The sequence below is a fragment of the Nomascus leucogenys genome, chromosome 13, assembly GCF_006542625.1.
Source record: "Nomascus leucogenys isolate Asia chromosome 13, Asia_NLE_v1, whole genome shotgun sequence".
In the NCBI taxonomy this organism is placed as follows: Eukaryota; Metazoa; Chordata; class Mammalia; order Primates; family Hylobatidae; genus Nomascus; species Nomascus leucogenys.
In genome coordinates, this window is record NC_044393.1 from 83469060 (window position 1) to 83530007 (window position 60948).

General features: G+C 44.7%; 1 protein-coding gene across 3 annotated transcripts; it reads left to right on the top strand.

Annotated features, from left to right (window-relative positions):
* Positions 1 to 13972: 13972 nt before the first annotated feature.
* AKR1B10 (aldo-keto reductase family 1 member B10) lies at positions 13973 to 60497 on the top strand. Of its 3 annotated transcripts, none has more exons than XM_030826492.1 (10): positions 13973 to 14393; positions 16211 to 16378; positions 17473 to 17589; positions 18565 to 18642; positions 22225 to 22347; positions 22624 to 22730; positions 23149 to 23230; positions 23761 to 23844; positions 24490 to 24572; positions 26604 to 26970. In XM_030826492.1, the coding sequence occupies exons 1-10, from the start codon at positions 14328 to 14330 to the stop codon at positions 26644 to 26646; spliced, it is 951 nt and encodes a 316-aa protein (XP_030682352.1). In that variant the 5' UTR covers positions 13973 to 14327; the 3' UTR covers positions 26647 to 26970. The 3 variants fall into 3 exon arrangements, with proteins under 3 accessions (XP_030682352.1, XP_030682353.1, XP_003261411.1); XM_030826493.1 differs by lacking the exons at positions 18565 to 18642; positions 22225 to 22347; positions 22624 to 22730; ... (2 more) ...; positions 24490 to 24572; positions 26604 to 26970 and adding exons at positions 52446 to 52523; positions 56107 to 56229; positions 56506 to 56612; ... (2 more) ...; positions 58368 to 58450; positions 60140 to 60497 and having other exon boundaries at positions 14211 to 14393; XM_003261363.3 differs by lacking the exons at positions 13973 to 14393; positions 16211 to 16378; positions 17473 to 17589; ... (5 more) ...; positions 24490 to 24572; positions 26604 to 26970 and adding exons at positions 47069 to 47454; positions 50100 to 50267; positions 51360 to 51476; ... (5 more) ...; positions 58368 to 58450; positions 60140 to 60493.
* Positions 60498 to 60948: the final 451 nt, after the last annotated feature.

Consider the following 60948-nt stretch of genomic DNA (forward strand, 5'->3'; position numbering starts at 1 on the left):
TGAGTGAATTCTCAGCAGCTCTCCAAACTGGACTCAGGGCTTACGAGGATGTGGGATTCTTCCGTAGTAAGGACTGGAGGTGTTTGCAGTGGCAAGGGGTGACGGGGGTTCTTCTGTTTACCTTTTCCCCCTAAGAGGTAGTCCTCTTATCTCTGGGCCAGTCCGATCCAGGTGGGTGAGATGGGGCTGTGGAGGCCAGGTGCCTCCATCCTGTCCTCCTGAGCCTCCAACCACCTCAGAAGCATCTCCACTCCCCTGCTTCACTCCATCGCTCTCCTTTTGGCACTCCAGTCAAATTTTAGCTGTCTATTTATTGCCTCGGTCCTTTCTTGTAGGGAAGATAAGGGTCAGGCGTCTCTAGTCAGCCATCTTGCTAATGTCACTCTTCTATTTAATCAAAGTTGTATATGAAACAGGAGACTTCAGAAATAAAACCTCCAAAACCTAGGGAAAACTGTTTTTATGCTTAGGTTTGATGAAGAATGAACAGCTGTGTAGAAATGTGATTGCACAAAAGGATGGGCTCTAACGGCAATATACTAAGAGCGGGTGGGAAGCCAAGCAAAGCCAGTCTGTTCAGATTCTTCTTGGCCACTCTGTTGAGCATTCCTTCCTCCTGGCCATATGGCAGGACCCCTATGGATTGAGAGTCTTATGGCCTACTATCAGATAAGGCAGGTAAGCTCCTACACAGAAAGGTGGGAGAAAGGTTAGAGTAATATTTTTAGGTTTTATGACTCACCTTGGGGAGAGGAAATTCTGGTTTCTATGATTCACTTCAGGGGAGAATGAGGGGCAAGAGACAGGAGAGTAGGAGAAGATCTTGCTTCTAAGCCTGCTTTCAGGGCCTTCCAATTTCCTTTTTTTTCAAATTGCTAAACTTGAGATATGGTTTTCAGAGCCCCAACAATCTTTTTGTGACGTATCACCCCAATGTTCCCTTGCTCAGCTGTCATGTGGAGACAAATATAGCCAGGTGGTTAAAAACACACTATGAGGTCCCTAATCACCCAAAGAAGAAATCTCAGGTGTGCCCACCTAAGGCCACACGAAGCGCTTCCCTCTTGTGAAGGCTGAAATCAGCAGGAATCTTCCCCTGTGGGGAGTGAGGTTGGCACAGGGAACAGGGTAGGTTTCTAGGCAGCATGTGTAGGTAGGGAAGGGGTGCTGACATTGCGGCTTCTCAAACATCAACATGAACAGGTATCACATGGGAATCTTGTGAAAATGTAGAGTCTGACTCAGAGGGTCTGGGGTGGGATCTGAAATTCTGCTTTTCTGTCAAGCTCCTAGGTGATGCCAATGCTGCCAGTCGTGTAAACATACTTTGAGAAGCCAAAGAGGGACATGGAATGGGAAATGGTGAGGATTCAAAGACAAAGTTTTTCTGCATTGGGAAATTGCCTTGGTCCACCTCTGGACCTGGGCTTGAGTTCCAGAGTGTGTTCTAAATGGATTTTAATTTTTTATGTCTATGTGGACTTTGTTAAACCTTGTTCTCTTTCTCCAGAAAGCATTTTCTCAGGGCAAGTTTTGTGACGTTCCTGGAAAGCCCAGGACATAGGTATGTGCTACCCTCTGCTGGTTATAGTCTGACATGCACACAATCTGCCGCGGCCCTGGGCTTGATATTGGATGGGGTTTCCCGATCACACCTGAAATTGTCAAGGCAGTTCCAGGCCAGGAAAGGGATTAGATTGACTCCTTCAATCTCGTAGGTTTGCTCTGTAACAAACCTTTATTTTGGTTTTTGTTGTTTTGTTTTGTTTTTGTTTTGAGATGGAGTATCGCTCTGTTGCCCAGGCTGGAGGGCAGTGGCGAGATCTTGGCTCACTGCAACCTCTGCCTCCCCAGTTCAAGCAATTTTCCCTGCCTCAGCTTCCTGAGTAGCTGGGATTACAGGCACCTGCCATGACACCCGGCTAATTTTTGTATTTTTAGTAGAGACAGGGTTTCACCATGTTGGCCAGGCTGGTCTTGAACTCCTGACCTCAAGTGATCCGCCTGCCTCGGCCTCCCAGAAGTGCTGGCGTTACAGGAGTGAGCCATCATACCCGGCCTTGTAACAAACCTTTAGATACACACATTTTCTGAGCTTTACCACAGTGGCGAGAACTTGCTTCTATTGCAAGTAATGGGTTGAGGGTGGATGGATCTAACGCAAAGATCTAACACATCTTCAAACGATGTGTTAGAACTGTTAGGGCACTTGCAATCATCTAGTATTGGGTGTTTCAGAAATACTTTGAAGGTTTTTTTTGCCAAAGAGAAAAGAAATAATATGTAGGCTGAAAAAGCATTTCACATTATTCTAGTATGCCACCCCTTTTCTCTGCTGAGAACCACCACAGTATCATTTTTACATATGAAGAAACTGAGGCTCAAAGTGGCTAATGAATAGGTCACATTGATAGCAGAAAAGCTGGCACTAGGACCTAAGTCCTGGCACATGCTGCCTCCCTGGGATTCCCAGGTCATGTCCAATGCTGCCTCACTCTGTGAGATGGTGATGACACTCCTTCAAGACCAGGATGGGTGACTCTCCAGAGCTTTACCACCCTCTCCTGCCCAGTAAGTCAGCTTGGCAAAAGTAGCTTCTTTGGTCAGAAGGAGAAGAAAGAGGTGACAGCAGGGAAGACTACACCAATTATTTTTAATAGAAGTTCTGTAGGAGTAGACCCAACTGTGGCTCTTTCCAGCCCTAGTTTGACAAGGATGATGTTGGTAGTGACCCCCGAGAGACCCTAGAACTGGGAATTTAAGCCCCAAGAGTCTTCTTTTAGAGATCACTATGGAAGATAGGGATAAATGAGATGGTGGGTAGTTCCACCCCCATCCCCTTTGTAAATAATAAAACAATATCCTTCCAGTTTCCATCTTAAGACAGAGAGGGACCTCAGCTGTGATCTGAATACAGCAGGTTTCTTTACATAACCCAGTTAGTAGAGATTCATCAGGAGACCACTAGGGGGAGTGTGGACTGATTATGGGGAAAAGCGCCAAGAAGAAAGCAAAAGACAACGTGGCAACAAGTAGCCACCAGGAAAAGAGGGTGGAGAGTGATTAGATAGATAGATAGATAGATAGATAGATAGATAGATAGATAGATAGATAGACAGACAGACAGATTTGTGGGGAAAAATCTAAGTGGACAATTCTGCTGTCTGTTCTTTACTGCCTGCCCTCCTCTGAAACAATTTTAAATCTTCTTCAACACCTTCCCTTCAAGTTCAGCTGAGGATCTCTTTCCATATTTCAAGACGTCAGACGCATCGTGAAAATAGACAGGTGCCACCTAGTTGTCCTACTGTCAATTCCACCACCTCCCTCCATCCTCTGCTGTTCTATACACAAATGAAGGTTTCTTCCTGTTACAGAAGGAGGCATGACGGTGGTCCTACCCAGGACTTTCTAAGGGATGGGAGAGCAAGAATAGTTTCGGTGCATCTATTCTCAGATGCTCACGGAGTCTGAGCTGGTGCCTCTTATACCCTGCTGGTCATATAGACATATTCTTGCCATATAATCAGCCCCAGTGCCAGACTTCTCTGTGTGTGTGTGGTGGGGGGGAGGTGTCTTGTCCATGCCAGGTGCAAGTCATGCATCTCATCTGGGAGTTACATTTCTGATTTCAGTTAGACAGTTCAGGTGATTTCCAGGCCTGCCAGAATGAACCCTAACAGCACAATCCACCCTAGACCCATGGTCAGCCTTTTTACGACAAAACAATTGCTCTTAGTTTGACAGCAATGTCAAACTCTGCCTCTCTCCTCCACTTTATAAGGACCCATGTGATTACATCGGGCCCACCTGAATAATCCAGGATAATCCCCTCGTCTCAAAGTCAGCAGATTGGCAGGCTTAATTCCATCTGCAACCTTAATTCTCCTTTGCCATGTAACCTAATATATTCACAGGTGCCGGGGATTAGGGCATGAACATCTTTGTGGGGGGCATTATTTTGCCTACCACACCCTGTGTTATTTCTCATAAGAGTATAAACTTGAGGCTATATCTCTGTTATGTCTGGAGTGCACAGGATTCAAAATGTTTGGAGTACACAGTCAAACTCCTTTCCTCTGGGCATATGGCTTTAACAAATATTGCTTCCCAAGGAAAGAGGCTCTACAACAGGGCCCATCTATTCCCCATGGGAAACACTCTAATCCTTTTGCAAATCCAATCACCATGAGTCACACTATAAAAAGAATGGTTTGCACTGAGTCATGGTGCTTAAGCCGTGGAAGAACATGTTGGTAGGTTGCTTTCTCTAATTAAACATTTTCATTGACTGGGTGGCTTATAAGTCTTCCGTGAGTATGTAACTTGAAATTCTGCTGTGAGATGCCCTGGTCATTGTGTTGGGGATATCTCAGACTCCATTTGAATTAAGACATCTAATAACCCAGCTGTGCTAGCATGCAGGCTCATTCCCATTTCCAGGTTTGGGCATGTCATCTTAGTAGCTGCTATAATTGTCAGTCCTGTACTGTCATGCCAGGTAACTTGTCATCTTTGTCCTTCATCCTGAAATAGGATGCTTCTAGTTTTTCTATTTATGTTAGAAGGTCTTTTTCTTCAACATGTCTTTCCTTATTAAAAATGAAAAAAAAAAAGAATTCTGCCTGGTCAATGATTTCTAGCCCAGTTTCCAATACTCCTAAAGCTCTCTTGCTTTGGGTGGGCTGATGCTGTTTGAGCCACCAGACACTTTGTTGCCATTGAGTACTCATTGCTTTAGTGCAATTTGGAAATAAAGTGGAGATCCAAAAATGTTGAATTCTTCAGGGCAAGGACGTATAAGTAGCAGTGATCCCTAGGTAAATTTTGGTTTGTGTATATTGTAATGCTTCTCAGCAGACAGAGTTAAAATGGAACTTCTTTGAGCCTTGCACTCGTATTGGAGTGCTTTTCTTTTCTTTTCTTTCTCTTCTTTTCTTCCCCCAAGTTGGAGTCTCGCACTGTTGCCTCGGCTGGAGTGCAATAGCATGATCTCAGCTCACTGCAACCTTTCCGCCTCCCAGCTTCAAGCAATTCTCCCACCTCAGCCTCCCATGTAGCTGGGATTACAGGCACCCACCACCACACCTGGCTAATTTTTTGTATTTTTAGTAGAGACGGGGTTTCACTAGGTTGGTCAGGCTGGTCTCAAACTCCTGATCTCGTGATCCGCCCGCCTCAGCCTCCCAAAGTGCTGGGATTACAGGCATGAGCCACCGTACACGGCTGACCGGAGTGCTTTTCTGACATCACCCATGTCATGATGGGTATTTCCAGTCTTTATGTTCTTCAGTTATTTGGGTGATCTCAATACCCAATAACAAACAAGTAACTGTTTTCCAGAAGGAGTACAGTAGAGAGCAGCATTTGGTCATGCTCTAGTCCCCCAGTCCAAAGTTGGTGAGCAGCAGTCATCGACTTCTGCCGGAGAGTTCACACAGCTTGAATATTGGGAGCCAACAGTCATATCATTTTAGCATGATGAATGTGTGTTCCCAGTGGAACCACTGCCTCCTGCAGTCATAAGAAGGCTGTTGTTTGGGTTCCCAATCAAATGCATCCTTTTCCGCATTGATTTTATGTATTGGGACCAGCGGTATTCATAACTCAGGGATATGATTTCTCCAAAAGCCAAATAGACCCACTGGGTACTAAGCCTCTTAGCTAGTCTGAGGATTAGGAGTAATTTGTTTTTGGTGGTCTGTGGTATGTTATGGGTCATTCCAGCATGTATTACTTCACCAAAACTTCCACAGTCTGTGTGTGGCCCCTCAATTTTAGCAATCATCCCCAATTAGAGATATGCTTTGTAAGCTTAATTACTTTATTCTTAGCTTGATCTTCAGTTTCAGAAATAATCATATCATCAATATAATCTATTATTAGTACACTGTCCAGTTGTATTAGATTTGGAACCCACCTTAACAGTTAGTGAAAATACATGGGAGAGGCTGGGCGTGGTGGCTCACACCTGTAATCTCGGCACTTTGGGAGGCCGAGGTGGGTTGATCACCTGAGGTCAGGAGTTCGAGACCAGCCTGACCAATATAGTGAGACCCCCATCTCTACTAAAAATACAAAAACTTAGCCAGGCGTGGTGGTGTGTGCCTGTAGTCCCAGCCACTAGGGAGGCTGAGACAGGAGAATTGCTTGAACCCAGGAGGCAGAGGTTGCAGTGAGTCGAGATCGTGCCACTGCACTCCAGCTTGGGCGACAGAGCGAGACTCTGTCTCAAAAAAAAAAAAAAAAGAAAGAAACTACACGGGAGAGTTGAAATATTTTTGAGGTAGTACAGTAAATGCATGAGGGCGATCATTCTACATCAGAGAAAATTGTTGGCTCACCTTGGTGACTGATATGGAGACAGGTGAATTAGCCAGATTAATTATAGATCAATTACCAGTTGTCTTTACTTTGTGTATCAGTAGAAGAGTCTGGACCAGGTCGGGCACTGGTAAGGCTGTTGGGGACACAGTTTTGCTTTTCCTCTACTCTATTGTGAAGTGAACTGCCATGCCATGAACTGTCAGCCTTCCTTACTGACCACGCCAGGCTATTGTACATGGTGTTTGCGTACACTAACACATGTGCATCTAATATTTCCCTGGTTAGGGCTGTCATTTCTTGTTGATTGTTGATATTGTTTCAAATTTACTATTTGAGTTGGCTTAGGCAACTCTCAAGGCTCCCGGTTTCCATGTCCAATTACTACTGAACAAAAACAAATCTACAAGTTATTTTTTTAATCTTACCCAGTAGGGGGAGGAATTTCCTTTCAGAGATTATATCCATACCAGTTATATTTTCAGATAACAGAAATACCACTATCCCATGCATTTTATCATATATTCTGATATCAGTTAGAGTTTAATTTGCATTCTTTCCACAGTCACATCCCCATGTCTCCCTAAATGAATTCTATCACCCCAAACAGCTCGTTACCAGGGCTAGACAGTAATATACCGTGTGCCCTTGCATCCAATAGAAGTAAAAGAAGTTGAACAATAAGAACACATAGACACACGGAGGGGAACATCACACACCGGGGCCTGTTGGGGGCTGGGGGGCTAGGAAGGGATAGCATTAGGAGAAATACCTAACGTAGATGACAGGTTGATGGGTGCAGCAAACCACCATGGAACTTATATACCTATGTAACAAACCTGCACGTTTTGCACATGTATCCCAGAACTTAAAGTATATATATATACATATATATATAAAAGTATGTATATATATATATATAAAAAAGTATGTGTATATATATATATATATATATATGAGTTTCTTCTCCACCCCAGGCCGCTTTCACATTTGTAAAAGGCCTTGGGTTCCACAGCTAGATGGGATTCAAATGCTAAGCAAGGCTCGCATGATCCAAAATGGCAAGGCTTACAAATCTACAGGTGACCATAGGAAAAGAAAACAATAGAGAAACAGCCTAGAAGTGAGACTATTTGTAATAGACAAAGGCTGTCTCCAGCAAAGGGTCTGGAGGAGCTGGTCTGGGATCCAAGTTTTCTTCATTTCTCCAAGGGTTGCACCAGGACATTCTTGAATCAGAACCACTAATATATGTACAGAATCCATTGGAACTAAAGGGTCAAAAGTGGAATCTAATCTTTCTGGCTACATCAGAATTTTCTTGCTACACAACCAGAAAGAAGGACAGAGCCCTGTAAGACTTTATACTGAGGTGCACGTCACCAATTTCAATGTTATCAACAACAAAACTGATACAAACTGCCAGGCAACTCCTCAGACCCAAAGTCACAAAGAAACACTGTTAATCATTATGGTTCACATCTTATGCCAGAGAGATGCCTTTATTATTTTAATAAAATGTGTCAGGCTAATCCAGGCCTGCTGAAGTTAACTCCGGCAGCACAGGTGGATATAAATTAATTTTTTAAAAAATCTCCATTTATGTTACATACAGATACAGTTCCAGTGGAATTTTATATTAGATGTGTAATGGTTTATCAAAAATTTAAGTATGCTTAAAAATTATTTTGTATAAATACTAATGTTAATAACTTGATTCAGAAGAAAATTTTTCTATTCCCTAGAACCTTATGATCACAGGAAATAAAGCATAAACATTTTAATGACTGTAAGTCATGGTAAGACACATTTTCTGAGGCTTTTATTGTATGAATATTATTATATTGTCCTATTTAAATGGCAGTTTGGCTGGACAGAAAATTCTGAGTTTAAAGTTCTTTTTCTTCAATATTTAAGAAAAATATTTCTCCATTGCCTTTTTGCATTCAGTATTCTGACAGGGGTAAAAAGCAGACTGCTCTGAAAATAACCTGATTTGTATATTTGAATTTGAAACTATGCATATTTGGCTTTGGAACGTAATTGTAAAACAAAACATTTGAAAAGGAACCCCTGGAATTTAAAACCAAAATAGAATTGTGAAAAAAAATATACTTTAGGCCCCCGAAGTCACTAGGCTAAAGGGAAATGACAAGCTAGGAACTGCTAAGTTAAACCTGCCTCCCATTCTATTCAAAGTCACCCCTCTGGGCCTGGTGCGGTGGCTCACATCTGTAATCACAGCACTTTGGGAGGCCGAGGCAGCTGGATTACCTGAGGTCAGGAGTTCGAGACCAGCCTGAGCAACAGGGTGAAACCCTGTCTCTACTAAATACAAAAAATTAGCCAGGCACGGTGGCACATGCCTGTAATCCCAGCTACTTGGGATGCTGAGGCAGAAGAATCGCTCGAACCCAGGAGGCAGAGGTTACAGTAAGCTGAGATTGCACCATTGCACTACAGCTTGAGGAACAAGAGTGAAACTTCATCACAAACAAACAAACAAACAAACAAAGTCACCCCTCTGCTCACTGAGATAAATGCATATGTGATTGCCTCTTTTGGAGAGGCTAGTCAGAAACTCAAAAGAATGTAGCCATTTGTCTCTTTATCTATGATCTGGAAGCCCCCTGCCCGCTTCGAGTTGTCCCGCCTTTCTGGATGGAACCAATGTTCATCTTACATATGGTAATTGATGTCTCATGTCTCCCTAAAATGTATAAAACCAGGCTGTGCTCTGACTGTCTTGGGCACATGTCATCATGACCTCCTGAGGCTGTGTCGCGGGTGCGTGTCCTCAACCTTGGCAAAATAAACTTTCTAAATTAACTGAGACCTGTCTCGAATTTTCGAGGTTCACAGAATAAATAAGCCTAATGGCTCTTAAACTGTTTTCAATACTTTAAAATTGTTTTTGGTAATTATAGTGTGTAGGCTGTGTTGTATTTTTAGTACTATTGCATGTACATTGTGAAATCAAGCAAATTAGCAATTATGTTTGTATCTTTGGGAAGTGAGATATTTGGTGTGAGAGAATGAAGAAACATAAGACAGGTGAGATTAAGCCTTGATGTTCTTAACTTGAATCAGAAATGTCCATTTGAAGTCGTCGTTTTTTGTTTTGTTTTGTTTTGGTTTTTGTTTTCCTTTTTGAGATGGATTTTCACTCTTGTTGCCCAGGCTGGAGTGCAATGGTGCGATCTCCGCTCACCGCAACCTCCGCCTCCCGGGTTCAAGTGATTCTCCTGTCTCAGCCTCCTGAGTAGCCGGGATTACAGGCATGCACCACCGCGCCCGGCTAATTGTTTCTTGTATTACTAAAAATACATGGTAGGTTTTTTAAAAGGTATTTCCTACCTCTTTCTACTGCAAAGGCCTGGAAGCAAGATTCAATTCAATTGCAAAGAATGATTCTAGTTCCCAAACTGTGGTTTCTAAATATCAATTTCCACTAAAAGGAAATCTCCCTGGATAAATGTAGGTCTGGAACAGGAAAGCAATGAAGTTACCAAAGACTATAAAGATTACATGAAAAGAATGCAAAAGCCAATTTGAAGTGCTCTTAGTGGCAAAGAGGATAATTTGGGCATCAATAATAATAGCAATAGATTATAACATTGAATATATTTAAATTCATGAATTCAAAGAACACTAAATGACAACTAATCGGTCACGTTGGCCGGTGCTTGGAAACCTCATTTTAAAAACTAAAATAAAAGAATGACTCAATCATTATTCAGTGTTCCTATTCAAACTATACCTCAGGGTAGCCAAATAGTTGATTAGGAGAAATTTCTCCTTAAAGAAGTATGCCAGCTAATACATGAAGAAAGAATGGTGTAATTAGTATTTCACTGTTTTGTAATGTAATGAAATAATGGATTTAAGTAATGATCATCAATGACTACTATAAATAATACAAATAAATAAATACAAATAAAGAGGCAGCCAGTCATTCTACCAGAATAGAAGAATACAACGTATAGGAAGTAGCCAAAAAACAAAACAAAACAAAAATTGGATCTGAATTTTATCAAGCCTCTAGGTCTTATTAAGTGTTGCCAAGATATTCGGGGGATAGGGTGGTATGATAAATACATTTCTGGGAATGCAATAATCAGCAGAATCCAGAGGGCAGGAAACTATAGAGAGAAAGTGATGTTTTTTGGGGTTTTTTTGGTTTTTAGCTTTTTTTTTTTTTTTTTTTTTGAGACAGTGTCTTACTCTGTCATCCAGGCTCCCGGGCTCAAGCAATCATCTGGCCTCAGCCTCCTGAGTGGCTGAGACTATGGGCATGTGTCACCATGCCCGGCTAATTGTTTCTTGTATTTTTCATAGAGACAGGGTCTCACTATGTTGCTTCTGGCCTCAAGTAGTCCTCCTGCCTCAGCCTCCCAAAGAGCTGGGATTACAGGTGGTGTGAGCCACCACACCCAGCGAACAGAGCACAAGGAGAGAACGTGGGGACGTGTAGTTTTGCATATTTTCAAAATATTTCATAATAAAAAGATTTTTGAAAAATTAAAAAACAAAACTTTGGTGCTCTCAAATAAAGATAAAAAATGTTAACATGCACGGTGAATTCAGATTTTGTGATCCTGAAGTTGTACGATCGGGGTTTTCTTTTAAAGAATACAAAATTAAGAATTCAATGTTAGGTACAAAGCCTAAGATGGTGCTCATGCAAGTGAGGGCAACTGAAGGTCAAATTTTGTTACCTTCATGGTAAATCCAGCTCCGTGATCACAGCTTTGCAGCTCCTGACCCTCTGGTACCTGCATATCACTCTAGCTTTAACTCTGCTGGGCCCCCCGTAAGTCTACTCTCTGAGCGTCCCCACACTGGCTTCCTCCCGTTCTTCCAATGTATCTTAGTCGCTTCCACCCCTTGGCTCACCCTGTTCTGCCCAGAAACTTCTCTGCACTCCCACAATTCTTGGAATTGTTCTTTTTCTCCCTGTTTCAGATATATTAGTTGCCACTTCCTCTGTTTCTTAGAGAAATGGATGAGAATGAAAAGCGGCACTACTCGTTCATTTTCCTTCTACAAAATAATTTTCTCTCAATTTTGTATGTATTTAATTTTAACAAAGTAAAACTTCTTATGCATATACATTCATCAGATTTAAAAAATGAGAGTTTCTTAAAGGTACAAAACCAGGAATAGATTGGTAAATTCATGAAGCTAGAAAGTAGCTAATCAAAACTCTTATGAAAACTTCTGGGGTTGATTAAGAATAGCCATAATTCTGTGTAACAAATCCCCTCAAGAGGTGGAATCTATTTCCCTACACCTTGGCCCTGTCCTGGCCTTGAGACTTGCTTTGATCAATAGAAGGTGACAGAAGTGACACTGTACACATTCCAAGAGTAGGCCTCCTACAACGCTGCTACCTATGAACAAGTCCAAGTTAGCCTCATGGAAAACGAAAAACATGTGAAGAGGGGTCCCTGCCTTCCCTGACATCTCGGTCCACTCCAGTGAAGCCCACAGAGGTGAGGAAACCCAGCTGAACACCACGTGGTTCTGAGACTGGCTTATCAGCTGATTCCTGCCCAAATTGCCAACCCACAAAATCACGAGCAAATAAATGGTTGCTGTTATAATCAGTTGGTTTGTTACACGAAAACAGCTAATCGATATACCTTCTTAATCTCAATTATCTAAAAAAGATACCCCTCCTCACTGATTCATAGCTAAGGGGTTCTATTATTATGAACAATACACATTTCTTTATTCTGTGCATCACGTGAAAATGGTCAGAATCAAAATGGAGTCACTGACGTTAAAAAACAAACAAAAGACTCTGACAAATACAGCTGGGAAGACCATGAAAAGAGAGTTCTAATGGTTGTACACCTGAAAACCAAAAGTACCACGAAAGATGGCAAAAACCACAACCTTGAACAAAGGCCATTGCAACTGAACACAGAACATACTCTGCAAGGACCTCTGAACAACTGCGCGTCCAACCTCAGACTAACACCACTTTCATGATTGATCTTTGGAGCCAAGGCTAATTATTTCAAAGCAATTAGATAATCCTCATTTTTTCCTTGAAAATTTTTGTCTTCCTTTATTTCCCCAAATATACACATAGTTTACTGTGGCATGCATATTCCCATTGCAGTGGTCTATTCCCAGAGAAATATTTTTCTTGTAGGGACACTCTCTCTGTTATTTAGGTTGACAGTCACTAAGGATTTAGTATTTCAACAATACTAGCACTGCATGTCATCCAGTATACACTGGGAAAATAAGATGCCGCAAGTGCATATCCAGGAGACTTTGTGGCCACCAGATTATGAGGCTTGCATGTATTTATTTATTTATTTTTGGGACAGAGTCTGTCTCTGTCGCCCAGGCTGTAGTACAGTGGCACGATCTTGGCTCACTGCACTCTCCACCTCCCAGGTTCAAGTGATTCTCAGGCCTCCCAAGCAGCTGGGACTATAGGTACGTGCCACCATGCCTGGCTAATTGTTGGATTTTTAGCAGAGACAGGGTTTCACCATGTTGGCCAGGCTTCTCTCAAACCCCTGAGCTCAAGTGATCTACCTGCCTCGGCCTCCCAAAGTGCTGGGATTACAGGCGTGAGCCACCATGCCCGACCCATGCATGTATTATTAATGCTGAAGTAGATAATTTAACAAACATCAATGAAGTGTAAGATTTTTCACTCATAGGTGCAAAATATCATGCCAATTGCCTTCTATGAGCTGTCATAAGCCACAGCCTAGAGATTCAATTCCATTTCAAGATTCAACCAAAGCCAACTCATCAACAAGAACATGTAAAAGACAGAAAAACCCACTACCTGCAGGCTGAAACAGATGCTGTGACGTGGTCCTGGCCTGTCATGGCGTGTCACAGCATGGCACAGGCCTATATCATGCTCCCTAGATTGCTGACTACCAACTAGTTACAGCTGACTCCAATCAGGTCAGGATTTGACCATCTCTGCACTGAACCTGCAATTGCAACTTTTAAAATTGAAACACTGCTTCTCACCTCTCCTCCCTAGACTCCATTTCACAGAGGAAACCATCACAGGGAAAGAAAGCCCTTGTTTTTCCTTCCTTCTTTGCTTTGCTTTCTTTCTCTCCTTCCTTCCTTCATTCCTCCCTCACTCCCTCCTCCTTCCTGCCTTCCCTTCTTTCTTTCTTTCTTTTTTTTGAGACAGGGTCTCACTGTCGCCCAGGCTGGAGTGCAGTGGCGCGATCTCGGCTCACTGCAACCTCTGCCTCCCAGATTCAAGTGATTCTCCTGTCTCAGCCTCCCAAGTAGCTGGGATTGCAGACACGTGCCCCCACGCCCAGCTAATTTTTGTATTTTTAGTAGAGACAGGGTTTCACTATGTTGGCCAGGCTTCTTTCCCTCCCTCCCCCAACCCTTCTTTCTTTCCTTTCTCTCTCCCTCCCTACTTTCCAACTTTTGGCTGGGTTGAATTTGTTGACTCATCCTGAACAAGCAGAAACTCCAATGATACTGTCACCTAAGAGAGAACTTTGCACAAGTTTGCCATGTTTAGTAATTCATTCATAGAATCCTTAATCTCACAAAAGCCCGGAATGAATTTCCTGTTTGCTTATGGCAGGGAAGCTACTGTGGCCAGGCTCCAACTCCTCCCACTGTAGATAGCACCAGCCTTCTTAAGCAGCATGTGGCCGGGCACAGTAGCTCACCCCTGTAATCCCAGCACTTGGGAAGGCCGAGGTGGGCGGATCACCTGACGTCAGTAGTTTGAGACCAGCCTGTCTCTACTAACAATATAAAAATTAGCGGGGAGTCACGGTGGGCGCCTGTAATCCCGGCTACTCGGGAGGCTGAGGCAGGAGAATTGCTTGAACTCAGGAGACAGAGGTTGCAATCCTCAATCCTGAGCTGAGATCGCACCACTGCACTCTAGCCTCGGCGACAGAGCAAGACTGTCTCAAAAACAGCAACAAAAAGCAGGACGTGAGACTTCTACCTGCTCACTCAGAATCATTTCTGCACCAACCATGGCCACGTTTGTGGAGCTCAGTACCAAAGCCAAGATGCCCATTGTGGGCCTGGGCACTTGGAAGGTAAATACGCAAATCTTTGCACACCCTTCTTCTCTGGAGGGGCGTTTGGGTGTTTTCTCTTTCTGCATTCAGCCAGGAAAGCCTGGAGGTCGGGCAGGGGTTTGGAGAGATGAGATTCAGCCCTGGAGCCGGGACTCAGGTTGCTTTCTTTTCTCAGAGCTGATTCAGGCTGCAAAGCTCCAAGGCTGGCTTTCCCAGCAGTGATGAGAGCTTCTCTAGCAAGTATCAAATTTCAAGCAGCTGTTAGACTTAAAACTGTTTTCCAAGGCAGTTTCTCTCTCTGGTTCTAGGAAACTTAATTGGGCTCAGCGTTTCCCCAGAGTCTTGGCTGTGGGTTTGTTGTGGGCTGGGTGGTTGAGGAGAGGATGCAGAGCCCGAAGTCCTTGGCACCCCTTTGCAGGTCACCGTGTGGGACTTGGGCTAGCAGCATCCCTATGACCTGGGAACCCTTAGAAATGCAAACTGGCCGGGTGTGGTGGCTCATGCCTGTAATCCCAGCACTTCGGGAAATCCAGACGGGAGGATTGCTTAAGCCCATGAGTTGGAGACCAGCCTGGGCAACATGGCAAGAACCCATATCTTCAAAAAATAAATAAATTTTCTGGGCATGGTGGCATGCACCTGTAGTCCCAGCCACTTGGGAGGCTGAGGTGGAGATTGAGTGTTGAGCCTGAGAGGTCAAGGCTGCAGTGAGCAGTGATTGTGCCACTGCACTCCAGTCTGGGCAACACAGTGAGATCCAAGAAAGAAAGAAAGAGAGAAAGAGAGAGAAAGAGAGACAGAGAGAAACAAAATGCAAAGTCTCAGGCTCCACCCAAGGCCACCTAACAGGCATCTGCACTTTAACAAGTTCCCTAGGTGGTTCCTGTACACATTGAAATCTGCAACATGCGGGGACTGCAGAGAGCCTGGGCTGGGAGTCATGAGCTCCACCCCACTGTGTTAATGACAGCTGGCAAAACGTGGTAAGGCACATCCAGGACTCATTGAGGCAGGTTCCCGAGCTTCTCTTAGGCTAAGTTTGAAGTTGTTCCATCACCGCCTCCCTCTGCCTTCTTTGCCATTTCCATCCATGATAGCACCACCCTAACTAGGGATCAGAAGCAGTCTTTGGAGTTCCTCTTCTCTCCTGTCCCTCACGGCTAATGTCCCTGCTGAGACTTCTGCCTCTGGCTCTCTTTCCTTATGTGCACCCTGATTTTTCTCCTCTTCCGTCCCGAGCTAGAGGTTAGGACCCTCTGCTGCAGCACTAGGTCATTCTCAGGATACAATCTTAGTGTATCTGGATGAACAGATCACTTCCAGCTCGATTCATGCACAGCGTCTCTTGCTTGAATAGCAAGATTTGCCCAAAATCAGAGCTTCAATCCTATATAAACGGAATAAATAATCACTTCCAGATCTCCAGGGAATCTGCTCACCCTGAGTAAGTTTACCAGACAGTTTCAGAATTTTGGAATTGAATGTAAGAATTATGAAGGGAGCCGACATAAGGACATAATCATAAAATGAATTCACTTTCCTTCTTTTCTTTTGAAAAGTTTTTTAAAGTGTGTATCCTCCCAGATACCCCCTGGCAAAGGAGACCCCAGTGAGGCCTTCGTTTGGAGAAACTGGGCCGTGTGGGGCAGCCTGTTGAAGGTGGTCTGGGGATGAGAGAATATGAAGGTTGCTGAGTGTGGTGTAATTCCACCTACTTGGAAGGTGGGAGCATTGCTTGAACCTGGGAATGTGAGGCCAGCCTGGGCAACACGGCAGGGCCCCATCTCTTAAAAAAAAAAAATACATGTGTGATGGGCTTTTCTTTTGCTTCTCAGTCTCCTCTCGGCAAAGTGAAAGAAGCGGTGAAGGTGGCCATTGATGCAGGATATCGCCACATTGACTGTGCCTATGTCTATCAGAATGAACATGAGGTGGGGGAAGCCATCCAAGAGAAGATCCAAGAGAAGGCTGTGAAGCGGGAGGACCTGTTCATCGTCAGCAAGGTGCAATGGCGCATTTGGTGGGAGGTCTTCACTTCAAGGCAGGCAGAAGTATCTGGGTCGGGTTGGCAGCAAGAACTCTGTCAGCCTTTTCTACATGTACCCCTTTTCATCTCTGCCTTGATAACATCCGTGGATACAATACTATCCATACTCCAAGCCGTTATTGATATTTGAACATGTCGTGGCTGCCCCACCTGCCTGTGGGTTGTTTTTCCCATAGTGGGCTTGCTTCCATGCAGCCCTGCACTGCGCTGGACCTCCCTGTTCCCCATCAGAGGGATCTACCATCTGCCCAGAGGCAGTCAGAGGCCAAGGGTGCAGGCGGGTCTTGATCTGCAGGCTCCCTTTCAGCACTGTGATCTCAGCAACTGTGCCCATGAGGCTCTCAGCCAGGGGGCATTTTGGAAAATGGTAGGGGCATTTTTCTATTGTCACATATGAATTTCTTTATTCAGTCTAGTAAAAGGTGAGGTATACAATGTTATAAAAAAGAAGAGGATGTTGGGTGTGAGAGGGCTCAGAATCACTGGATCTATATTATACACAACTTGCTGAAAAAAAAAATAACAGTAGTTCAAGGTACTTGGAAAAAGCATACATCTGGTAGCACAAATAGACCCCACTGTGTGGCAGCCAAGTCTGGATAAAGCCTTTGTAAAATTATCACTTGGGGCCTTATAGGCTTGATAAGGGACCTATCATATAGGTGAGATAAAGGACCATCTGCTCCCAAAGGCCTGAGAATGCTTGACATTTAAAAGCTACACACAGTTCCTGCTCTCAGAGAGCCCACAGCTGAGGAAGAGACTGAGACAGGTAAACAAATTTCAAATCTGTGGCCACATTTACTTCAATGATCTGAGACACATATAGAGTACTAGGAGAGTTGAAAAAGTCAATTGCTTTTAACACTTAAGACATGTCATTGACATGCTGAGCCCTGGTGATGTTCCACACTGTGTCATGGATCTTAATCAGCTTTGTTATAAATGTGCTGGGTTAGATCAGGACACAAATCAAAAAGCAGGGACAATGAGTATGATGTGGCCCTTCCTTTTCCCAGCGTTAATAGCTCATTGCTACACTCTTTGCAGCTGTGGCCCACTTTCTTTGAGAGACCCCTTGTGAGGAAAGCCTTTGAGAAGACCCTCAAGGACCTGAAGCTGAGTTATCTGGACGTCTATCTTATTCACTGGCCACAAGGATTCAAGGTTTAAGACACTCTCTTTCTCAGCCTCCAGTTTCTAAGCAGGTGCCAGAAAATAGTAGCTGCACCAGGGCTGCGGGGTGGTGTGGACTGGAGCAGGAGGCCTTGCACTTCATAATTGGGGATGGCAGGTGGTCAGGAAGAGACCTTGGAGCAGAAACACACTGGCCTGGAAGGGAGGCTGAGGCCATGTGTGCTGCTGAGGTGGCCACATGCCTGGGTTTTCTTGCAGTTATGTCTGAGAGAAGCCATGATTTCTGGCAGCCCAGACAAGTTGCAACTGCCATATCACCTTTGTCTTGATTCCACGCCCCAGGGTTGTCCTCCCAATCTCTTGGGTTACTCTTGCATAACTACATTCCAGGGCTTAATTATTTTATTAAGCAAAGCACACCCAGGAGTGGCATCTTGGAGAAAAGCCCAAGTACGGCGATGCTGGAAGGAAGCCAGTAGTGATCCCAGCAGCCATTTCCTGGGGCTCTGCTCTTACCTGCTCCTGAGGGGTGGGAGAGACAAATTTCCAGCTCTCTCCCCTCCTGACTAGCTGGAGTGATGATGGCCTGCCATCCCTAATTCCACGCCTCTTCTAGAGGTTTCAAGGATAGAAGTTGGCCAATATCTTCTCCAGAAAACCACAGCTTGGATATCTAATCCTTATCCAGGGATATTGAAATGAAAGTTTGCCCTTGGGTGTATATGGGATCTAGGTGTATGAGGTTAATGTCCATGGTGATAATGGACTTCTGGAATGTACTAGCAGCAAATCTTAAAGTCAATCCAGTCATTTCTAAAATATTAATATGCTACAGTAGATACAGAGATTTTATTTAAATTCACATTCTTGTAGTATGTACTCCAGAGCTTGAAAAAGTGGTATGCAGATGTGGTATTTAGCAAAAGTCAGGATCCTGAAAACTTGTTGAACAGAACCAAGTGTCCTGATGCAGATTCCAGTAAACTTTTCATTCTGTGTTTACAGTCTGGGGATGACTTTTTCCCCAAAGATGATAAAGGTAATGCGATCGGTGGAAAAGCGACGTTTTTGGATGCCTGGGAGGTAGGTTCCAGCTTCCTGTAAGTGTGCTGAGAGAGAAATCCTCAGTTATCCATGAGATTCCCATTGATATGAAAGAGGCCATGTGCCTGATGCTTTCTAATTTCATCATTGTGATTCTCTAGCTCTTCTAATATCTTCCTCATCACCTTTGGCTTTTGGGTGCATCTCATACTATTTATATTTCAAGGCTAGTACTGAGTCTTCAAATAAGACTGGAAATACAATGTACCCCACTTTGGGGATTAAACATGCTGTTCTCAAACCAGGGTGAAGCATTTGGAACAGGGGGTTTGGGCCTGGGTTTGCTCATAGCAGCTGAGTAACCTGGGGTCAGTTTTGTAACTCATGTAGGGTTCAGTTTTCTCTTCTTAAAAAAGAAGTCTTATAATACATACTACTAATATATATCTTTCAGTGTGTGGTAAAGATTAAGATGGTTTACATGCCAGGAACATTAGTCATAAAGCCCATTTTATCATCTAACCGTAGGAGACAGGGTTAACATCCCCATTTATAAATAATGACGTTTGAAACCTAGATTGTTTGATGACTTGCCCAGGTCACGTCACAATGTGTGTGGCAGAGCTGGGATTGGACCCAGACTCATGTGAATCACAAGTCCAACCACCAAAGCCATCAGCATGGTGCTTGGCAGGCAGTGAAGACACATCCAGAAATCAGGGAGCCTGAGTGCCCTACTTCTCAGATCTAACCATGACCTGTTTCCTATCATTCACATTCAAACTGAATGAAGGGATGAACATTTTCTCTGGTCATTTTTTATTATTTATACCCTTTTGCAAATGCTAGTAGAGAATGAAGTGGAGGAATAAGTTATAAATGAACAGTGGCATATGACTCCAAGAGTTAATCATGTTATTTTGGTAGCTGTCTATGTAGGGGTGCATGTAGTTGCGAGTTTGTATTGTGTTTTACAAGCAAAAATATATTATGTTTCAACTTTCTGAAATGCTTACAATTGACATGATTCACTTAAATGTAGCGTTTTCTGTGTGTTGTTTGTTGAAAAGCATTAATCCACAAGCACAGCTTTTTGTTGTTGTTGTCGTTTTGTTTTAGACAGTCTCACTCTGTCACCCAGGCTGGAGTGCAGTGGCACGATTTCGGCTCACTGCAACGTCCCTCTACCAAGTAAAAGCCATTCTCCTGCCTCAGCCTCCTGAGTAGCTGGGACTAGAGGTGTGTGCCACCACGCCCGACTAATTTTTGTATTTTTAGTAGGGATGGGGTTTCATCATGTTGGCCAGTCTGGTCTCGAACTCCTGACCTCAAGGGATCCACCTGTCTTGGCCTCCCAAAGTGCTCAGATTACAGGTGTGAGCCACCGCACCTGGCTATCTGCATTACATATGATAAGATTTTTTTGCCTTAACTCCTATGATGATATGGAGTATGGCAAGTATGTCATTGTAGCCTGCTTCTCGCAGTGCTATGTTTTCTGGATGAATACAAGAACGACTGCTAAATAAAACATTTGAAAGGCATGAATAGATATCAGTGATCAAGGTCAGAGGCTCTGATTTGAAACGAGCAGGCTTGAATATGGAAGTGTTGGATGTTTATGTAGACCCACAACCAGTTCAGTAGAAACCTCATTGACCACCTTGAAGCAGAGAGGAGGAAAAAAGTGTAAAGCAGTCAAGTTCTAATACAGGAAAGCTAACCTGACTTATGATGCACAAAAACTTTTAAATTATCTAATTGCCCCATCTGAAATTTTGGGAAGCCTAATGATTTCATAGCTTCTAAACTCTACTGCCCAATTTGGATAACTTCATCTATGCTAGTGTTTCTCAACGTGGCTATGCATTAGAATCACCTGAGGAGTTTTAAAATCCCAATATCTAGGCTACAACTCAGACAAAATCTGTAAGAAACTCTAGGGGGTGAAACCCAGGCACCGGTCATTTTTTTTTTTTAATTTAGAGAGAGTCTGTCTCTGTTGCCCAGGCTGGAGTACAATGGCAGGATCATAGTTTAGTGCAGCCTTGGACTCCTGGGCTCAAGCAATCCTCCCAAGTAGCTGGGATCAGAGGCACATGCCACCACATCCAGCTAATTAAAACAATTTCTTTTTGTAGAGACAGGGTCTTGCTGTGTTGCCCAGGATGGTCTCCAACACCTGGCCTCAAGCAATCCTCCTGTCTCAGCCTCTGATAATATGTATCAGAAACATATATATTATTAGTAGGTATTAAAAGACTTTTTTTTAAGAAGAGAAAACTAAGGCCTACAAGAGTGAAGAAACTTACCCTAGGTTACTCAAACCTAGGCCGAAAACCCCTGTTCCGATCCTCCTGTCACCTCCCAAAGTGCTGAGATTACAGTCATGAGCCACTGCATCCAGCTAGTATTTTTTAAAGCTCCCTGGTGATTCCAAATTGCAGCCAAAGTTGAGAAGGGCTGGATAAAGTGTTCCCTGAACATGTCAGGCTCATCCCTGCCTCTGAGCTTTGCACCTATCTTCCTGTCTCATATGCTCATGTTTTTCCCCACTTTTCTCTCTCTCTTTTTTTTTTTTTTTTTTTTTTTGAGGCCCAGCTTTTACTCTACCTGAAGGACTCCCCTGACAACTGTGGGCTGTGTGAATCTCCTCCTTCTCTGCCCTTTCTGACTCTGTCTATGCCACTGTCATGTTATCTGAGGCAGCCTCAGTGTCACGATTGATGGCTCCATAGAAGGGAACTCTAGCACTTTAACTGGATTATAAGAATCCCAGAAAAAGGAAGCACATTGTATACTTTGATATCCTGACAACTTCTGGGCAGGATCTGGAACATGTAATAGATGACTACTAAATGCATGTTGCATTAGAGGCTGCTGCTAACATATATCTTTGGGCAAGTTTGGAAAATGCCCAATATAGGCTAAAAATTATACAAAGATTCCCTTCCTTGCGTGTCCATGCAGTTTCTGTACCAGAAAGCGTGGCTGGATATGCAAACAGTGGGTCAGGCTTCAGCCCCACACAACTCCATGACCGGGTGACCCTGCCAGGGTGTAATCTGAATGCATGACCTTCCTGCAAACCAAAGCATGCTTGGTGTGGGAGACAGTGACTCAGGACCCACAAGTGAGGCTTCTCCATATGCTGCAGCCTCTTCCTGACTAACACAGCTTGCCCAGGTTTGGGTGTGAAATGCATACACACAATAGTAGCTCCCTGCTATCATTTGGATTCATTAAAAATTAAATCATCTCATAAGCTTGCAAATGTTGATTTTTATTTACTTTTTTTTTTTTGCATTACAAAACTTTCATACTTCCCCTATGTACAGAAGTTTAATTTTTTATGTGTTTCTTCACGTGTAAGGTGAGAGTGGCAAGAACATAAAATCTTTACCTCTTACTCCTAGTTTTTCTTCGGCTGGGGAGGGGCAGTAGGGCTGGAACCAATCACTGATGGGCACCCAGGCCCCGGACTGAAATTTCCTGTGAATGCTTCGGCTAACCCTGTTGTGGTGGATCCTTTGCCAATTTCTGCCCCAGGGAGGACTAAGGCAAGCCAGGGTCCCTGTAGTCCCCCTGGAGCTGCCCATAAGGTATTCCTTTCTATGACAGGCCATGGAGGAGCTGGTGGATGAGGGGCTGGTCAAAGCCCTTGGGGTCTCCAATTTCAGCCACTTCCAGATCGAGAAGCTCTTGAACAAACCTGGACTGAAATATAAACCAGTGACTAACCAGGTAAATTCTGTTCAGTATAAGGGTAAGGGTCTTGCCCTATTACTTCTTAAACATTGGGAGGAACGTTCAATGCTCTGCCCTGAGTCTCATCTCAGGGGTCAGTGATCAGGACACTTTGAGGAGGTGTGAGGCTGATCTCATGGGTGATTTAGCAAGTATCGCAGTGGGCAGGTGTTTGGCCTTTGCTTGGTGGACTTTTTTTGTGTGTAGAACTCCCTGTGAACAACTCACAACAGAGCCAGCTTTCCCTGTGATGAGGATTGTTTGCTGTTGCAGGTTGAGTGTCACCCATACCTCACGCAGGAGAAACTGATCCAGTACTGCCACTCCAAGGGCATCACCATTACGGCCTACAGCCCCCTAGGCTCTCCGGATAGACCTTGGTGAGGCTTCCAACCGGTGAATCTTTCTCTTGCAAATCTTAAAAACATTATTTCGTAATTGGCAAATGTTGGTGTGAGTCCATAAGTCACTGGAAAGAAAAATGTGTGTAAGGTAATGTGTTTGGTATACCCAAATGGGATGACAGTGGGAAAAAATGGGAATTAAACAACAACAACAACAAGGGTGACATGCTTGACCCTCTGGGAATATTTCCAGTTCAGCCACCCAAGGGTGAACCAGGCTTGCAAAATGCTGAGGCTTCAGAGCCCAGGGGAAGGACCCAAGTTTCCAGGTCCTCCTGCCTGTCTTCCAGATGGAGAGGCTCTGATGATCAGTCTTGAGACCCACATTGGAGTGCTGTCCATCTGTACATGGTAGCCATGGTGATTATTCACATCAGCATCTTTCTGCCCCTAGGGCCAAGCCAGAGGACCCTTCCCTGCTGCAGGATCCCAAGATTAAGGAGATTGCTGCAAAGCACAAAAAAACCACAGCCCAGGTACCATATTTTTATTTTCTTCTTAGCCAACAACTCATTCTTCCAGTCTCATGTTTCATATCTTGTGTTGTCCTCAACTGACTCCTTAAAGGGGAAGAACACAGGAGCTGAAGCCCTCTAAAGTGTTTCCTTCGAAGTCTGTTGGAACCTCTAGGAAACACAAGAGCTGTCACTGAAGCAAAGATAGCTTCTGTCTCACAGCTTCCTGTTAAGCCCTACAGCCCAGTGGCAAAGTACGGCTTTGGAGTCTAGGGATATGGGTGCAGATGCCAACTCTACCTCTCATCAGCCTTATGACCCCCAAGCTACTTTCTTTATCCTAAAAAATGAAGATCACAGGGTTGTCCCTAAGATGAAGGGAGAGAATGAGGCAGAGGACTGGCACAAGTCTAATAGCTGTGAAGGGCTTAGTCATTATTAGCGATTGTACCTGAAGCCACAGTGAGCTGTGGAGATGTTTTATTCTTCCTTTCCATAAAAGGAGGGGTCTTTGGAGCTGACTGGAAGCCTGATGTCCCCTTTCCACACAGGTTCTGATCCGTTTCCATATCCAGAGGAATGTGATTGTGATCCCCAAGTCTGTGACACCAGCACGCATTGTTGAGAACATTCAGGTAAGATTCCAGCTGGTCGGCCCTGGTATTCCTCAGTGGAGTGGGGGACAGGCAGACCTTCTCACTAGGCTTCTCACCTCATCCCTGCACTGCCTTTTGCCCCCTCCCTTCCCACCACCCTATCATTTTCCAGCCCAGGGAGCTAGGCTCATGAATGACCCATGGGCTAAGGACATCCTGGGGGCAGTGCCTGGTGAAGTCCTGTCAGGTCTGAGCACAGCTGTGCCTCACACCACTGAGAAGACCCTCAGTTGCCCCTGAGCAGCTAGGCCCTGGGCCACGCACAAGAGCAGACTGTCCTGGCCTCCCTGCTCACTTCCCAGCAGCAGAGGAGGTGTCAACTGTCCTTGGAGAAGTGTCCTCTGGAAGGGGCCCTCATGGAGCACAGGGCCTGTGCACACCTGGGTTTTAGTGCCTGTGAGCCTGGTCTCCCTCTCCCCAGATCACTGAACACTACAAATACTGCGGTCTTTGTGTAGGACCTAATTTAGAGAAAAATTTGTATCCCTTGGACAGTATGGGAAAAACTCCTGTGGCCAGTTTGTGCTGTGAATGTGAGCTCCCTCCCTGCTAGAATGGCCGGCAGTCTCCAGCCACAGCTAGAACGGCTTTACTGATGTTTTATTGGAACTCCTACCTTTCCAGGTCTTTGACTTTAAATTGAGTGATGAGGAGATGGCAACCATACTCAGCTTCAACAGAAACTGGAGGGCCTGTAACGTGTTGCAGTAAGTAGCATGGAGTTAACTAGAAGCATTGCCAGGAGTTTTTCTAAACTGGTAGAGGGTTAGTTGGAAGGATTAGAAGGCTGCTGGGACTACTTGTGTCTTCAAATACTATTTTGGGGCAGTTTTGAAAGTTAAAATTGGAGTACCTGGGAATCACTGCGGGGGACACATCTCTAATTGCTGCTCATTGTCTGAACTTCTGGATGTAGAGCTAGAATTGTAAGAGAAGGTGTGTTATCAATAGGCAGGAGGCAGAACATTCATTGATTCATTCATTCAATCAATATCTAGTGGTCATCTATGTGCCAGGCATTTTCTAGGTGCTTAGATTATCATACTGTACAAAGTTGCTGCCTCCACAGGCTTAGGGAGGGAGGGAAGAAGAGAAAACAGAAATAAATCAACTCAAAATATAGATGTCAGACAGTAACAAATGCTAGACAGAAAAATAAAGTAGGGCAAAGTGGATAGGAAGTGGTGGGTGGTAGTGGGACTGATCCTTTATACAGGGTGGGTAAAGGGAGGCTTTGCTGTGAGGGATATGTCATATGGATATTTTGGGGAACAGCATTCTTGGCAGTGATAACAGCAGGTGCAAAGTCCCTGAGGTGGGATTGTGTTTAGAGCATTCAAGCAAGAAGGCCAGGGAGGCTGGATTAAATAATCTCCAAATGCCTCTTAAAGGAGGTGGTGATAACTTTACTTAAAATCTTAAATAAGTGGTGAAAAAAAGGTTTCACTCTGGCTCGGCAGGCATTCTAAATCATCTCTTTACAAGCAATACTTTCTGAATAATGTATCTAATTAAATGTATCAAAGAGCATTGTCTGGCATTTATTACTGCCAGGTATGTAATTCAATGACAATTTGAATCTCTTTCAATGTTTCTATAGCCAAAAACGATTTTTCACCTTTTAAAAATGATTTCGGCTGGGCGTGGTGGCTCACGGCTGTAATCCCAGCACTTTGGGAGGCCAAGGTGGGCAGATCAAGAGATCAGGAGATCAAGACCATCCTGGCTAACATGGTGAAACCCCGTCTCTACCAAAAATTAGCTGGGCATGGTGGCGGGTACCTGTAGTCCCAGCTAATTGGGAGGCTGAGGCAGGAGAATGGCGTGAACCCGGGAGGTAGAGCTTGCAGTGAGCTGAGATTATGCCACTGCACTCCAGCCTGGGCGACAGAGTGAGACTCCGTCTCAGAAGGAAAAAAAAAAAAGTTTTCAGTATCTCAAGCGCTGCTTGCATGTCTTGATATTCCATATCTATCTTGCCCACCCTAAGTATCATAGGAGCCTTTCCTCATCTTCCAATGGCTTACTTTCACTGGTGCTTAACAAAGTAGTAGCTACTTAGAGTAAAAAGGAAGGGTGAACATAAAATGGGACTCATCCCCAAACTAAACTGCTTACTTTCCTATGAGCATCATTTCTGGTGGAGGCAATGGGTTGGTGGGCTCAGCAGTAAATCCACCTGGCCTGAAATCCAACTTTAACACTGGTTTATTAGCTGTGTGACATTGTGCAAATTTCCTAGTTTTTCCAAGTTGGTTTCTTTCCTTATAAAGTAGGATGATAATACTAATGGCCGCTAACATCCATTGAACTTTAGCTTAGAATGTGCCAGGGTTCTGAGCCCTTTTCCGGTGCTATTATCTCATTTAATACTCATAACAATCCCCAAGCTGTCAATTCTGCTGTTGTTTCCTACCTCATGATGTTGTGAGAGTGGATTGGGACAAGACTTGTCAGTCACCTCGCCTGACACCAGGCTTACCATGAGTTGTCATTCTGAGTTTATTCCAGTGCCCTGCTCACTGTCTGCTCTCCTTCCTAGCAAAGCCCTCATATCGATTTGAGGGAAGGTCAAAGTGTGGGCACCCTACTTATGTTCTTGCAGGAAGGAGGCTAAGAGAGCACAAATACGATAGAGTCCACCAGGGAAGAATACCTTGTCAACCAGAGTTGTTGCTTTGATGGAACACGGTTTCTCTGGTTTGTTTTTTTGTTTTTTGTTTTTTTTTTTCCTGCAGATCCTCTCATTTGGAAGACTATCCCTTCGATGCAGAATATTGACATTGAATCTCATGATGAGATTACACAGGGGATTCTCTTTCTTCGCTGAAGTGTGAATACCTCCACTCATGTCCCATTTTAGCCAAGCTTATCTGAGATCACAGTGAACTTTGTCCTGTTGTAGGCCAGAATTGAGGTGCTGTTTTAGACATTTATTTCTGTATGTTCAACTAGGATCAGAATATCACAGAAAAGCATGGCTGGAATAAGCAAATGACAATGGTTTCCACTTATCTGATCAGAACAAATGTTTATTAAGCACCAGAAACTCTGCCAACACTGAGGATGTAAAGATCAATAATAAAAAATAATAGTCATAACCAACATGTATTGAGAGTGTACTATGCGCCAACACAACTTGAAGTGTTTTCCTGTGGGTGAAGTCATTGAATCCTCAGAATAATCCCTTTGGGGTAGGTACTCTTAACCTGTTATTATTCACATTTGCTGGAAGAGGAAATGGAGGTAGGGGGGAGGGAGGAGGAACTTGCTCAAGGCCACCCAGGTAGTAAGTGTGAACCAAGTTTCAAAGGCAGGCAGGCTCTGGGAGAGCTCACAGGGATAGATGGTCATCCTCTTTCTCCTGAGTCTTTTCCTGCCACCTTTCCTCCTTGCCTGTCTCCACTCATTCCCTGTCTTGCTCTCCCACCTTGCCTTCAACACCATTGTGCCAAAGAGTCAATGGCAGAGCCTGCAAACTCCACAAAGATGCTACTGTCCATTGAGAGAGGTGTGGCATTTCCTCCAGAAGTAGGGTGGAAAAACAATAAAGATGCTCACTATTGCCATTAATCTGGAACATTTCTGTTTGTCCTATAATAATTGCTTCTTATGAAATATTCCAACTATATAGAAATGTACAGGAAATAAACTAACGAGCATCTGGTCACCCACCTTATAATGTTAACAAGTGCTAGCCGGGTGTAGTGGTGTGCACCTGTAGTCCCAGCTACTCCGAAGGCTGAGGTGGGAGGGTCGCTTGAACCTGGGAGGTGGAGGTTGCAGTGAGCCAAGATTGCACCACTGCACACCAGCCTGGGTGACAGAGAGAGACTCTGTCTCAAAACAAAAAACAAATGCTAACCTTTTGCCATATTGGCTCCAAATCTTTAAAAAAAATTAAAGAAATTAGGGGTTACCAATGTAGTTGAGGACCACTTTGTGCCTCTCCCCATCCCCATTCCCCTGACTCCCTCTCCAGAGGCAAACGCTTATCCTAAATTGGTGAGTCCCCTCATCCTCTGTTTGGGGCTGGGGGGTACACCTACATTCCCAAGCTTCCTTGCCATGTTATGACTTCCCCTGGGTTTGCTCAGTGAGAGGTACTGTTAGGAGCTTGAAAGGCTGGAGAAGGGAAGAGCCAGGCATTTCTCTCTCCCTCTCTCCCTGTCTCTTGACCTTGAGTGGCATCTCCCGTAGAAGGCACATTCCTCTGTGGGCTCAGCTTTTTCCAGGCAGCCTCCACCTTGATTCTATCTCCTACCAGACAAAGCTTCTGGGATGAGGAAGTAGCACTCTTTCTTTGTCCTTCATCCTTAGGAGCAAGGATCTCTTCCTGCTGCTGCTAAACTAGTTGCCTCATCTTCTCCTTTCGATAGCCCAGCTCTTCCATCACATGTATCTGATCACCTATCATAACAAAGTATTTGAATCAAACATCCAATATTCAAAAATCTTAGCATAGTTTCTTTACTCCTGTCTGGACCTTTGACTGGTATACTTCCCATCCACATTTTGTATTTTTAGTATACATGTACACATCCATACGCAATCTCACAGACTGGGTGCTTTTAAAATGTATATAAAATGTATGCAATTGATACACAGGAAGCAATTTCAACCCAGAGCCCAGTGATATCTCTTTAGTGAGCATTTTGTGAAAGTTTTCTTCTTCATGTCACTGTGATTATGACTTGCTTGGTAAAAAGCTTAGTTTACAGGATAAAATGATTGGGTTTCTATTATGTGGTTTTTTGTTTGTTTGTTTCACTTGAACTTAACCAAACAGTGGTAAATTTAAAAAGCTAATGTGGAGAAATGCTGTGTTTTAAAAAGCAACTTCTTACTTATTCTGTTTTCTGTGTTTGTGGAGAAGCAGTCTTACTCTGTTGCCCAGGCTGGAGTGGAGTGCAGTGGCATGAGTATAGCTCATTGCAACCTTGAATTCCTGGGCTCAAGTGATTCTCCTGCCTCAGCCTCCTGAGTAGCTGGGACTACAGGCACAGGCATGACGTCCTGCTAGTTATTTTTTGTAGAGACAGGATCTCGCGATGTTGCTATGTTTCCCAGGCTGGTCTGAAACTCCTGGCCTCAAGTGATCCTCCCACCTCTGCCTTCCAAAGTGATGGGATCACAGGCATGCGCCACCTCACCAGCCAGTTATCTGATTATATTTTCAGCATTTATATCTCGAGTAATGAGAACCTTACAGGTCTCAGGGTCCTCAATGTCACAACTGTAACAAATACAATGCATCCATCCTAACATTTGTTCACTATTTTGTCCCAATTGGTTGGAAATAAAGCCGCCATCATCATCACCTAAACCAAAGCTGCCATTATGGGGAGACAATCTAAGGTATACACTACAGGTGTGTGTTAAAAAACTCTTATGATAATGTAGGGAACTTGCCTTATGAAGAGAAAGGAAGGGGAGTAACCACAGAGAGGAAGATGGTAAGTAAGGTCGGTGTGGAAAAGGAAAGGAGCTTGTCATGGGAAGTAGGGAGGCAAGGAGTGAGGCTCTTATGTTTCAAGTATTCTCTCTACTCATTGTCTAAGAGAGGGCTGGAAAGATGGGTAGCAACTACCATGGAGATTCTGGAATCACTGTGACTGTCCTGCCTGGCCCAGGTAATCCAGAGGGCTAGACTTACCCTGTTGTATTTAAGTGAGATCTGGCAAATGCTGGCCAGATGATGCCAAACTATAACTGGGACCTAAAGGGATTTGGATCCCCCAGGCAAATACCCTAATGCCTGACTGTCCAGGGCTGCTCCAGTCATTTCAACAACCTTGCAACAACTCTGTGTTTTACATGATTAAAAATTTGGACCCAGCCGGGCCTGGAGGTTCACACCTTTAATCCCAGGACTTTGGGAGGTCAAGGTAGGAGGATCGCTTGAGGCCAGGAATTTGAGACCAGCCTGGACAACATAGTGAGACTGTTGCTATATGAACTATTAAATTTAAAAAAATTTGGACCCTACTTATTGCATTATTGTGAGATTTAACTGTACATTATATTTAACAATGTACAGATGAGAGAGACTTCTGTAAAAAATAGTTTTCAGTAAAATTTGAAAGAACCCTGAAGAGTGAAGATTGTTGGAAATAAGTTTTTGTTTTTTTTTGCTTTAATAACCGTGCATGACTATAGAAATGTAAACTCTGAACATACAATTATGCAAAAATAGGCCAGCGGCAGTGGCTCATGCCTGTAATGCCAGCACTTTGGGCGGCTGAGGAGGGCGGATCACTTGAGGTCAGGAATTTGAGACCAGCCTAGCCAATATGGTGAAACCCAGTCTCTAATAAAACTACAAAACTTATCTAGGCGTGGCGGCACACGCCTGTAATCCCACTCAGGAGGCTGAGGCACGAGAATTGCTTGAACCTGGGAGGCGGAGGTTGCAGTGAGCTGAGATTGCGCCATTGCACTCCTGCCTGGGTGACAGAGTGAGACTCTATCTCAAAACAAAAACAAACAAACACACAAAAATAGGAGATAAACAAACTTGGACAAAACCACTTGGCAATTTTCTTATAATCAAAAGAGTTTATTCATATAAATAAGAAAAATCTAAGATGCCACAAAGAAAGTTTGTACATAAAATTGACCATTAGATGACACGAAAAATTGTACAGACTAGTAATAAAAATGCAAATTAAAATAAGCTTTATACACTATCAAACCAGCAAAACTTAGAAATAAAAGAAAATCTAGAAAGATTTGAATATTAAGAGGGTTTTTTTCTATGTTGTTTGGCAACAAGTTTATTTTTGTTATTCTTTTACATAATTTTCAAAATTTCCACAATAGGAAATGAACTTTTACATTCTAGAGAGGCATTAAGGATTTAAAAAATAACAGATTTAGCTCAATTAGTTATTTTATACATCCACTGGGAAAACCAAATGAAAGAGACACTTTTACTTGAAATTATTCCCATTTAACAAGCCTTTCAATTTCAGAAAATACGTATTCTGAATGTGCAATGCAGTGGAATTTGATTACATTTAATTTTAAATTCTACCTAATTATTTTTCCTCATTTGTTGTCAGCGTTTTCCCAGAAATTCCGTGAAAGTTTTGCACCCTTAAAATCTTACAGTGTTGGCTTCCAGCACTTTTGTTGGTTCAAAAATATCAGTCCCCAGATAAGTTAGGGAGAGTTGGTGGGGACCAAGAGGACCTTGACCGTTACTAAAAAATTACACAAGAGAGGTATTTGTGCCTCAGGGCTTTTGCCCTTGCTGTTCTCACTGCCTGGGATGCTCTGCCCTCAGATTTTAGAATAATTCTCTGACTTGTATTTTTAATTTCCTTGCTGATTTATCGTCTTTTCAGAGAGGACTTTCTTCATCACCCTATTTTTTTTTTTTTTTTTGAGACGGAGTCTCGCTCTGTGGCCCAGGCTGGAGTGCAGTGGCGCAATCTCAGCTCACTACAAGCTCCGCCTCCCAGGTTCACGCCATTCTCCTGCCTCAGCCTCCCGAGTAGCTGGGACTACAGGCGCCTGCCACTGCGCCCAGCTAATTTTTTTTGTATTTTTAGTAGAGACGGGGTTTCACCATGGTCTCGATCTCCTGACCTCGTGATCCGCCAGCCTGGGCCTCCCAAAGTGCTGGGATTACAGGCGTGAGCCACCGCACCCAGCCTTCATCACCCTATTTAAAATTAACCTACCTCCTCTGATATTTCTTCTTGTCCTTCTAAGTGTTTTCTTCTTCTCCATAGCATTTATTTATCAATATGTTATATATTTTATATATTTGCTGTTTGCTTGCTTACCCTGTTTCTACCCACTAGAATGTAAGCTCTATGAGAGAAGGGATTTTTGTGTTTTGTTAATTATTGTATTCCCCTGCCTCAACAATATCTGGTGAATAAATAGATAGATGGAATGGATGGAACAATGGATGGACAAATGGATGGGTGGAGGGAGGGACGCATGGATGGATGGTTGGAAACACGGAAAGAAGGAAAGATGGATTGAAAGATGAATGGAAGGAAGGATGGGTGGAAGGATACATGGATTGGGGATGGATGAATGATGGATGGATGGATGGATGGATGGATGGATGGATGGATGGATGGATTGATGGATGCGTGGGATATGATGAGGTTTCTCTTCAAATAACCTGATCAATCTTTTATTCTTTAATTCATAGTAACCCCTCCACCTTTTTTCCTTTTTCTCCTTTTTTCCCTTTTTTCCTTTGTTACATGCCCAGGCATGCCACAGTACCAGATGTTATCAGTACCAGCTCACATTCCTTTCCTTATTTGGAAAGAGGACTAACTTTTTAGCTCATTACAGACACCCCTTCCCCTTTATTCTCTGCCTTTTTTACCTGCCCACCTTATCTAAAAAAATCCAATGTTTAGCCAACCAGGATTAGTTTAGATTGTACGACCCGACCCTGGCCAATGGAGAAAGGGTACAGGGGCAGTACTTGCATCAGGAGTAAAGGCTCTCGTGCCCCTTTTTCAGGTGTGCTCTCATGGCGGCTGGCCAAGGAGGCACCCCTCTGCGCAGAAGTAAAATTGCTTTGCTAAGAATCCTTTGTTCAAGTGTTCAATTTCCTTAAGATTTTGAGCGTTATTCCTCACAGTTCTGGAGCCCAACTTTGGGGCTCGAATGTTCTCCTTTGGGAAGGGGGCCTTCGGTCTCCCCACCCAGAGGGGACGCATCCTACTGTCTAGTTACCGTGCCCCTAGGGTGAGCGAGATCAGGGCCCCCCCACTTTGTGACAAATAAGTCTGGATTCTCAGCAAAGCTGGGAGGAGAGGCAAGACCGCGGCAATAAGAGGACCAGGAAATTCTTGTGCGTGGAATAAGGTAGGAGACTTCGCGAAGGTGACAAAGTATTTCGTAGGTGGTCGGGATAAGCTGGAGGCTGAGAGTGTATAAATGGGACTAAGTATGGTGGTTGTGTGGAGTGAGTGAGTCTTCTCTATGGCCTCATGCTGCCATCTGTCAACTAGAGTCAGGAACAGACAGAGTAGACAAACACGAAGGGGGAGGGTAGAAATCCAAACAGGTGGGGTTGGAGCCTTTCCCCAAAGCCTCAGTAAGCCTCCAGGAAAGGGGAGGGTAGAAATCTCACAGGCGGGGTTGGGCCCCCTCCCCATAATCCCTAAGATGGGGAACGTTTCAAGTCAGACAGGAAAACTAGAGTCCAGAGAGGGATGAAATTCCGTCTGATAGCCTCTTGGGGCTTATGATAAAGTATTGAAAAAATAGTAAGAGAACCAAGTATACACAAAAACAGCAGATGATAGAATATTGTTGTTTTATTTAAGTTCAAGAACCCATCCTTAAGCCCTCACTTTTCTGGCCAAAATTTAAGTCTAATGAAGAGCGAATTTTTCAGCTGTTAATCAAACATGTTAATGGTAAGAGCCCTGTCTCCCAGGAAAAATCGATTACGCCCTCTGCTGGCGGCAGGGACCAGCTCTCCTTTACCCTTTAGACTCCGGAGGGAGAAAGTCAGAAGTCAACCTTTCTATAAAGGAAAGAGTTCCCATGCCTAGACAACCCATACCTACTAAGACATGGGATCCTCTAAATCACCTTCCTTGGTTCAGCGCCCCCAATCCTGCCCCTTTGGTTCCCCTCTCAGATCCCTCTGGCTGCGGTTTCAGGTTACTCCCCAGCTGTTTCAGGCCACGCCCCAGCCTGTGCTGTCCCTTCAGCTGAGGTTTCAGGTTACTCCCCAGCCGCTTCAGGCCACACCCCACCAAGTTAAAACTACATTAAATCAAAAAGCAAGGAGGTAGATCACTAACTCAAAAATTTTAAAATATGAGGCTTTCTGGGAAAAAGATGATTTAATGTTAAGTACTAATAAATTCACTTGATTCAGCAGGCTCTTTAACGGGGATCCAAACGTAAAACGGGAAGGCACGCATGTTTAAATCTAATTAATTACCATACAAAAGTTCAACCAGACTTAGGAAAAACTCCCTTCAAGACAGGGTGGCACTTATTCATAGATGGATCCTCCCAAGTGATTAAAAGAAAGAGACATAATAGGTATTCAGTGATTAATGGAAAGACTCTTTAAAAAGTAAAATCAGGAAGGCGGCCTAATAATTGCCCAAGGGTGTGAACTGTTTGCACTCAGCCAAGCTTTAGGACATTTACAAAACCAAGAAAATCTATCTATACTGATTCTAAGTATCCCTTTGGGGAGGCACACACATTTGGGAAAATTTGGATGGAGAGGGCTCTTATCAATAGTAGAGGCCCAGATTTAGTTCATAGAGAACTGATGCTCGTGTCCTCAACAATCTCCAATTGCCAGAAGAGATAGCTATTGTACATGTCGCAGGGCACCAAAAGGACTCGCCTTTCACAAGTGGAGGAAATAATCTTGCAGATCAAATTGTGATACCCTATCTTGTTTTATCCTGATTGACTCTCTCTTAGCTGAGAGAGCCGGACAGGCTCCATTTTGGTTTCTTCGCTTGCAGCCCCTTGTCCCCCTCCCTTAAGGACATAACTGGTGCAAGCTGACTCCAAGCACATCCAAGAATGCACTTACTGATAAGATACTGAGGCAAGCTGTACCAGCAGCTCCTGGGAACACACTCGGTTGGTGGTACCCAAAGCCCCTGCTTTTATCACTTTGTGATACTTTAAGCCCCTTCACCTGGAACTGTTTATTTTCCTGTAACTGTTTCTGTAACCATTTATCTTTTGATTTTTTCCTGTTCTGCTTCTGTTAAAAATAGCTTCAGCTACACTCCCCCTCCCCTCTTTAGGCCAAGGTATAAAAAGAACTCTAGCCTCTTCTTCGGGACAGAGAGAATTTCAAGCTCTAGCCGTCTCTCAGTCGCCAGCAATAAAGGACTCCTGAATTAGTCTCAGAGTAAGGTATTCTCTCTATAACTTGCTCGGTTACGACATTTGGAGGCCCCAGCGAGATTCGCCACCGGGTGAAGACCTGACTCATTCCGGGCTCCCCCGGACAGACGGCGGGCTTATAGGGCCACCTGAAGACGTTCCAGGGCTCCACAGGCCACCGTCTTCTGGAGGGGAACAGATCGACTGCCGGTGCGCCCAGCCAAATTCAACTCCTGAGTCCTCAGTCTCTAGTCTCGGGAAGGTAAGTCAGATCTGACTGTCTCTCTGGGAGGGAAACGGCCCTGACGAGGGTCCTCCCTCAGACTCTGTCCACACTCCAGGATGCTGGAGGACAGAGTCCTGGTTTCTGTCAGGATTCTGTTAAGTCTAGTCTCTCTCTCTATCTCTTCTCCCTCTCTCATTCAGGTCTCCAGGAGACCTCTGTTTTAGAATGGGTATAAAAACTGTAATAAACTCTGAGTGAGTGAGTGAGTGAGTGAATGTGGAGCTCAAGGGCTTTCACTTGAATTTCCAGTTTGTAGCTCCACGGTGAAAGCTAGGAAGTTCGAGAAGGCCCTCACCTGTGGTTCCGTGGCAACCTCATAAGGCTCAGGGCAGCATCAGGCATAGCTCGATCAAAGCGAGGGGTTTATACAGGCCTGCCAATGCCCAGAGGAGCCTAAGTCCCCGCAAGGGGAGCGGCCAGGCGGGCATCTGACTGATCCCGTCATGGGACCCCCTCCCCTTGTCTGTCTATAAAAATTGCCATGCTTGTTTATATACACCAGTGTCTGTTGTCTTGTTTAGTGTCTGTCTAAATTTCATATGTCAGGTTGTCGATACTGCCCAAGACGACTGGGCAAGGACTTCTTCAAGGTCCTTAGTACAGATTTTCTATCCCAGGAGGTCAAATTCCTCATTAGTCAGTTGGGCTGGCCCTCCCAGTCCTGCCTTTTCTGTCAGAAACAAATTAGGTGTTGTTATGGGGAAGGTGTGGAAGACATTCGCCTGTTTAGGATTTCTGGCACCATAAAGATTGCTGGCGTTTGGATTGCCATACCCCACACCCCAATGACTGGTCCACCTTCTCCTTAGACCAGTGGTGGATCCAAAATAGCCACCCTGCTGACCTCGTTGTTCACCTTTTCTGTCATCCCGTAACTTTTCCCATGCCCTTAAATAAGGCACTGTGCAGAGAAACCTACACCCATACTGCTCTACTCCGTCTGGACTCTTGTTTTACCTCTCCGTGGCTACTCTCCAACCTTTAGGAAAATCCGAGTGGCCCCTTTCCTCCTCATCCCCATCCCTTACCCTGCACATCTCATTTTCCTGTGTCGCAGGAAGTCCAGCGTCTCCAAGACTTGGCTGTGTTCACCCTCCTTAAACCCTTGAAGGAAAGGACCGAGTTTGAACTTTTTGCCTTTGAGTCGTGGAGACACCAAAGTTATTTGGGATATAAGTCAAGAAGGAGGGGGACGTCACCTAGGTCACACTGGCTGAGGATCCCTTGGACCCACCTCTTAACCTCTTCCTAGATCTCGAAGCTTGAGGAGACACATCTTATGTGGCAAGAAATATTGGCTATAGTTGTTTTCCTACTTCTTCTAGCTATAATACTTCTGTTCTTCTGATACTATAGCCCCCCAGGCCATGAATATCTCTGTCCATGCTGGGTTTAATATTTTTGTTCAAACCTTGTTAATTGCCTCTAGAATAGGAAACTCTTCTTCCTGGCCCCATAAAGATTGGAGTCCTCTCCAATGTATGTTGCAGAATTTCTCTCTAGGCTTCTCAGATGATTATGGGGTCCGCCTTAAAAAAGGCAAACTCTGGACACTCTGTGAAGTAGAATGGCCAAAGTTTGGAACCGGGTGGCCCCCAGAAGGGTCACTAAACCTCACAGCTGTTCAGGCTGTGTGGTGGGTCATTGCTGGAACTCCCAGTCACCCCGATCAGTTGCCCTACATTGATCACTGGCTAGATTTAGTCTGGAGCTCTCCTCTATGGCTCTACTCATGATCAAACTCTGTAGCCATTCGTGATCCTACCTCCAAGGTCCTTTTAAGCCAGACCTCACTTTTGCCCCAACCCTCAGCTCCCTCGACTCCTCCTGTACTGCCTCCTTCTGAAGAAGAGGCAAGTTTTCTTCTTCACCCATTTCCGCCACCCTATAACCCTCCGGCTCCCCCAGAATCTTCCCTTGTCTCCTCAAGTACACCTCCTGTGGCCTCTCTGCCTATATCCTCTGGATTACGGCCTCGGCCGGAGGAGGTGGCCCCGCTCCTCCTACTGACAGAGACCCAAATCCCTCTGGGCAGTGAGCGTTGTGCTCCATGTTTAGTTTATGTCCCCTTCTCTACTTCTGACCTGTACAACTGGAAGGCTCATAATCCCCCCTTTTCTGAAAAGCCCCAAGTCTTAACCTCACTGATGGAGTCTGTGCTCCAGACTCACCGGCCCACCTGGGATGACTGTCAGCAACTCCTTTTACCGCTTTTCACCTCTGAAGAGAGGGACCATATTCAAAGGGAAGCCAGAAAGTATTTCCTTACATCAGCCAGCTTTTAGAGATAGCCCAGAGAGTTTTCGACAATCGAGAATTTGAAAAGCAAAAAACAGGCAGCTCAGGCAGCTTCAAGGGCTCCAGACAAAGCATAAAAGGACAGGCAAAAATCTTAGTGGCTGCCATCCAAGGAGCCAAAAAGGAAGGGCCCCCATCACAGGGCACTGACCAGGGGACCCCGAGTCCTCACCAGGAAGGCCAGAAACGTGAGCGTGCTCCCTTATACTGGAAAAAGGAATATGCACATTAAAGCCAGAGGAGAAACCAGAAAAGAAAAAGGTCCTCACCCTCCACGCAGCAGAGGAATCTGATGATTGACGGGGCCGGGGCTCTTTGTCACTTGGCCCCGGGAATCCATGGTGACCACCACAGTGGGGGGCCAGCCTGTACACTTCCTAATTGACACCGGGGTGGAACACTCAGTACTGCAGACACCCTTAGGCAGTGTCTAATAAAAAGGTTGGGTTGCTGTGCAAAGGGCTACTGGAGCTATTCAGGAATATCCTGTCACCCACTCACGAGAGGTGAGTTTAGGACAGAAAAGAGTAACCCACTTATTCCTCGTGGTCCCAGAGTGCCCCTTCTCCCTCTTCGGATGAGACCTGCTTCATAAGCTACAGGCGTCCATCTCCTTCTCAGCCCAACAAACTCACCTCACATTAGGGGACACAATGCCCCCTACTACTCAGCTCCTGCTAACCACCCCTCTGTCTGAGGAATATCTCTTAGTTTCACCCTCACAACTGCTGGAGAATAAAAGTAACCCTCTCCTACTGGATTTACAGATTCTGTTTCCTCATACCCCCCAGGACTGGCAAACCACCATCTGCCAGCAGTTGTAGAACTCCTGGCCACCGCCCTGCCAGTCCAGGTCAAACAATATCCTGTGATTCAGTGGGCTAGGGAGGGAATTAATCCCCATATTCAGCGACTATTACAAGCTGGTATACTCACACCATGTGAGACCGCCTGGAATACTCCATTTTTGCCGGTCCAGAAACCCAGAACAAATGATTACCAGCCTGTACAGGACTTGCGGGAAGGTAACAAGCGGACAGTCACCGTCCACCCAACTGTCCCTAACCCTTATACTGTACTCAGCCTGCTCCCGCCAGAACATACGGTGTACACTGTCCTTGACTTCAAGGATGCTTTTTTTGCTATTCCTCTGGCCCCAAAAGTCAACCTATCTTTGCTTTTGAACAGACAGATCCTGGCTCGGGAGACACCACCCAATTAACCTGGACTTGGTTACCCCAAGGTTTTAAAAATTCCCCCACCCTTTTTAGGGAAGCCCTTCAACAGGATCTCATACCATTCTGAGCCAGTCACCCTAACTGCACTCTTCTCCAATATGTAGACGACCTGTTATTGGCTACTGAAACTACTGACAGCTGCCTGCAACATACTAGGGACCTACTTTACCTCCTCCAGGAATTTGGGTATCAGGTCTCGGCCAAGAAGTCCCAGCTTTTTCCTCCCAGCATTTCCTACCTAGGGTATGAGATAAATGAAGGAAAAAGGGCACTCACCAGTGCCCGAAAGGCAGCCATCCTGCAAATCCCTACTCCCACCACTAAGAGACAGGTACATGAATTCCTGGGGGGTCGTGGGATACTGTCGCCTATAGATATAGGGGTTCGTGGAAATCGCCAAACCCCTGTACACCGCTGCTGGAGGGAATACCCCACAAGTTTGGACTGACAAAGAAGAACAGGCTTTTCAAAATCTGAAGAAGGTACTAACTGAGGCCCCTGCTCTTGCCCTCCCAAATATCTCAAAACCATTTCACCTTTTTGTTCGTGAAAATGAAGGAGTCGCTAAAGGGGTACTCACTCAGACTTTAGGGCCATGGCGACGCCCAGTGGCCTATTTATCTAAGAGACTGGACCCTGTGGCCTCCGGGTGGCCAAGTTGTCTGCGAGCCACAGTGACAACAGCAAGCCAGGTCCAGGAGGCTGATAAACTGACTCTGGGCCAGAATTTAACCCTTACGGCTCCTCATGCTGTAGAGACTTTGCTACGAAGTGCTTCTGGCAAATGGATGTCAAATGCTCGCATCCTGCAGTATCAGAGTTTACTGTTAGATCAGCTGCATTTAACTTTCTCTCCCACAAGGTGTTTAAATCCAGCTACCTTGCTCCCTGATCCAGACCTTACCACACCTGTCCCTGACTGCCAAGAACCGTTAGAAACTATGGAAACTGGCTGACCTGATCTCCAAGATGTGCCTCTAAAGGAGGCGGATGCCACCATGTTTACAGGTGGTAGCAGCTTCCTTGAACAGGGAGTATGGAAGGCTGGTGTGGCCGTTACTATGGAGACAGATGTACTGTAGGCCCAGGCACTGCCAGCAGGTACCTTGGCACAGAAGGCTGAATCGGTTGCCCTGACTCAGGCCCTCTGATAGGGTAAAGACAAATGTATTAACATCTACACTGACAGCAGGTATGCTTTTGCTACTGTACCTGTACATGGAGCCATCTATCAAGAGCGAGGGCTACTCACCTCAGCAGGAAAGAGTGTCAAAAACAAAGAAGAAATTTTAGCCCTGCTTGAAGCTGTTTGGCTCCCCCAACAGGTGGCTGCAATTCACTGCAAAGGACATCAAAGAGAAGACACGGCCATTGCTTGTGGTAACCAAAGAGCCAACTCTGCAGCTGGAGAGGCAGCTCAGCTCCCAGCCACGCCTTTAACCCTGCTGCCCGCTGTGTCCTTTCCACAACCTGACTTGGCAGACCACCCAGAATACTCCCCAGAGAAAGAAAAACAAGCTTCAGATCTTCAAGCCTGTAAAAATTAGGAAGGTTGGTGAATTCTTCCTGATTCCAGAATCTTCATGCCCGAGCCCTCGGGGAAAATTTATCAATTGTCTACATTCTACCACCCATTTAGGAGGAGTAAAATTGGCCCAGCTTCTAAGGAGCCATTTCAAGATCCCCCATCTTCAGGACTTAACTAACCAAGCAGCTCTCCAGTGCATGGCTTGTGCCCAAGTAAACACCAAGCGAGGTCCTAAGCCCAGCCCAGGCCACCGCCTCTGGGGAGGCTTGCCAGGAGAAAGGTGGGAAATTGACTTTACAGAGGTAAAACCACACTTGGCAGGGTATAAATACCTCCTGGTGCTAGTAGACACCTTTTCTGGATGGACTGAGGCATTTGCCACCAAAAACGAAACTGCTACCATGGTAGTTAAGCTTTTACTCAATGAAATCATCCCTCAACGTGGACTGCCTATTGTAATAAGGTCTGATAATGGACCAGCCTTCACCTCGTCCATAGCTCAGTCGGTCAGCAAGGCATTAAACATTCAATGGAAACTCCATTGTGCCTGCCGACCCCAGAGCTCTGGACAAGTAGAATACATGAACCGCACCCCAAAAAGTACTCTTGCAAAGTTAATCCTAGAAACCAGTGAAAACCATCCAGAAAAAAATCCTGGATCCTTGAAGCCAATCAGAACTTTAACTGATTTAGGTGACCCTATGTTCCAAAAACACCCAGAAAGAGTCGATTTAACTGTCCCGCCCCCATTCCTGGTTCCTAGACCCCAGCTGCAATGGCAATACCTCCAACCCAGCCTGATGTCCATTTTGGACGGGGTACATCACCTCCTTAATCTCACCCAGCCTAAACTAGCCTGAGATTGCTGGTTGTGCGTAAAGGCCAAACCCCCACATTATGTTGGATTGGGGTAGAAGCCATGCTCAAAATGGACTCTCTTTCTTGTCATACATGCCCCCATGCCCTTACGCTAGGAAATGTGTCAGGGAAAGCCTTCTGTCTAATTAGCGCAAGGTATAACTTATCTGCTTCTCCCTTTCAGGCTACTTGTAATGAGTCTCTACTTACTTCCTTAAACCCCTCAGTCTCCTACCAGGCACCCAAAAATACCTGGTTGGCCTGCACTTCAGGCCTCACTCATTACATCAATGGGACTGAACCTGGAACTCTCCTATGTGTGTTGGTTCATGTACTCCCCCAGATCTACATGTACAGTAGGCCAGAAGGACAACTTCTCATCGCTCCCCCTGGATTGCATTCCAGGTTTCACCAAGCTGCCCCACTCCTTGTAACCCTTCTGGCCGGCCTTAGCATAGCTATGTCAGCAGCTATTGGCACGAATGCCCTGATTCAAGGAGAAACTGGACTAATATCACTATCTCAACAAGTAGATGCTGATTTAAGCAATCTCCAATCAGTCATAAATATACTACATGCCCAGGTAGAGTCTCTAGCTGAAGTAGTTCTTCAAAACCGCCGAGTTAGATCTGCTATTTCTCTCCCAAGGAGGTTTATGCGCAGCTCTAGAAGAAAGTTGTTGTTTCTATGCCAATCAGTCTGGAGTCATAAAAAATACTCTTCAAAGAGTTCGAGAAAATCTAGATAGATGCCAGCAGGAACGAGAAAGTAACACTGCCTGGTACCAAAGCATGTTTAACTGGAATCCCTGGCTAACTACTCTAATTACTGGGTTGGTGGGACCCCCTTCTCCTCCTCTTGTTAGGGTTAGTTTTCAGGCCTTGTATATTAAATTGGTTTCTTAATTTTGTAAAGCAACGCATAGCTTCTGTTTAACTTACGTATCTTAGAACCCAATATAACACCCTTGTTATAACCGAGGAATCAATGATCTGCTTCCCCCAAACACGAGTGGGAAATGTGATACCCTAACTTGTTTTAACCTGATTGACTCTCTCTTAGCTGAGAGAGCCGGACAGACTCCATTTTGGTTTCTTCACTTGCCGCCCCTTGCCCCCCTCCCTTAAGGACATAACTGGTGCAAGCTGACTCCAAGCACATCCAAGAATGTGCTTACTGATAAGATACTGAGGCAAGCTATACCAGCGGCTCCTGGGAACACACTCGGTTGATGGTACCCAAAGCCTCTGCGTTTATCACTTTGTGATAATTTAAGCCGCTGCACCTGGAACTGTTTATTTTCTTATTACTGTTTCTGTAACCATTTATCTTTCAACTTTTTTCCTGTTCTGCTTCTGTAAAAAATTGCTTCAGCTACACTCCCCCTCCCCTCTTTAGACGAAGGTGTAAAAGGAAATCTAGCCCCTTCTTCAGGGCCGAGAGAATTTTGAGCTCTGGCCGTCTCTCGGTTGCTGGCAGTAAAGGACTGCTGAATTAGTCACAGAGTGTGGCATTCTCTCTATAACTCACTCGGTTACAATAAAATAGCAAAACAAGTTGCCGTTTCTTCCATTTAACTCCATGCCTTCCTTCTCCTACTGTAACCCCCATTTTCTGTTCCATTGAAAAAAAGAAGTTGATAAAAATAGGAGCTAAAGAAAATGCGGATAGGAAATGGATATTATCAGATCAAAGGGAAATGTTGTCAAAACCTCTCATGAGGGAAGTCTTGTCTCAATTACGTCAAGGGACCCATTGGGGACCCCAAGCAATGTGCGATGCAGTTCTCCGGGTTTATGGGTGTATAGGAATTTACACCCTGGCCAAACAAGTTATAGATAGTTGCTTAATATGTAAAAAAACTAATTAGCAGGTTCTAAGGAAATTGCCCCTTGGTGGAAGAAATCCAGCACTGAGACCCTTTCAAAGTGTTTCAGATCGATTACACTGAAATGCCTCCAGTTGGTCGTTATACTTATTAGTAATAATAGACCACTTTACCCACTGGGTAGAGGCAATCCCATTCTCATGTGCAACCTCCACTAATGTAGTTAAAGCACTAATTGAAAACATCATACCCAGATTTGAACTAATAGAAAATACTGATTCAGATAATGCAACCCATTTCACTGCGCATGTCATTAAGAAGTTAGCCCAGGTACTAGATATACATTGGGAATACCATACCCCTTGGCATCCATCCTCCTCAGGAAGAGTAGAGCGGATGAATCAGACTCTAGTAAGCCACTTAACTTAGTTTTAGAAACTCGATTGCCATGGACTAAATGTATTCCTATTGCTTTGTTGAGAATCCGGACTGCCCCTCGGAAAGACATTGGCCTGTCACCTGATGAAATGCTCTATGGAATGCCCTACTTACACTCCACTGCTGACATCCCTACGTTTGAAACAAAGGATCAATTCCTCAAAAATCATATACTTGGTCTAGGCTCTACCTTCTTTTCCCTTAAGACTAAAGGTCTCCTAGCACAGGCGTCACCCCTGGAGTTTCCAGAACATCAGCATTGGCCTTAAGACCATGTTCTCATCCAAGGGTAGAAGGAAAGGAAGCTCAAACGAGCCTGGGAAGGACCCTACCTAGTGCTCCTAAGTACTGAGACTGCAGTCTGGACAACAGAAAGAGGATGGACTCATCACACCAGAGTCAAGAAGGTGCTGCCACCTCCAGAATCATGAACTGTCACTCCACGGCCCACCCTCGCCAAATTAACTCTAAAAAGAGCTTAATAATCACTTGTTTATTCTCTTTTTTCTTTTCAACAGAAGGTCATCTTGTCATCAATGTAACTCAGGCTAGTCATTTTTTAACCCTTCCGTTCAATGCCTATTCAGTCATCCGTGTGGAGACGAGCAAGGTCAAAGGAAGCTAGCCCATGTTGATAAGTGTCTATGTCCATAGCATAAAAAATCAAGCAAATATAAGTATGGAGCGTTAGAAGTCCCAGTGGTGACTGGGCAGATGTTTGGTGGACTACTAAGTACAAAGGGTGGACAGCCAAGCCCCCTGCTTCAAATAAATTACGAAGACTGAAACAAAAAACTCCAACTAGTCCCTGGTCTCACCCCACCAAATTCTAAGCCATGACACTGTAACCCCTTGTTGCTGATTATAAATAATCCCTGGATCATGGCCCAAGAGCCCTCTGTATTCAAACAGTATGGGTTAGGAGGAGATGTCGAAGGACAGATCCATTTCTTAGAGAAATGGATGTGAGAATGAAAAATGACACTACTCCTTCTTCATTTTTCTTCTACAAAATAGTTTTCTCTCAATTTTGTATGTATTTATTTTTAACAAAGTAAAACCTCTTATGGACATATACCTCAGATTTAAAAAATGAGAGTTTCTTAAAGATGCAAAACTAGGAATAGATTGGTAAATTCATGAAGCTAGAAAGTAGCTAATGAAAGTTCTTATTAAACCTTCTGGGGTTGATTAAGAATAGCCAAAATTCGGCCAGGTGGGCTTCTCACACCTGTAATCCCAGCACTTTGGGAGGCTGAGGCAGGCAGATCACAAGGTCAGGAGACTGAGACCATCCTGGCCAACATGGTGAAACCTCATCTCTAATAAAAACACAGTAATTAGCTGTGTGTGGTGGTACACACCTGTAGTCCTAGCTACTCAGGAGGCTGAGGCAGGAGAATCACATGAACCCGGAAAGCAGAGGTTGTAGTGAGCCGAGATTGCACAACTGCACTCCAGCCTGGGTGACAGAGCGAGACTCTGCCTTAAAAAAAAGAAAAAAATAGCCAAAATTCCTTGTAACAAATCCCTTCAAGAGGTGGAATCTATTTCCCTACTCCTTCCTTTACCTACAATGCTGCTACCTATGAGCAAGTCCAAGTTAGCCTCATGGAAAATGAAAAACATGTGAAGAGGGGTCCCTGCCTTCCCTGACATCCCAGTCCACCTCAGTGAAGCCCACAGAGGTGAGGAAACCCAGCTGACACCACGTGGTTCTGAGATTGGCTTATCAGCTGATTCCTGCCCAAACTGCCAACCGACAAAATCACAAGCAAATAAATGGTTGCTGTTATAACCAGTTAGTTTGTTACCTGAAAACAGCTAATCGATATACGTTCTTAATCTCCATTATCTAAAAAAGGTCTCTCTCCTCACCAGTTCATGGCTAAGTGGTTCTAGAAGGAATATTATTATGAATAATACACATTTCTTCATTCTGTGCATCACGTGAAAATGGTCAGAATCAAAATGTAATCACTAATGTTAAAAAACAAACAAAAGACTCTGACAAATACAGCTGGGAAGGCCACGAAAAGAGGGTTCTAATGGTTGTACACCTGAAAACCAAAATTACCACGAAAGATGGCAAAAACCACAACCTTGATCAAAGACCATTGCAGCTGAACACAAAACATACTCTGCAAGGACCTCTGAACAATAGCGTGTCCAACCTCAGACTAACACTTTCATGACTGATCTTTGGAGCCAAGGCTAATTATTTCAAAGCAATTAGATAATCCTCGTTTTTTCCTTGAAAAATTTTGTCTTCCTTCATTTCCCCAAATATACACATAGTTTACTGTGGCATGCATATTCCCATTGCAGTGGTCTATTCCCAGAGAAATATTTTTCTTGTAGGGACCCTCTCTCTGTTATTTAGGTTGACAGTCACTAAGGATTTACTATTTCAACAATACTAGCGCTGCATGTCATCCAGTATACACTGGGAAAATAAGGTGCTGCAAGTGCATATCCAGGAGACTTTGTGGCCACCAGATTATGAGGCATGCATGTATTTATTTATTTATTTTGGGGACAGAGTCTGTTTTTGTCACCCAGGCTGAAGTTCAGTGGTACGATCTTGGCTCACTGCACTCTCCACCTCCCAGGTTCAAGTGATTCTCAGGCCTCCCAAGCAGCTGGGACTATAGGTACGTGCCACCATGCCTGGCTAATTTTTGGATTTTTAGCAGAGACAGGGTTTCACCATGTTGGCCAGGCTTGTCTCAAACCCCTGAGCTCAAGTGATCTACCTGCCTCGGCCTCCCAAAGTGCTGGGATTATAGGCGTGAGCCACCATGCCCAGCCCATGCTTGTATTATTAATGTTGAAGTAGATAATTTAACAAACATCAATGAAGTGTAAGATTTTTCACTCATAGGTGCAAAATATGCCAATTGCCTTCTATGAGCTGTCATAAGCCACAGCCTAGAGATTCAATTCCATTTCAAGATTCAACTAAAGCCAACTCATCAACAAGAACATGTAAAAGACAGAAAAACCCACTACCTGCAGGCTGAAACAGATGCTGTGACGTGGTCCTTGCCTGTCATGGCGTGTCACAGCATGGCACAGGCCTATATCATGTTCCCTAGATTGCTGACTACCAACTAGTTACAGCTGACTCCAATCAGGTCAGGATTTGACCATCTCTGCACTGAACCTGCAATTGCAACTTTTAAAATTGAAACACTGCTTCTCACCTCTCCTCCCTAGACTCCATTTCACAGAGGAAACCATCACAGGGAAAGAAAGCTCTTGTTTTTTCTTCCTTCTTTGCTTTGCTTTGCTTTCTTTCTCTCTTTCCTTCTTTCCTTCCTCCCTCCCTCCTTCCTGCCTTCCTGCCTTCCCTTCTTTCTTTCTTTCTTTTTTTGAGACAGGGTCTCACTGTCTGTCGCCCAGGGTGGAGTGCAGTGGCGCGATCTTGGCTCACTGCAACCTCTGCCTCCCAGGTTCAAGTGATTCTCCTGTCTCAGCCTCCCAAGTAGCTGGGATTGCAGATATGTGCCCCCACGCCCGGCTAATTTTTGTATTTTTAGTAGAGACAGGGTTTCACTATGTTGGCCAGGCTTCTTTCCCTCCCTCCCCCAACTCTCCTTTCCTTCCTTTCTCTCTCCCTCCCTACTTTCCAGCTTTTGGCTGGGTTGAATTTGTTGACTCATCCTGAACAAGCAGAAACTCCAATGATACTGTTACCCAAGAGAACTTTGCAAAAGGTTGTTATGTTTAATAATTCATTCACAGAATCCTCAATCTCACAAAAGCCTGGAATGGATTTCCTGTTTGGTTATGGGAGGGAAGCTACTGTGGCCAGGCTCCAACTCCTCCCACTGTAGATAGCACCAGCCTTCTTAAGCAGCATGTGGCCGGGCACAGTAGCTCACACCTGTAATCCCAGCACTTTGGAAGGCCGAGGTGGGCGGATCACCTGACGTCAGTAGTTTGAGACCAGCCTGTCTCTACTAACAATATAAAAATTAGCGGGGAGTCACGGTGGGCGCCTGTAATCCCAGCTACTCGGGAGGCTGAGGCAGGAGAATTGCTTGAACCCAGGAGAAAGAGGCTGCAATGAGCTGAGATCGCACCACTGCACTCTAGCCTTGGTGACAGAGCAAGACTGTCTCAAAAACAGCAACAAAAAGCAGGACGTGAGACTTCTACCTGCTCACTCAGAATCATTTCTGCACCAACCATGGCCACGTTTGTGGAGCTCAGTACCAAAGCCAAGATGCCCATTGTGGGCCTGGGCACTTGGAAGGTAAATATGCAAATCTTTGCACACCCTTCTTCTCTGGAGGGGCGTTTGGGTGTTTTCTCTTTCTGCATTCAGCCAGGAAAGCCTGGAGGTCAGGCAGGGGTTTGGAGAGGTGAGATTCAGCCCTGGAGCTGGGACTCAGGTTGCTTTCTTTTCTCAGAGCTGATTCAGCTGCAAAGCTCCAAGGCTGGCTTTCCCAGCAGCGGTGAGAGCTTCTCTAGCAAGTATCAAATTTCAAGCAGCTGTTGGACTTAAAACTGTTTTCCAAGGCAGTTTCTGTCTCTGGTTCTAGGACACTTAATTGAGCTCAGCGTTTCCCCAGAGTCTTGGCTGTGGGTTTGTTGTGGGCTGGGTGGTTGAGGAGAGGATGCAGAGCCCGAAGTCCTTGGCACCCCTTTGCAGATCACCATGTGGGACTTGGGCTAGCAGCATCCCTGTGACCTGGGAGCTTTTTAGACACGAAGAACTGGCCAGGTGTGGTGGCTCATGCCTGTAATCCCAGCACTTTGGGAGACCCAGACAGGAGGATTGCTTGAGCCCAGGAGTTGGAGACCAGCCTGAGCAACATGGCACGACCCCATTTCTACAATAAATAAATAAATTAGCTGGGCATGGTGGCATGCAGCTGTAGTCTGAGCCACTTGGGAGGCTGAGGTGGAGATTGAGTGTTGAGCCTGAGAGGGCAAGGCTGCAGTGAGCAGTGATTGTGCCACTGCACTCCAGTCTGGGCAACAGAGAAGAAAGAAAGAAAGAAAGAGAGAAAAGAAGAAAGGAAGAAAGGGAAAATGCAGAGTCTCAGGCTCTCCTCCAGGCTACCTAATGGGCATCTGCACTTTAACAAGATCCCTAGGTGGTTCCTGTACACATTGAAATCTGCAACATGCTGGGGCTGCAGAGAGCCTGGGCTGGGAGTCATGAGCTCCACCCGGTTGTGTTAATGACAGCTGGCAAAACGTGGTAAGGCACATCCAGGACTCAGTGAGGCAGGTTCCCGAGCTTCTCTTCGGCTAAGTTTGAAGTTGTTCCATCCCCACCTCCCTCTGCCTTCTTTGCCATTTCCATCCATGATAGCACCACCCTAACTAGTGACAAGAAGCAGTCTTTGGAGTTCCTCTTCTCTCCTGTCCCTCATGGCTAATGTCCCTGCCGAGTCTTCTGCCTCTGGCTCTTTCGTTCTATGCACCCTGAATTTTCCCCTCTCCTGTGCCGAGCTGGAGGGTAGGATCCTCTGTTGCAGCACTGGGTCATTCTCAGGATTAAATCTTGATGTATCTGGACGAACAGATCACTTCCAGCTTGATTCATGCACAGCATCTTTTGCCTGAATAGCAAGATTTGCCCAAAATCAGAGCTTCAATCCTATATAAATGGAACAAATAATCACTTCCAGATCTCCAGGGAATCTGCTCACCCTGGGTAAGTTTACCAGACAGTTTCAGAATTTTGGGATTGAATGTAAGAATTATGAAGGGAGCCGACTTCAACACGTGGGGATGATAGACTAAAGGATTATGACCTTAGCAGTAGAGGTGAAGACGGGTGTAGCATAGCAGCTAGGGGCACAGGGATGCTTCTGCATGCCTGGCAGCAGCCCATTTCTTGTCCAGGTGGTAGGGTAGCTGTGCATCTCTGTTTTGGGTCCTTTTCAATGTTTGCTATCTCACAATAGAAGAAGTTTAAAAGACTATTTTGTGAGAGATCAAGTTTTAAGTGCTTTTTGCCCCCATCATTGGCTTGGCTAGCTTAGAACAAAATGTGGTAAGTCTATTTCCTTTCTTTTCTTTTTTTTTCACTATCTTTTCTTTCCTTCCCTTATATCTCTCCCTCTCTCTTATTCTCCCTCCCTCCCTCTTTCTCCTTATACGAATGGAAAACAAACTCTATTCCTATAAGGTTTTTTATTTCTCCTTTTTTTATGAAACTATCATTGTGTAATGATGGCCTCTACTGGGCCTTACTGTGTGTCAGGTAATGTGCTAATAACTTAACATTCATTGCAGCATGTCATCACCACAAAGGCCTCATGAGGCTTGTGTTATTTTTTTCCATTTTGCAGACAAGGGTTAGAGAGATTGAATCACCTGTTTAGACCCACACACCTAGTAAGCGTTCGAATCCGGATTGTTGTTGTAATGACCATTATTCAGATCGTTATCACCATTTGGGGATCCTATCTGAAGTTCCCTCTGGGTTATTTAGAGTCAAGCTCTCATCTGGATCTTCAGAAAGTTGCAGTGGAGACATCTGCACCCCCACACACCTGAAGACATTTCAGGACTAACCTGGATGAGAAGGGAACTGACGTTTAGCTAGGATACGACATAAGGACATAATCATAAAATTAATTCACTTTCCTTCTTTTCTTTTGAAAAGTTTTCTAAAGTGTGTATCCTCCCAGATACCCCCTGGCAAAGGAGACCCCAGTGAGGCCTTCATTTGGAGAAACTGGGCCGTGTGGGGCAGCCTGTTGAAGGTGGTCTGGGGATGAGAGAATATGAAGGTTGCTGAGTGTGGTGTAATTCCACCTACTTGGAAGGTGGGAGGATTGCTTGAACCTGGGAGTGTGAGGCCAGCCTGGGCAACACAGCAGGGCCCCATCTCTTAAAAAAAAAAATACATATGTGATGGGCTTTTCTTTTGCCTTTCAGTCTCCTCTCGGCAAAGTGAAAGAAGCGGTGAAGGCGGCCATTGATGCAGGATATCGCCACATTGACTGTGCCTATGTCTATCAGAATGAACATGAGGTGGGGGAAGCCATCCAAGAGAAGATCCAAGAGAAGGCTGTGAAGCGGGAGGACCTGTTCATCGTCAGCAAGGTGCAATGGCGCATTTGGTGGGAGGTCTTCACTTCAAGGCAGGCAGAAGTATCTGGGTCGGGTTGGCAGCAAGAACTCTGTCAGCATTTTCTACATGTACCCCTTTTCATCTCTGCCTTGATAACATCCGTGGATACAATACTATCCATACTCCAAGCCGTTATTGATATTTGAACATGTCGTGGCTGCCCCACCTGCCTGTAGGTTGTTTTTCCCATAGTGGGCTTGCTTCCATGCAGCCCTGCACTGCGCTGGACCTCCCTGTTCCCCATCAGAGGGATCTACCATCTGCCCAGAGGCAGTCAGAGGCCAAGGGTGCAGGCGGGTCTTGATCTGCAGGCTCCCTTTCAGCACTGTGATCTCAGCGACTGTGCCCATGAGGCTCTCAGCCAGGGGGCATTTTGGAAAATGGTAGGGGCATTTTTCTATTGTCACATATGAATTTCTTTATTCAGTCTAGTAAAAGGTGGGGTATACAATGTTATAAAAAAGAAGAGGATGTTGGGTGTGAGAGGGCTGAGAATCACTGGATCTATATTATACACAACTTGATGAAAAAAGATAACAGTAGTTCTAGGTACTTGGAAAAAGCATATATCTGGTAGCATAAATAGACCTCACTGTGTAGCAGCCAAGTCTGGATAAAGCCTTTGTAAAATTATCACTTGGGGCCTTATAGGCTTGATAAGGGACCTATCATATAGGTGAGATAAAGGACCATCTGCTCCCAAAGGCCTGAGAATGCTTGACATTTAAAAGCTACACACAGTTCCTGCTCTCAGAGAGCCCACAGCTGAGGAAGAGACTGAGACAGGTAAACAAATTTCAAATCTGTGGCCACATTTACTTCAATGATCTGAGACACATATAGAGTACTAGGAGAGTTGAAAAAGTCAATTGCTTTTAACACTTAAGACATGTCATTGACATGCTGAGCCCTGGTGATGTTCCACACTGTGTCATGGATCTTAATCAGCTTTGTTATAAATGTGCTGGGTTAGATCAGGACACAAATCAAAAAGCAGGGACAATGAGTATGATGTGGCCCTTCCTTTTCCCAGTGTTAATAGCTCATTGCTACACTCTTTGCAGCTGTGGCCCACTTTCTTTGAGAGACCCCTTGTGAGGAAAGCCTTTGAGAAGACCCTCAAGGACCTGAAGCTGAGTTATCTGGACGTCTATCTTATTCACTGGCCACAAGGATTCAAGGTTTAAGACACTCTCTTTCTCAGCCTCCAGTTTCTAAGCAGGTGCCAGAAAATAGTAGCTGCACCAGGGCTGCGGGGTGGTGTGGACTGGAGCAGGAGGCCTTGCACTTCATAATTGGGGATGGTAGGTGGTCAGGAAGAGACCTTGGAGTAGAAACACACTGGCCTGGAAGGGAGGCTGAGGCCATGTGTGCTGCTGAGGTGGCCACATGCCTGGGTTTTCTTGCAATTATGTCTGAGAGAAGCCATGATTTCTGGCAGCCCAGACAAGTTGCAACTGCCATATCACCTTTGTCTTGATTCTACGCCCCAGGGTTGTCCTCCCAATCTCTTGGGTTACTCTTGCATAACTATATTCCAGGGCTTAATTATTTTATTAAGCAAAGCACACCCGGGAGTGGCATCTTGGAGAAAAGCCCAAGTACGGTGATGCTGGAAGGAAGCCAGTAGTGATCCCAGCAGCCATTTCCTGGGGCTCTGCTCTTACCTGCTCCTGAGGGGTGGGAGAGACAAATTTCCAGCTCTCTCCCCTCCTGACTAGCTGGAGTGATGATGGCCTGCCATCCCTAATTCCACGCCTCTTCTAGAGGCTGCAAGGATAGAAGTTGGCCAATATCTTCTCCAGAAAACCACAGCTTGGATATCTAATCCTTATCCAGTGATATTGAAATGAAAGTTTGCACTTGGGTGTATATGGGATCTAGGTGTATGAGGTTAATGCCCATGGTGATAATGGACTTCTGGAATGTTCTAGCAGCAAATCTTAATCCAGTCGTTTCTAAAATATTAATATGCTACAGTAGATATAGAGATTTTATTTAAATTCACATTCTTGTAGTATGTAATCCAGAGCTTGAAAAAGTGGTATGCAGATGTGGTATTTAGCAAGAGTCAGGATCCTGAAAACTGGTTGAACAGAACCAAGTGTCCTGATGCAGATTCCAGTAAACTTTTCATTCTGTGTTTACAGTCTGGGGATGACTTTTTCCCCAAAGATGATAAAGGTAATATGATCGGTGGAAAAGCAACGTTCTTGGATGCCTGGGAGGTAGGTTCCAGCTTCCTCTAAGTGTGCTGGGAGAGAAATCCTCGATTATCCATGAGATTCCCATTGATATGAAAGAGGCCATGTGCCTGATGCTTTCTAATTTCATCATCGTGATTCTCTAGCTCTTCTAATATCTTCCTCATCACCTTTGGCTTTTGGGTACATCTGATACTATTTATATTTCAAGGCTAGTACTGAGTCTTCAAATAAGACTGGAAATACAATGTACCCCACTTTGGGGATTACACATGCTGTTCTCAAACCAGGGTGAAGCATTTGGAACAGGGAGTTTGGGCCTGGGTTTGCTCATAGCAGCTGAGTAACCTGGGGTCAGTTTTGTAACTCATGTAGGGCTCAGTTTTCTCTTCTTAAAAAAGAAGTCTTATAATACATACTACTAATATATATCTTTCAGTGTGTGGTAAAGATTAAGATGGTTTACATGCCAGGAACGTTAGTCATAAAGCCCATTTAATCATCTAACCGTAGGAGACAGGGTTAACATCCCCATATATAAATAATGACATTTGAAACCTAGATTGTTTGATGACTTGCCCAGGTTATGTCACAATGTGTGTGGCAGAGCTGGGATTGGACCCAGACTCATGTGAATCACAAGTCAAACCACCAAAGCCATCAGCATGGTGCTTGGCAGGCAGTGAAGACACATCCAGAAATCAGGGAGCCTGAGTGCCCTACTTCTCAGATCTAACCATGACCTGTTTCCTATCATTCACATTCAAACTGAATGAAGGGATGAACATTTTCTCTGGTCATTTTTTATTATTTATACCCTTTTGCAAATGCTAGTAGAGAATGAAGTGGAGGAATAAGTTATAAATGAACAGTGGCATATGACTCCAAGAGTTAATCGTGTTATTTTGGTAGCTGTCTATGTAGGGGTGCATGTCGTTGCGAGTTTGTATTGTGTCTTACAAGCAAAAATATATTATGTTTCAACTTTCTGAAATGCTTGCAATTGACATGATTCACTTAAATGTAGCGTTTTCTGTGTGTTGTTTGTTGAAAAGCATTAATCCACAAGCACAGCTTTTTGTTGTTGTTGTCGTTTTGTTTTAGACAGTCTCACTCTGTCACCCAGGCTGGAGTGCAGTGGCACGATTTCGGCTCACTGCAACGTCCCTCTACCAAGTAAAAGCCATTCTCCTGCCTCAGCCTCCTGAGTAGCTGGGACTAGAGGTGTGTGCCACCACATCCGACTAATTTTTGTATTTTTAGTAGAGATGGGGTTTCATCATGTTGGCCAGTCTGGTCTCGAACTCCTGACCTCAAGGGATCCACCTGTCTTGGCCTCCCAAAGTGCTCAGATTACAGGTGTGAGCCACTGCACCTGGCTATTTGCATTACATATGGTAAGATTTTTTTGCCTTAACTCCTATGATGATATGGAGTATGGCAAGTATGTCATTGTAGCCTGCTTCTCGCAGTGGTATGTTTTCTGAATGAATACAAGAACGACTGCTAAATAAAACATTTGAAAGGCATGAAAAGATATCAGTGATCAAGGTCAGAGGCTCTGATTTGAAACGAGCAGGCTTGAATATGTAAGTGTTGGATGTTTATGTAGACCCACAACCAGTTCAGTAGAAACCTCATTGACCACCTTGAAGCAGAGAGGAGGAAAAAAGTGTAAAGCAGTCAAGTTCTAATACAGGAAAACTAACCTGACTTATGATGCACAAAAACTTTTAAATTATCTAATTGCCCCGTCTGAAATTTTGGGAAACCTAATGATTTCATAGCTTCTAAACTCTACTGCCCAATTTGGATAACTTCATCTATGCTAGTGGTTCTCAAAGTGGCTATGCATTAGAATCACCTGAGGAGTTTTAAAATCCCAATGTCTAGGCTACAACTCAGACAAAATCTGTAAGAAACTCTAGGAGGTGAAACCCAGGCACCGGTCATTTTTTTTTTAAATTTAGAGGGAGTCTGTCTCTGTTGCCCAGGCTGGAGTCCAATGGAAGGATCATAGTTTAGTGCAGCCTCGGACTCCTGGGCTCAAGCAATCCTCCCGAGTAGCCACCACATGCCACCACATCCAGCTAATTAAAACAATTTCTTTTTGTAGAGACAGGGTCTTGCTGTGTTGCCCAGGATGGTCTCCAACACCTGGCCTCAAGCAATCCTCCTGTCTCAGCCTCTGATAATATATATCAGAAACATATATATTATTAGTAGGTATTAAAAGACTTTTTTTAAGAAGAGAAAACTAAGGCCTACAAGAGTGAAGAAACTTACCCTAGGTTACTCAAACCTAGGCCCAAAACCCCTGTTCCGATCCTCCTGTCACCTCCCAGAGTGCTGAGATTACAGTCATAAGCCACTGCATCCAGCTAGTATTTTTTAAAGCTCCCTGGTGATTCCAAATTGCAGCTAAAGTTGAGAAGGGCTGGATAAAGTGTTCCCTGAACATGTCATGCTTATCCCTGCCTCTGAGCTTTGCACCTATCTTCCTGTCTCATATGCTCATGTTTTTCCCCACTTTTCTCTCTCTCTCTCTTTTTTTTTTTTTTTTGAGGCCCAGCTTTTACTCTACCTGAAGGACTCCCCTGACAACTGCGGGCTGTGTGAATCTCTTCCTTCTCTGCCCTTTCTGACTCTGTCTATGCCACTGTCATGTTATCTGAGGCAGCCTCAGTGTCACGATTGATGGCTCCATAGAAGGGAACTCTAGCACTTTAACTGGATTATAAGAATCCCAGAAAAAGGAAGCACATTGTATACTTTGACATCCTGACAACTTCTGGGCAGGATCTGGAACATGTAATAGATGACTACTAAATACATGTTGCATTGGAGGCTGCTGCTAACATATATGATATCTTGGGCAAGTTTCGAAAATGCCCAATATAGGCTAAAAATTATACAAATAAAAATTATACAAAGATTCCCTTCCTTGGGGATCCATGTAGTTTCTGTACCAGGAAGCATGGCTGGATATGCAGACAGTGGGTCAGGCTTCAGCCCCACACAACTCCTTGGCTGAGTGCCCCTGCCAGGGCGTAATCTATATGCATGACCTTCCTGCAAACCAAAGCATGCTTGGTGTGGGAGACAGTGACTCAGGACCCACAAGTGAGGCTTCTCCACATGCTACAGCCTCTTCCTGACTAACACAGCTAGCCCAGGTTTGGGTGTATAATGCACATACACAACAGTAGCTCCCTGATATCACTTGGATTCATTAAAAATTAAATCATCGCATAAGCTTGCAAATGTTGATTTTTTATTTTTATTTTTTGAATTAAAAAAGGTTCATATTTCCCCTGTGTACAGAAGTTTAATTTTTTATATGTTTCTTTATGTGTAAGGTGAGAGTGGCAAGAACATAATATCTTTACCTGTTACTCCTAGTTTTTCTTGGGCTGGGGAGGGGCAGTAGGGCTGGAATCAATCACTGATGGGCACCCAGGCCCCGGACTAAAATTTCCTGTGAATGCTTTGGCTAACCCTGTTGTGGTGGATGCTTTAGCAATTTCTGCCTCAGGGAGGACTAAGGCAAGCCAGGGTCCCTGTAGTCCCCCTGGAGCTTCCCATAAGGTATTCCTTTCTATGACAGGCCATGGAGGAGCTGGTGGACGAGGGGCTGGTGAAAGCCCTTGGGGTCTCCAATTTCAACCACTTCCAGATCGAGAAGCTCTTGAACAAACCTGGACTGAAATATAAACCAGTGACTAACCAGGTAAATGCTGTTCAGTATAAGGGTAAGGGTCTTGCCCTATTACTTCTTAAGCATTGGAAGGAAGGTTCTATGCTATGCCCTGAGTGTCATCTCAGGGGTCAGTGATCAGGACACTCTGGGGAGGTGTGAGGCTGATCTCATGGGAGACTTAGCAAGTATCGCAGTGGGCAGGTGTTTGGCCTTTGCTTGGTGGACTTTTTTTGTGTGTAGAACTCCCTGTGAACAACTCACAACAGAGCCAGCTTTCCCTGTGATGAGGATTGTTTGCTGTTGCAGGTTGAGTGTCACCCATACCTCACGCAGGAGAAACTGATCCAGTACTGCCACTCCAAGGGCATCACCGTTACGGCCTACAGCCCCCTGGGCTCTCCGGATAGACCTTGGTGAGGCTTCCAACTGGTGAATCTTTCTCTTGCAAATCTTAAAAACATTATTTTGTAATTGGTAAGTGTTGGTGTGAGTCCATAAGTCACTGGAAAGAAAAATGTGTGTAAGGTAATGTGTTTGGTATACCCAAATGGGATGACAGTGGGAAAAAATGGGAATTAAACAACAACAACAACAAGGGTGACATGCTTGACCCTCTGGGAATATTTCCAGTTCAGCCACCCAAGGGCGAACCAGGCTTGCAAAATGCTGAGGCTTCAGAGCCTGGAGGAAGGACCCAAGCTTCCAGGTCCTCCTGCCTGTCTCCCAGATGGAGAGGCTCTAATGATCAGTCTTGAGACCCACATTTGAGTGCTGTCCTTCTGCACATGGTAGCCATGGTGATTATTCACATCAGCATCTTTCTGCCCCTAGGGCCAAGCCAGAGGACCCTTCCCTGCTGGAGGATCCCAAGATTAAGGAGATTGCTGCAAAGCACAAAAAAACCACAGCCCAGGTACCATATTTTTATTTTTCTTCTTATCCAACAACTCATTCTTCCAGTCTCATGTTTCATTTCTCGTGTTGTCCTCAACTGACTCCTTAAAGGGGAAGAACACAGGAGCTGAAGCCCTCTAAGTTGTTTCCTTTGAAGGCTGTTGGAACCTTTAGGAAACACAAGAGCTGTCACTGAAACAAAGATAGCTTCTGTCTCATAGCTTCCTGTTAAGTCCTATAGTCCAGTCACAAAGCATGGCTTTGGAGTCTAGGGATATGGGTGCAGATGCCAACTCTACCTCTGATCAGCCTTATGACCCCCAAGCTACTTTCTTTCTTCCTAAAAAATGAAGATCACAGGGTTGTGATGAAGGGAGAGAATGAGGTCGGTGGCTGGCACAAGTCTAATAGCTGTGAAGAGCTCAGTCAGGATTAGTGATTTTACCAGAAGCCACAGTGAGCTGCAGAGGTGTTTTATTCTTCCTTTTCATAAAAGGAGGGGGTTTTGGAGCTGAGTGGAAACATGATGTCCCCTTTCCGCACAGGTTCTGATCCGTTTCCATATCCAGAGGAATGTGATTGTGATCCCCAAGTCTGTGACACCAGCACGCATTGTTGAGAACATTCAGGTAAGATTCCAGCTGGTCGGCCCTGGTATTCCTCAGTGGAGTGGGGGACAGGCAGACCCTCTCACTAGGCTTCTCACCTCATCCCTGCACTGTCTTTGGCTCCCTCCCTTCCCACCACCCTATCATTTTCCAGCCCAGGGAGCTAGGCTCATGAATGACCCATGGGCTAAGGACATCCTGGGGGCAGTGCCTGGTGAAGTCCTATCAGGTCTGAGCACAGCTGTGCTTCACACCACTGAGAAGACCCTCAGTTGCCCCTGAGCAGCTAGGCCCTGGGCCACACACAAAAGCATACTGTCCTGGCCTCCCTGCTCACCTCCCAGCAGCAGAGGAGGTATGAGCTGTCCTTGGAGAACTGGCCTCTGGAAGGGCCCATCATGGAGCACAGGGCCTGTGCACACCTGGGGTTTAGTGCCTGTGAGCCTGGTCTCCCTCCCTCCAGAACACTGAGCACTACAAATACTGTGGCCTTTCTGTAGGTCGTAATTTAGAGAAAAATTTGTATCCCATGGACAGAATGGGAAAAACTCCTGTGGCCAGTTTGTGCTGTGAATGTCAGCTCCCTCCCTGCTAGAATGGCCGGCAGTCTCCAGCCACAGCAGTAACGGCCTTACCGATAATGTGTTGGAACTCCTACCTTTCCAGGTCTTTGACTTTAAACTGAGTGATGAGGAGATGGCAACCATACTCAGCTTCAACAGAAACTGGAGGGCCTGTAATGTGAAGCCGTAAGTGACATGGAATTAACTAGGAGCATTGCCAGGATTTTTTTGTAAACTGGTAGAGGGTTAGTTGGAAGGATTGGAGGCTGCTGGGACTACTTGTATCTTCAAATACGATTTTGGGGCAGTTTTGAAAGTTAAAATTGGAGTACTTGGGAATCATTGCGAGGGACAGATCTCTAATGGTTGGTCATTGTCTGAACTTCTGGATGTAGAATTGTAAGAGAAGGTGTGTTATCAATAGGCAGGAGGCAGAGCATTCACTTGTTCATTCATTCAATCAATATCTAGTGGTCATCTATGTGCCAGGCATTTTCTAGGTGCTTGGATTATCATACTGTACAAAGCTGCTGCCTGCGCAGACTTAGGGAAGGAGGGAAGAAGAGAGAACAGAAATAAATCAACTCAAAATATAGATGTCAGACAGTAACAAATGCTAGACAGAAAAATAAAGTAGGGCAAAGTAGATAGGAAGTGGTGGGTGGTAGTGGGACTGATCATTTATACGGAGTGGGTCAAGGGAGGCTTTGCTGTGAGGAATATGTCATATGGATATTTTGGGAAAGAGCATTCTTGGCAGTGATAACAGCAGGTGCAAAGTCCCTGAGGTGGGATTGTGTTTAGAGCATTCAAACAAGAAGGCCAGGGAGGCTGGATTAAATAATCTTCAAATGCCTTTTAAAGGAGGTGGTGCTGACTTTACTTAAAATCTTAGATAAGTGGTTGAAAAAAGTTTTCACGTTGACTAGGTGGGAATTCTAAATCATCTCTTTACAATCAATACTTTCTGATTAATGTATCTAATTAAATATATCAGAGTTGTCTATCATTTATTACTGCCAGGTCTGCAATTCAATGACAATTTGAATGTCTTCCAATGTTTCTATATCCAAAAATGATTTTTCAGCTTTTAAAAATGGTTTCAGTATCTCAAGCATTGCTTGCATGTCATGATATTCCATATCTATCCTGCCCACCTTTAGTATCATAGCAGCCTTTCCTCATCTTACAATGGCTTACTTTTATCACTGCTTAACAAAGTAGCAGCTACTTAGAGTAAAAAAAAGAGTGAACATAAAATGAGACTCTCCCCCAATCTAAACCGCTTACCTTCCTATGAACATCTTTCCATTTGGTGGGCTCAGGAGTCAATCCACCTGGCCTCAAATCCAACTCTAACACTGTTTTCTTAGCTGTGTGACATTGAGTAAATTTCCTAGTTTTTTGAAGTTGGTATCTTTACCTATATAAAGTAGGATGATAATACTAATCGCAGCTAATATCCATTGAACCTTAGCTTAGAATGTGCCAGGGTCCTGAGCCCTTTGCTGGTGCTATTATCTCATTTAATACTCATAATAATCCCCAAGCTGTCAGTTCTGCTGTTGTTTCCTACCTCATGATGTTGTGAGAGTGGATTGGGACAAGACTTGTCAGTTGCCTCGCCTGACACCAAGCTTATCATGAGTTGTCATTCCGAGTTTATTCCAGTGCCCTGGTCACTGTCTGCCCTCCTTCCTAGCAAAGCCCTCATATCGATTTGAGGGAAGGTCAAAGTGTGAGCACCCTTCTTGTGTTCTTGCAGGGAGGAGGCTGAAGGAGCACAATACCGTAGAGTCCACCAGAGAAGAATACCTTCTCAACCAGAGTTGTTGCTTTGATGGAACTCAGTTTCTCTGGGTTTTTTTTCTGCAGATCCTTTCATTTAGAGGACCATCCCTTCAATGCAGAATATTGAGGTTGAATCTCCTGGTGAGATTACACAGGGGATTCTCTTTCTTCACTGAAGTGTGACGATCTCCACTCAAGTCCTATTTTAGCCAAGCTTATCTGAGATCACAGCGAACTTCGTCCTGTTGTAGGCCAGATCGAGGTGCTGTTTTAGACATGTATTTCTGTATGTTCACCTAGGATCAGAATGTCACAGAAGAGCATGGCTTGAATAAGCAAAAGACAATTTTCTCCACTTATCTGATCTGATCAAATGTGTGCTAAGCACCAGAAACTCTGCCAACACTGAAGTTGTAAAGATAAATATAATAAAAAATAATGATCGTAACCAACATGTATTGAGTGTGTACTATGTGCCAATACAAATTGAAGTGTTTTCCTGTGAGTGAATTCACTGAATCTTCAAAACAACCCCTTTGGGGTAGGTACTCTTAACATCTTATTTTTTTTTATTATGAGCAATTTTATTTATTTTTTATTATACTTTAAGTTCTATGGTACATGTGCACAACGTGCAGTTTGTTATATATGTGTACATGAGCCATGTTGGTGTGCTGCACCCATTAACTCGTCATTTATATTAGGTATATCTCCTAATGCTATCCCTCCACCCTCCCCCCACCCCAGGACAGGCCCCAGTGTGTGGTGTTCCCCACCCTGTGTCCAAATGTTCTCATTGTTCAGTTCCCACATAGAGTGAGAACATGCAGTGTTTGGTTTTCTGTCCTTGTGATAGTTTGCTCAGAATGATGGTTTCCAGCTTCATCCATGTC

Excerpts from the sequence above, each read along its gene's own strand:
- AKR1B10 (XM_030826492.1), top strand. The coding sequence starts at position 14,328 with ATGGCCACGTTTGTGGAGCTCAGTACCAAAGCCAAGATGCCCATTGTG. Across the intron at positions 14,394-16,210 it reads TGGGCCTGGGCACTTGGAAG|TCTCCTCTCGGCAAAGTGAA; the intron begins GTAAATACGCAA and ends TTTGCTTCTCAG. Across the intron at positions 17,590-18,564 it reads ACTGGCCACAAGGATTCAAG|TCTGGGGATGACTTTTTCCC; the intron begins GTTTAAGACACT and ends CTGTGTTTACAG.